The sequence below is a fragment of the Carya illinoinensis genome, chromosome 13 (genome assembly GCF_018687715.1).
Source record: "Carya illinoinensis cultivar Pawnee chromosome 13, C.illinoinensisPawnee_v1, whole genome shotgun sequence".
Classification (NCBI taxonomy): domain Eukaryota; kingdom Viridiplantae; phylum Streptophyta; class Magnoliopsida; order Fagales; family Juglandaceae; genus Carya; species Carya illinoinensis.
Window position 1 is genome coordinate 12,287,249 of NC_056764.1, and position 61,982 is coordinate 12,349,230.

Consider the following 61,982-nt stretch of genomic DNA (forward strand, 5'->3'; position numbering starts at 1 on the left):
AAAGAAATATTACAAGTTCCAGTAACATCGTAAATCCAAAATACATAATTTAAAGATAGGAAAAATAATTTGCAAATAATAACTAAGAGCACAAGTCAATCCTCCGGTAGAACCGCCTCCTTCGGCTTAGCCTCCTCATTCTCTGTATCAAAATCTACGATATTAAAGATGATACCGCAGGTAAGTAATAACTCAAGCAACTCATAAGATAGAAATACATTAAAATCTCAATAATATGCATGAACAGGATGTCATATGCATGAGATCCAAAAATTATCTTTTCTAAAAAATAAACATTTTTCCAACACAAGCCAAAAATCTCATTTTTGGCTCAAACAGTTAAATTAAAACATTTATTCACCATTATCCCAAATAATAGCCCACAATATCCTTTAAAACATATCCTCTTCATTTTCTCATAAAATGGTTCACAAATATCCTTTCACCAAAATTCGCAATTTTTCCATAAAAATGGCACATTATCCATTATCAAAACCATTTTTCAATTTTAACCATATGGATCATGACCTCCTCTAGGGATCATTCGCACATCCTAGCTCCCTTTACCACACCATGGATAACGATCATGTGTGTGACTTCGAAACAAGCGATGTCCAGTTCCGCGCTCAGCGCGTATGTAGCCAAGCATCCTCTAACTCTTACCAGCAGAGGGGCCACGGAGTCGGCACAAGAGCGTTACCATCCCGTCCAATCCCGTTGTCGCCCAGCGACAACCCAGGAGATGTCATTCAGTATATCTCGCTCCCGAGTGACCATAGGAGCTCTACCGAAAGAATGCTCCATCTCAGTTTGGAGTCGTGATACACATGCACCAAAAAATCCATTAACACTTAAAAATTCAATTTTCAATGTCCAACACATGTACATGCATGCACCATGCAATGCAAATGACATGACACAAAATACCCAACAATCCCAATCATTCAAACATAAATAACTCCATCCTCAAATCCATCTGAACCCCAACTCATCGAACTCAGTACGGCACAACTAACCAATCACAAATTATTGTTAAAATAAAAATATATATAAATCTTAACGAAAATTGGAAAAATACTTATAGCGCTTTAAAATAATTTTTGGAAAATCAATGAGCTGCAAAAGGAGTCGACAAAGCAACATAACAGTGCAAAATACACTATAATCGTGCGTATCAAAATACCCAAATCTGAATGGAGGCTAATAAAGACTATGGAAGGCTAGGAAATGACTCATAGAGATCAGTGAAGTTGATCGTGGTGGCTAGTGGCCACGGGTGGCAATGCACGGAGGAAATTGGCCAACTTTGAGGAAAATAGGACGTGGGAGAGTGAGGGAGAGTGTGGTGGCTATAGGTCACGTTGGGCATGAGAATGGATAGGGGAGGTCACCGGTGGATGGGGAAGCCATTGGTGGTAGTGCGGTAGCCAGGTGATTGCGGACGGCGGTGGAAAGGGGAGAAAACCAAGGGGGGTCAAGGGCTTTGTGAGAGCAAACGACTAGGAGTTAGGGATTGAGATTGGTGGAGGATATTGGCCAGTGGAAGAGGAAGTTGTGGTGGTGGTGGTGGCACCGGACGGTGGCGCACGACGATGTAGTGAATGTAAGCCCACTCGGGCTATACACAGTCAGGAGAGAGAAAGAGGGGGCGTGGGGAGTGGTGGCTGGTATGGGTAAGCTAGTGGGTGTGAGGGGAAGGTGGTGGGCTGGGTGGTGAGGTACACAATGGTGGTGGGGAAGGCTAAACCGAACGTATAGAAAAAGGGGAGGGGGAGGCTCGTGCATGGGAAGAAATACAAGGGAGGAAGAAGGAAAAAGAAAAAAAAAAAAGAAAAAGGAAAAGGAAGTGAAAAGAAATGAGATCCAACATTTTTAACTCAGGATCTCAAAACTGATTTAACGAAAATAAATTTTAAAACAGCGAGTTAAATAAAATAATTTAAATGTAGTGACTTAGTAAAATAAAATAATAAAATCTAACAATAAACTGCTTTAAAATAAAAAGTACAATAAAATAAATAAAAGCCAAATAAAAACACTACAACTCAATATTAATAAAATAAAATAGTTAGAGCTCAACAATAAACTAATTCAAACTAGAGAATAATTTAAATGCGAAATAATTATTAATATTAAGAAAACATATTATTTAAATCTCACAGCTAAAAAAAAAAATCATAAAATAATACAACGAAAAATACGTCTAGTTTAAAATAAGAGAACCAATATGAGCCTGGTATGTGATCAGCTTCCCTGTTGGGTCCATAATTTTGTTGATAGCGTTGGTTTTCCTCCTTTGGTTTGCATACATATGATAGAATTTAGTATTTCTATCACCATGTAGCAACCAATGCTGCTTAGCACGCTGCTTCCATCTTAATTTTTCTTCTACTAGATGAGCCTCCACTTCATCTTGGATCTGTTGTACTGAACTAATGTGATCACCAATCCATTCTTCCTACAAGTTAACAATTCTATAAAAATTCCTCATGCTATGGTAGGTGTTTTTCTAGTACTATCAGCATTCCACTTTTGAATAACCTGCTTGCACTTGAGGAGCTTGCTTCTGATCCTTGAATCTGAAGGGCCAACTCTCACCACTTGGGTTCCAGGCTTCATATATCTTTTTTGTACATTCTCATCTCAAAGCCCATGAAACCTCATATCTAAACACACGTTTCCCCCCTCCCCCCCCCCCCCCCCCCCCCCCCCCCCCCCCCCCCCCCCCCCCCCCCCCCCCCCCCCATCCTTTGGTCGCTGCTAGTAAGAGATAAATGTAATGATGAATGGTCTGACTCACAGCAAGCAAAACTTGATAAATAATGTCAGTATAAAGTTGTTGTGATGCTGAAGCTACCATAGCTCGATCTAGTCTCTCCTTGGTGAAACTCCCACCTTGTCTGTTATTGGACCAAGTATATCTTTGTCCCTGGTAAGGCAAATCATTAAATTCACAATACCCCATAGCTTCTTGAAAAGCTTCCACCTGTCTATATGGTCTATCTGCTACACCCACCTTTTTGTGGCATGCAATTTCATTAAAATCATCCATTCATAACCATGGCATTAAAATGCCATCTCTAAGCATCTTAAGTAACTTCAAACTCCCTTCCCTCTTTATCATCTAAGGGTGGCCATAAAAACGAGTAAACATCCAAGAATTACTACTTGGGATTTCTTGAACAATAGCACTAATATGCCATTTGGGACACTTTTCCTTAATCAGTAGACTAAGGACTCTAACTGGCCGAGGGTTCCCAAGCCCTCGACAGTTACAACTTAAGATACTTATTGGTGTTGGCAGGGCTGGAAAACAATCTCTGCCAATGCAATATTTTGCTTCTGAATTACATCTTCCTTAGATTTGAGCTTCTTTGCCATAGATCCTTTTGCATTATGCAGCTCAAGGTCAGCTGCAAGGTGGACGTCAACTTGTACTTCTTTCCTTTTTTGGGATATAGATATAGGCTGACTTGGAACCATATCGTTGGCTTGTTTATTCCTGACCTTCCTTTTTCACTTAGTCTCTTTTTTACAGCTGGCATCTTTAATACCGTAGCAGAAATAATTTCTTGAGCTGCTCTAGTAACCCTCCTATCTGGATCCTTCTCTTCAGCATAATGGTTAACTGAAATAGTTTCCATATCAGTTACTGTCAAACCAATTTCCTTGCCCAAACTTGTGCAATCTTCTTCTAGAGATTATGCCACTATATTAGGAAAGGATTTCTTATCCATCGCTTGACATCTCTGATTCTCCACTTTACCTGAAAGGCAATAATCCTGTAAATCTTCTTCCCTTTGTATGCCCTATTGTGAATTAGCCATCTCACCCGCAACATTGGCATTCTTCCCATGAAAAGGATTATTTCCATAATTAACTTCATCTTCAACTTGTTGCTTGGAAAACTATGACTCTAGTATATCCCAACCACTCTGGTTTCTTGATTGATTTCTGATGACAACTTTTTCGATTAGGGTACGTAGCCATGTCTCATACTCGTAATCATCATCCCCATGCATGGACCTACTACTAGACCCTTTAGGGCAACCCACATCTACCGCATCCAATTCCATCATCATCGACATCTACCTCTTTCACCATACCAATCTTTCTGCCAATCTACCCACCCACTTCTTTAGTCATGCCACCAAAAGGTATGTTATGGAGTTAAATCCACATAGTTTCTTCATTGAAACGAATATCATTTGGAGTAGAAAAAACATCAAAAAAGTTGAGGCACAAAAGATTACAATGAAAGGTCCATGGCTTACCCTTATGGACCTTCTATAGGTCTTCTTGTTGTTGAAATTCAATGATGAACATACTATCACCCACCTCTTTGAAGTCCATCCCTTTGTCTTCCCTATAGTCTGCATAGTAGTCTTGAAGGCCTCTGTGTTGATCTTCTTTTCAACTACAATAAAGCCTATAAGACAAAGTTGTCAACCTCAGTCAAACACAGTTTGCCCCGTTTTTCAATCATCTCATCCGACATTCCTTCTGTCACTCACTTCTATGAAGATACTTCTTCACTTTTACTCCTCACTCTCCTCAGAATGAATTAGAAGATAAGTCCTGCCTAGTGCAGAGAAAACTCCTCAATAGAGACTAGGAGAAAAACCCAAACTTCTTAGCATCATGAAAAGATATGAATATGATGAGGTTATTCCAGTAAAGAAAACACAGAATATGCGTAGAAAGAAATGTCTGGCAAACTTCTTTAAATGCCCACTTCTTTAAATGCCCACTTTTTATATTGAAGGTTGTCACAATCCTTTTCCAATTTTTTTTGAGAAAATCTTTTGTTAAAAAAAAAAAAAAGTTGACATTGAAAAATTATGCTCTTGCATGCTTCTACTTCCAAAAATGAACACCTACGAATGTCCCAAAAAAGATAAAATACATTTTTCTTCTCCAAGTTGTTGAGATTTTTGCGTTTTGTTTTCCAAATGATCAAAATGACAAAATCAACATATTACCCTTAAATTACTATTAGTTATATGCACTATCTATTAAGATCTCAACATAAAGATTGTAAGACACCATATTTATTTGACGTAAAGCATTGTTCACTTTCATAAAACATCTCATCTTATCTAATCTTATTTAATAATTAGAACTTTTTTAATTTTTAATATAAAAATAATATATTTTAATAATAATTTATTCAACTTTTAACTTTAATATCGACTCTTCTCATCTTTGACACTATCCATTAAGATCTCATCATAAAGAATTAAATATTGTAAGACACTATCTTTATTTTACTTAAATCTCTTGACCAATTCTAGAGTCTAGAGTTCTGGGAGATACATATGCACAAGACAGCACAAATGACATAAAATTCACTTCATGTACAATCTCTCCAATTCAATCAATAACTTTAGAGGATCCAAACCCACCTTTATTTCATTAATCTTAACACCATAATTAGACAAGTGTTTTATAACCAAATTTTTTTTTAACACAGAATAGAATATGATGATATGAGAGTATATTATATATATATATATATATATATATATATATATATATATATATATATTCTTATATATGTATTTTTAAGCATAATATGACGCAACGCAATAGGATGAGAGTTACTTTTACATTTAAATAAAAGAACGCGTTTTAAGAAAAAGAATAAAAATAAAAATAAAAATAAAAAGAAGAAGAAAGAAAGAAAGAAAAAGAATTGCACCAAGTAGTGTTAACATCAATGAACGCGTATTCAACTATTACGTACAAGAAATTGTGGGGTGTCATTTGTTCAGTGAGACAATGAAAAGCAAATATACATTAATGAAAGGGAATATATGGTCTACAAATGTTGAGCGTTAGATTCCTTTTCCAATTTTAAGAAAAGGATAGATACAAAGATATTAATTTTTTTAAAATATTTAATGATGTTCTAAAGACCTGTATGGATAAAAATAAACGTAACATTAAGATACAGTTTGAGCTTCCTTTAAAAAATAAAAGAGGTCTATCATTAAAATAAATAATTTTTTTCTGTGTATCTGAGATTTATTCAATTTTTTTAAAATGAGTACTTGAGAGTTTTACATCCTAAGGGTACATTTAAATGTTAAATACTTTAGGAATAGTAGTAAATTAAAACTTTTCAATTTGTAGTGGATCAAATGGAAGGGAAATTGATTGAAAGCAAAAACATCGACCATTAATTTGGTTAATTATTTCCAGGTTGACGCATTGGCTTATAATGATAAGCACACAAGTACATGATGTAATTACCTTTAGAGTAGACCAAAGATGTGAAAAACATAAAAAGTTAAAAACAAAACTCATACTATATTTAGTTTGATGTAATCTATAGTAAGCCATTCGTTGACATTTCAATGTAAGATAATACATTTAAAGATACAATACTTTATTCTTCCCACTTTGGTAAAACCCAACAAAAACAAAAAACACTTTTCCAGATTTTTTTTTTTTTTTATACTACAATTAAAAACAGAGACAAAAAAGGGAGCCAGATCCGTAGGGAGAGATGGTGCTTTCTGTTTTTTTGAAAAGAATTGGAATGGGATTGAGGTCTTATTTTTCTGTTCGTCGTGATGCTTCAAATAATAATTTATGGAATGTCCTTTTTAAGAATTTTGTAATATACCACTTATTATAAAATTCAATATAATTTTTTTATTAAAAAGTATAATTATTAATAATGTATTAGATGTGTTAAAAAAAAAAACTTGTAATTTCTTCCATTTTTGAACACGCAAAATGTAACCTTGAATTAGTCTAACCAATGTACCAAAGCCATTTTCCTTTAAATTCAACGAACTATTTCTCCGGAGCTAGAGGAATCTAAAATTAGAATTAAAAGAAACAAACCAAAAAAAAAATCGTAATATTTGGTGGTTTGCCTTAATGAAGAAGAAAACCCAACGCAAGGAGCATCCTCATATTTGCAGAAACTGTTGGAGTGTTTTGAACTATGAACATCAATCGGAATCCATCTTCAATAATCTCACAATCAACGAATTATATTGATAGGGAAACAGCTGAACCTAAATTACTACAAACTAATTACAAATATGAGCCATCCCTGGACAGGATCTTCAAACTCCTTCGCAATATTCCCATCCATATCCTAAGCCCTTTCAACCCAAACCCCTTCTCCACTCTTTTATTTTTAATCACTTCCGAAGGGAGAGAACAAAAAAAAAAAAAATGAATATAAAAAATGAAGAAATTCTGTAACAACTATACATACAACGGTAAGATTTAAGATTAGCCAGCAATAGCCCCTAAATCAATCACAGCTTCTGAAGTTATTGTTCTTGCCTACATCAACCACCTGAGCGATCATGTTTCAGACAGAGCATCTGAATTATACCCAGTTGGAGTTGGAGCTGGGGTTGTGGAATCCGAGCTGAGAAAACCGCCTCCAGTCGCCTCGGAGTGCTTTTGTCGGATCCCACCCACCACCACGACACCAATTGCTCCTGCGATTGCTTTGACTATTCGACGCTTGACCCCGCCTCGCCTCGGAGGTAGTCTCTGATTCTTTGCGTTCTTCGCTTTCGGCTCTGCGATCATCATTTTCTTCAAGTCTGTATACATAGCGTCGAAGAGATATAGAGAGAGAGAGAGAGAGAGAGAGAGAGAGAGAAAGAGGTGAAGCAGAGTAGGGAGAACTCTGCCGTTAATTTTCAGTACTGAGGCGTGCGATACTCCCTCTCGCGCGTGAGCACTTATTTATATGTTTTCGGAAACTTGGGGCGCAAGATTGATTGCATAATCTTGTTTAGCAGTGAGATTATGGTTTTACAGTGTTTTCATGTTATTTGTTTTTAAGGCAATGCAAAGTTCTATTACAATTTTAAAAAAGAAATGAATTTATTTATTTTGACAATTATATTGTCTAAGAATGTGACAAATGTTTCTATTTTTAAAGGGTCTTAGTTGTTCATGTGAATTTTACCCAAAAAATAAGTTCATTGGGTCATAAACTCTGTTAAAGTAATCTAAGAGGGCTAATTAGTTCTAAGAAAAGTGTTATAACACAAGAAAATTTTGTAAATATAAATTTATAAATTAATATAAGTTTATATAATATGTTAGATATAATTTATAATAAAAATAATTTTATTATCTAACATACTATATCAAATCATATCAATTTATAAATTTATTTTATAAAATTTTTTTCGACTAAATTATTTATCAAATTCTAAATAAACAACACTAAAAACCTCTGTATTTAATGCCATAATTAATATTACTTTGTATAGCAATAAAAATAAGTCCTAACCTTAAAGGATAAGTACTGCTACGGTGCCAATACTCCACTCCGCCTGAAACCAAACTCGTAATGAACAGTAATGGTCCCCCAAGCTGACGCTATGAGACAATGATGTCAGGGACAAACATCATTATAAGTTATTAATTATTTCCGTACATTCTTTTAACTTCAAATGGTAAAATTATTCGTTAAAGACAGTGATCAATAGATAATGATTTGTTAGTATCGTTCCAATCCATCTTATTATCATAATTTTTTAAAAAATTTTATTTAAAATTAAATAAATAACTTAAAATTTTCAAATTTTAAAATAAAAATAATATTAAAAAATATTTTAATAATATTTTATTAAATTTTAATAATATTTTTATTCAACTTTTAAATTTAATATCAACTCATCTCATTTGTAAAAATAAATAAAACAACTTCTAATGGCACTTCATTTCACCTAGGGGTGTCAAATCGTGTTAACGGGTCGTGTTCGTATCGTGTCAAAACATGTATATTATAGTATATAGGTAAACCCTAACCTGACCCGTTAAACTTATCGTGTCAAAATCTCAAACCCTAACCCAATCCGTTAACATAACGTGTCATGTCGTGTCAACCCGTTTTGACCCATTAGTGAATATTACTAAATAGGTTGACACGAAACAATATGACCCATTTTAAATTGTTTATGTAAATGTGTTGAATATGTTTGAAATTAACCTGTTTGACTTGATTAAATTTAATATAATTTTCTATAAATGTTAAAATTATAATATTTATAAAAATTATAAAACTAACTACAAGTCTAAAATTATAATCTAAACAATAAAAATATCGAAATTAAAATTGTAACAATTTTACTTTTGGGTAAAAGGGTATAATTGTAACTTTAACTTTCTTAACGTGTCATAATGGGTTATAACGAGTCAAAACGGGTTGACCTGTTATCAACCCGCTAAGCAATCGTGTCTTAACGGGTCAACCCGTTTTGACCCGAACCCTTTAAGACCAAACCCTAACCCGCTATTATCGTGTCGTGTTCGTATTGGGTTAACAGGTCGTGTAACATATTGCCACCCCTAATTTCACCCTACGAATTAAGTTAGAAGAAGAGATCTTGAATTCACATTTTACTTTAAAAATACTTACCTATATATAGATTCTTTTATTAAAAGATAATGTTAAATATAATATTTTGATGTGTAAGTCTTATATACGCATTTTGAAAATTCATAGAATCCACTGTTGTAATGAAGATTTTTCATATAGATATATATATTTACTTAATTTTTTTTTAAAAAAGAATACATAAAAATTATACAGTTGCACAAGTTGTACTAATTATTTTCTTAAAAAAGTATATAAAACACGGCCTGTTTTATAATCTCTATATAACTCTTCAATAAAATATTATTAAAACAATATATTTTTTAAATACTTCATAAATATTGTATTTTGCAGCATAAAATAAATAACAAGTACCATACATGCACTGATGCAAAGCTCAATAACAATTATTTTTCCACCAAGGAATTAAGAGTTAACGTCATTCAATGACCCATTGGATTAAGATTTCAGACAAGTTACGTGGACTAGTACTCTATTTAATTGTAAGTTTGCTGGAAAACCATGTCGCCGTGTCACCTATCAAGCTGAGGTCACGGTTCGTCGAGTGAGAATTAAATAATAAAAAGAATATTTTATAATATTATATATATAAATTGATAAGTTTAAGTGATACAGTATGTTAAATGTAAATATGTTTTATGGTCAAGGAAAGAGTGTCATGCGCTTAATGAGTAAACTCTAATGCATAGCTAACAAGGAAGAGATAATAAAGAATCACCCGAGATAAGATGAATAAATAATAAACTTAATAAAAGAAACTGTATAGAAAACATAATTATCTGTACTCAAGCACCAGTCGAGTCTTCTCTCTTCTTTTCTCTCTGGAAAAGAAGAGGTGAATGTGTGCTGAGAGAGTGGAATGCACGAGGAGTCAGAAGGTGGTTATAACGGTAATGAGAGAGAAAGTCTTGGAGAAAAGGCAGAAAATTGTCCAAACAGGTGGCATCAGCGGTGGTAGGCAACCATGTATGTGAATGGTGTACGGAGCTGAGGTAGGGGAGAATGAAGGAACTAGAGGAAAAGTGGAGGAAGCTTCATTTAACGGAAGAGGAAGCAGCCGATATCATCTTTGAGGAGGATGAAGACGAGGAATTGAAATACAAAGAAGGGAGAAGTATAGTGGGGAAGGTCTGCACGCAGAGGGTAATTAGCAAGAGAGTGCTGAGCTCAACTTTAGCCAAAGTATGGAGAATCAGTAAACCAGCTCAGTTTCTAGAGGTAAGTCCAAATATCTTCGTGATTACATTTGGTACTGAGGCTGATAAGGATAGAGTATGGGAGGGGAGACCCTGGCTGTTTGATAACAGCTTGATTGCCATGAAGGCTTTCGATGGCTTTACTCCACCCTAAAAAATGGTGTTTAACTCGGAGAGCTTCTGGGTAAGAATGCATAATCTACCCTTAGCTTATATGACTAAATGCCGAGGAGAACAATTAGGAGGGACAGTGGGTCAAGTGGAAAGGGTAGACACGTTGGAAGATGGAAGTGGGTGGGGGCATTTCCTGAGAGTGCAAATAAGGTTAGACATAGTACAACCTATCCCAAGGGGAAGAACAATCAAAGTTAAGGGGGAGAGCATTTGGATGCCTTTTAGCTATGAAAAACTGCCTAAGATTTGCTTTGATTGTGGTTGTATGATGCATGGTGAGGAAGGGTGCGAAATGAAGGGAGAGAGTGGGCAAGGGGATGAGCAGTTTGGGGTCTGGCTAAGAGCCAGTCAAGGGATGAAATGGAAAGGATATAGCAGATATTTCAGGGAGGAGAAGGAAGAAGGAGCCGAAAGTAAGAACAAAAAAGTATGGGGTCAGGTTGAGAGAACAGAAGACACACCCAAGGGGGATAGGATGAACCCTGATGGAAAGCATACAGAAGATAGAAATATTCAAGGTATGAGGGAAGTAGATCTTAAAGGGGAGGATGGGGGGAGGGTAGTCAGAGTGTAGGAAAGGGGAAGTAGGGAAGTGGTATGGGAAAATAATTCAGGGAAGGGGATAGAAGAGGATGTAAGGGAGTTTTTGTTGGAGGTTCTAGAGGTGGGAAGGGGAGGAAGAGTGGAAGAGACTGAGCAAGCAGTAAACAAGGAGGGCGATTCAGGTTTCAAAGGAAATCTCAATTCCAAGAAAGGAACCTGAAAAAGAAGGACTAGAGCAAAGGGGTGTAACGAGGTGGAGGAGGGCTGGCTTGGAAGTGGAATTAAAAGATGCATGGTAGCAAAAGAGGGGGAAGAGCTAACTGATAAAGGAAAAAGGGCTAGAAGGGGGGAGATGGTGATGGGGTCAGATTTTTCAAACTTAGTGGCGGAGGCTGAAAATCAGCCCCACCATTCATTATGAAAATCATAAGCTGGAACTGCCGAGAGTTGGGGAACCCTCAGACAGTTCAAGATCTCTACAGCATAGCAGAGACATATAAACCCAATGTGTTCTTTATAATGGAAACAAAGAAGGGAGGGGACAGATTTGAATGGCTGAGAAGGAGGTTGAAGTGCTGTGGTTGCTTTACAGTGAATTCAATAGGAAGAGGGGGTGGACTAGTATTACTATGGGATGAGAAAGTGCATATTAACATAATGAATTTTTCACAAAGACATATTAGTGCGTGGGTCAGAGATGAAGACACACACGAGAAGTGGCTGTTCACTGGCTTTTATGGGCAGCCAGAGGTTGGGAGAAGGCAGGAAGCTTCAGATCTTTTAGCTTCTTTGAAACCAGAGGGGTCAAAAGGGTGGTGTCTAGTGGGGGATTTTAACGAAATCCTCACTACTGATGAGAAGGAAGGTGGAAGACCAAGGCCTGAGAAACAAATGGAGGCTTTCAGAGATGTTTTATCAAGATCTGATCTGCATGATCTGGGATGGAAAGGGGAGAAGTTCACATGGAGCAACATGCATGGAGATGAAACATTTACTAAAGAAAGATTAGATGGAGCAGTTGCAAACTCAAAGTGGCTGGATGTCTTCAATGAAGTATGGGTAGATATCTTGCCTGCAAGAACTTCATACCACAAGCCTATTCTGGTTCATGTGGTGAAAGGAAGGAGGAGGAGTTGGGTGGGAAAGAAAGGTTTCAAATATGAAGTAAGTTGGGCAATAGAGGAGGATTGTGAGGAGATAATAAGAGAGGGCTGGAAGAAGGTTGGAAGGGGCAGTAACCCTCTGGAATCAGTGAGTGAATTGTTAAAAAACAGTCAAAGGGCTTTACTGAGTTGGGTTAGTAAAAAAAGGAGAGGGGGAGAGAAGGAAATAGAGGAAAAAATAGCAAGACTGAAGCAACTTCAGGCAGCTGAAAGTCACCAGAACATTATTGAGATAAGAAAGGTCAAAGAGGAGGTGAGTAAGCTGTTGGAACAGGAGGATATAAGGTGGAGACAGAGGGCTAAGCTTAATTGGTACAAGCATGGGGATAAGAATACAAAATATTTCCACGCTTGTGCAAATCAAAGAAGGAAGAGGAATTTTATTAAGCAGGTCACCAATGAAAATAATAGGGTGGTTAGTGGCAGTAGAGAGGTTGAATACACATTCAGTCGTTATTTTGAAAAGCTGTTCAGCACTACCCTTCCCACATGTGCTGAGGTAGAAGAATGTTTAAGAAGTATGGAGCCAAGAGTGTCCAAGGAGATGAATGGTAAGTTAGCCAAGGAATTTACTAGAGCAGAAGTAGAAGTGGCTATGAAACAAATGTCCCCCCTGAAAGCTCCAGGACCAGATGGTTTTGGTGCATGTTTTTACCAAAACCACTGGAGTTTAGTGGCTGATGAGGTATGTGAGGCTGCTTTGGCAATACTAAATGGTAATGCTTGGTCTCATTCTCTCAATTACACTTATATAGTACTGATCCCTAAGGTAAAAGAGCCTAAGTTGGTGAGTGAGTATAGGCCGATTAGTTTGTGCAATGTTCTGTATAAACTAATTTCTAAAACCATCATCAACAGATTCAAGAAAGTGTTGTTTGTGATCATTGAACCAACTCAGTGTGCTTTTCTACCTAGAAGGCTCATCTCGGATAATGTCATGGTGGCATATGAGTTGATTCACTCTATGAAAACCAGAAAAAGGGGCAAAGTGGGGAATATGGCAGTCAAATTAGACATGTCTAAAGCTTATGATCGCATAGAATGGGTGTTCCTGGAAGCTGTCATGAAAAAGCTTGGGTTTTGTGAGAGATGGACCAGCCTGATAATGAAGTGTGTTTCTCAGTGACCTATTCAGTTCTTATTAATGGGCAGCCTGGTGGGAAATTTAGCCCTTCAAGGGGTTTAAGATAGGGTGATCTCTTATCACCCTATCTTTTCATCTTGTGTGCTGAAGGACTCAGCTGCCTTCTGAATAATGCAGAGAGGATGGGGGTCATTAGAGGGGTTAAAGTGACACGGGGCGGCACTTCTATAAATCATCTGTTATTTGCAGATGACTGTATACTGTTTGGTATAGCAACTATGGAGGAATGGAATAGTTTGCAAGGAATCCTAAAAGTGTATGAGAAGGCCTCGGGGCAGTTTCTAAACAAAGAAAAAACTTCAGTTTTCTTTAGCATTAACACACCTGGGGTTGTAAAGAGCAGTATACTTGCAGCAGGAAATTCAGTTGCTTGTGGGAGTTATGAGAGATATCTTGGGTTACCAGCAGTAGTGGGAAGATCAAAGTTTAACACCTTTAAAGTGTTGAAGACAAAATATGGCAAAAAATAGCCAATTGGAAGAACAACTTCCTGTCACAAGCAGGAAAAGAAGTGATGACTAAAGCTGTTTTACAGGCAATCCCTACATATACTATGAGTGTGTTCAAGCTGCCCATAAAACTGTGCAATGAGATTAACAATATGTTCTCCAAGTTCTGGTGGGGAAAACATCAAAAGGAAGGGGGATTCATTGGAGGAAATGGGAAAAAATGGCTAGCCAGAAAGGGAAGGGGGGTATGGGATTCAGGGACTTGGGGTGTTTTAATCTAGCACTACTTGCTAAACAAGGGTGGAGGCTCATTCAAGCCCCCAACTCTTTGGTCTCAGTGGTGTTTAGAGAAAAATACTACAAGCACTCTAATTTTCTAGAGGTGAGGGTTGGCTCTAAACCTTCTCTTATTTGGAAAAGTATTTGTGGGGCAAGGGAGTTGATCAAGGAAGGGATGAGATGGAGGGTGGGGGATGGAAAAAATATAAACATATGGGGGCACAAATGGCTGAAATCACCTACCTCATATTCAGTTCAGTCCCCAAGAGTAGCTCTTAATGCTGACTCTAAGGTGGAAGTTTTATTGACAGAAAACAAGGAAGAATGGAATGAGAATTTAGTTAAGACCATGTTCATGGAGGAAGAAGCATTGCAAATACTTAGTATACCCCTAAGTAGAAGCAAGAAAGAAGACAAGCTAATTTGGGGTTTAACAAAAAAAAGAGTTTTTACAGTAAGGAGTGCTTACTTTCTGCAGTTAGATAGAAGGAAGAGAGAGAGAGGGGGGGGGGGAATCATCAGAGGAGAGGGAGACCGATGCTAGGTGGAAGGGAATTTAGGAGCTTGAGGTGCCTAATGTGGTCAAGGTATTTCTATGGAAGGCAGCAAATAACTTGTTACCTACTAGACTGAACCTGCACAAGAAAAAGGTAGCAAATGATCCTTTTTGCCTCATATGTCTTAGAGATGAAGAATCAGTAACACATGTGCTTTGGGAGTGTCAAGCAGCCAATGATGTCTGGGCTCTTAGTTTGAATGGGGTTCATAAGTGGAAAAGGGGAGGAATGGAGTTTCTGCAGTTATGGGAAAAGCTATTAGAAGGTCTAGACAAAAACAGGCTAGAGGAAGTGGCTGTGCAGATCAGAAGAGTTTGGCTTAGAAGGAACACTTTTGTGTTTGAAAACAAGCTCACATGCCCGAGAAGATTAGTCTCAGCTGCAACTGAGGCCTTAGAGGAATTCAAAAGAGCCAATAGAAGACAAGGGGCAGTAAACCAGCAGGATCACAGACCAAGTAGTAGAGCAGGGTGGGTCAAGCCCTCAGCAGAGTTTGTCAAGGTGAACTGGGACGCCTCCACAGATCTTAAGAGGAGGAGAATGGGCATGGGGGTGATCATGAGAGATGAGAATGCAGATCCTTTGCTAGCAGTTTGTGATAGCAGAAGCAATATTCTAACAGCAGAGGTAGCAGAATGCTATGCACTATGGAAGCCACTGCAGGTATGTAGCGAACTTAATGTGCAGAAAGTTATATTCGAGGGTGATGCAAAGGCAATTATAGAAGCTGTGAAGAACAATGAAGAGGATTGGTCTGATATAGATCCTTTAATTGAGGATATTAGAAATGTTTTATCAAATAGAAAGGATTGGTTTATACAGTTTGACTATAGAGAAAGAAATATTGTTGCACATAATTTGGCCAAAGCTGCCTTGAATTTGGTGAGGAAAGAGTTTGGTTGGAAGAGGTTCCAGATTGTATAGTTGATAGTATGGAACAAAACAGAATTTGTAAGAATTGATCTATATGAATGAAAGTTGAGGTTCTTTTCAAAAAATAAAATAAAATAAAATAAACTGTATATTGTCAAGGATGGAACACTTGAGTTTAAGTATTAAGAAGTATTGAGGTATGTTATGAATAATAGTGAAAAAATATGTAAAAAGTAATAATAGAATATTAAATAGTAGTAAAAAATAAGTAAAAAGTAATAATAAAATAATAAATAATAATTGAATATGTTAAAAAGTGTTGAGATACTCTCAACATCTAAATACACTACGATATTAAATCTTTCTTAAGCTAATATTCCCGAAATTATATCCGAATGGTATAAAATAATAGAGAAATACTTTTTGCAGTCGGGAGACGTAATCAGCGTGCAGTCAGCTGTAAAAAAAAAATTAATACGGGACCTACATGAAAAAAAAATTATTTTTATAACTTTTTATAATTCATGTAGGTCCTATTGAATATAAAAAAAAAAATTTATAATTTTTTTTTATTCATTCCGTATAGCCGACTGCATGTGGCGACTATATGTAGCAAAGTTGAAAATAATATTATACCATACTGATCTTCTCAGTCTTTATAAATGGGTTGCCATGTACGTTTTGGGTGTTGACTCTCTCTTATTTCTATTATCAAGAGAAGTGATGATCTCTCTAACTCTATTGCCATATAGAAATTTTATTTACAATTCCTAAATAAGAATTGTATATGTAGATTTTTTATTAAATGAGAATAAATATTATTTTATAAGGGATATTTTTATAATATTAAAAAATTTCAAAAATAAAATTACCTAGGCCTACATTACAGTCTCTATTTGAGAACTGTAGGTAATATTGCTCGTTGTCATATGTATCTCCACTGGATTTTCCGATACTATTGTAGACTATGTAGAAGGCATTATCAAAATTTGGAGTAACTAGATATATTTTATAATAAAATTAATTTTACAATTTGATATATCTCATCAAGTTGGGCTAATTTATAAATTTTAGTTAAAAAATTTTTAATTTTAAAAACAAGTTCAACTTCCAAAACATTATGTTAGTTGAGCTTTTTATTTTCTTTTCAGTTTGATCATTCTTTAGTTGACTCATTGATCCGTGATCGCAACACATATTAAGATTAAATAAAGGAAATATGGTATAAGATATTCACAGATATATTATAAAAAATTAAAAAAGAGTTTAGATGCTTGTTTGGTTTAAAACATCATATATTATATCTATTTTACAGCTTTGACGAAACGTATAAGTCTATGTGTAAACCAAATATTATGTTTAATCTTTTGAAAAAAGTATGATCGATGATGAAGGACGCACCGAACATGTTAACGTACACCGCTAGCATTTCTGTTCGGGGGCTTTGTTATATACAGTCGTCAGATGTAGTCGGCGTGCAGTCGGCTATACGGAATAAATAAAAAAAAATTATAAAATTTTTTTTTTTATATTCAAGGGGACCTACATGAATTATAAAAAGTTATAAAAATAATTTTTTTTTTATGTAGATTCTGTATTAATTTTTTTTTTACAGCTAACTGCACGCCGACTATATCTGCCGATTGCAAAAAGTATTTCTCTTCTGTTCGTAGAAAAAAAGAATTCACATTCTCCTAGGTGTCTGTTGTTGTCCGTTAATATGGTTAGCCCCGCGCCCAATGGGGGAAATTCGGCGGCGCCACTCCAAAACAGCGAGAATCAGAGTGCAGCCTTTGCCATTCACCGATTCACGTCTGAAAAAACAATAAAAAATAAGAAAAATCTAGTTATAAGAGTCAATTCATTTTCCCGTTGATGCATTTATTTTTATTTAAAAAAAAATTATTTATTAATTAAGAAAGTAAATATTAGTGTATTAATTTTTTATAATATTTTTTAAAAATATTTAAACATGTTTAAAAAATATTTGAAATAAAAAGCAAATAAAAAAAATTACAATTTATACTAGAGGGCACAACAAGTGGGAAAATTGAGCGGTATAGTAGCACTACCTTCCACTTTTTTTTTTTTTTTCACTTAGTGGTTAAAGAAGTATTTTTTTAATGATGATGTGAATTTAAAAAAATTAAAAATATAAAAAATTGATTAAAAAAAAAAACTTTTTTGTTCTTCTAGGGACCATCTCGTGCTACATCCACGTAGCACTGCTCATATATATATATATATATATATATATATGTATGTATGTAAAGAGTTATGTATATGTATGAAATCTTCAAGTATTTCATACAAAAGCATCATTTGTAAATATTATCCATGTAATAATAATAATAATACTAATAATCTCAAAATAAATATGAAAAAGAATATACAGATTAAAATGCATATCTATAAACAGTCAAAAGAATATATTGAACATGATAAATTAGCATAACAGTGAGAGATCAGATAACTGATCTTTATCTAATTATACTTTTAAGTTCTTCTTATTAGATAAATACAACATTAATATTCAAGCTAATCTGCAGTATTTAATTATGCTTGTGTGAGAATTTTGAGAAAGGCTTCAAATAGTAGTGTAGCTTTGGAATCTATGGGCCAATCTAATCGGGCCTCTTGTTTTTAGAATATTCATCTATACCCATGAAGCTAGCTCCTCTAATGGATTGGGCATGGAGTGATTTCTCCAAGACCCTCTTCCTCTTGTTGATGTTATACATCCTTTTCGGCTTTCGCGTTCTCTTAGGATGGAAGCAAATGGCCATGGATCCTATGGCATTGGGAGTTTTTATTTGAGTAGCTGAGCCCTATAAAATCACGTAAAATGTGCGGCATCTTAAAAATCATTTAAAAAATTCTCAAAGATTTTCAATGAGAATCTTAAATTCAAATCAAATGTCTTAGCTAGGTCTATTGGCCTTGATTTTACAGGAACGAAGAGATCACACACAATCACGTTTAAGAGATAATATATATTTCTTAATGGTCCCCCTCTATGTATATTAATTATGTATGTAGATGTGCATGGGATATGAAATGAAGCCGCCCCAGCTAGCTTGAAGGAAAATACAAATGAAAATAACCTTACCCATTGTTGAGGAAAATATCGACCACACATTTTAGCGTGTTGATTATCTTATTAATAGACAAAGTGTTCAATACAAATATAGTAGTAGTAGGACTCGTAACAAATTCTAAGATAGTGATTGATAATAGAACAAAATCTAATGAAAGTAATCCTCTAAATAACAAATTAGTCTGATGGAAGTGATCTTCTAATCTCACTCGGCTTCTTTGGCATCCTTATCCTTAACACGCCCCCAACAAGTCAAATGAAGTGGAAACTACATTGAGCTTGGAACGAAGTGTTGCAAACTTGGATGAAGACATAGACTTGATAAAGATATCTGCTAGTTGATCTTTGGATGATAAAAACTTAACTTCAGTAAGCTTCTTGGCCACCATATCTCTAACAAAATAAAAGTCAATTTCTACATGCTTTGTACGAATATAGAATACAGGATTTGCTGATAAATATGTTGCTCCTACATTGTCACACCATAAGATGGGAGGTGTTGAGGCTCTAAAGCCAAGTTCTTGTAGTAATGATTGAAGCCATCGGAGTTCATCTGCTATATTGGCAAGAGCTTTATACTTTGCTTCAATGCTTGACCGAGCAACTATAGCTTACTTTTTGCAACTCCATGAGATAAGATTCGGCTGTAAGAACACAAAAAAATCCCTTGTTGAGTGTCTGTTATCACGAGAACCTACCCAGTCATAATCGAAAAATGCTTGTGAGCAGTGTTCGTTGAATTGCAAATGGGATAATTAGGGCTTGTGCATAAACTGAGATAATTTGTTAACTGTGAAAGCTATGCTTGGCCGAGTGACTGATAAGTATTGTAAGATTCCAACTGTGCTAGTGGGGTCACTGAAATCCTCACTATCAAAGGCATTGAGATTGGTGGAAGTAGCCATTGGAGTGCTAATGGGTTTGGCCTCATGTATTTTGGTCATTTTGAGTATATCCAAAATATAACAGTTTCAAGATAATATGAGCTGCCTGTGAGAAGTAGGTTCCTCAATACCCAAGAAAAAATTCAGATTGCCTAAGTCTTTGATTGCAAAGTCACAATGCAGAGTATTTGACAAGTCATCAATGGCATGCTTGTGTGAATGAGTGATCAAAATGTCATCCACATAAATAAGTATATACATTGCGTACCTGGATGAGGTATGAATGAATAAACAAGCATCTGACCATGAACCATGGAAACCTATGTCCAGTAGATGACTGCTTAGGCATAAAACCCAGGCCCTTGGAGCTTGTTTTAGCGCATATAGTACTTTTTGTAATTTGCAGACGTGGTTTGGAAATTGTGAGTGTACATACCCTTGAAGTTGGGTCATGAAGACCTCCCCTGACAGTGTACCATGTAAAAAAGCATTGTACACATCAATTTGCTGAATCTCTCTGCTTGAAGAGATAGCAATGGACAAGACTATTCTTACCATTATGGATTTGATCACTAGACTGTAGGTGTTTGAGAAATCAACACCAGATTGCTGAAGAAAGCCCTTGGCCACCAAAAGTGCCTTAAAATGTTCAACCTTTCCATTCGCTTTCCTTTTGATCTGATAGACCCATTTTGAACCAATGATATTTTGAACAATAGTGTAAGGATCTAGACTACAGGTGCTATTTTTTAGTTAGGCACCAAACTTTTGATTCATGGAATTTCTCCATTATGGATGCTTAGCCGCAGTGGTATAGCAGGTTGGTTTCAACCATGGTGGGTTTGGTTTCAACAAGAAGGGCTTTGGGAACATGATATTTAACGATGCCATCGGTGTGGGTTTTGGGTTTGGAGATGTGGTTTTTAGAACAGGTGACCATGCGGTGTTGAGATGTCAAAGTAATGGATGGTGGTTGAGTACAGGAGGTGTTTGGTGGATTCAGGATTAAGGAAGTAGTTGATGGAGATGAGAGGGTGGATTCGGGTGAGGTAGGTGGGGAGGAAGAAGACAAGTGGGTTTGGTGGGCTTGGGAGTTATTTCTTGCAACTTGTGATTGGGCCAACACCGGTACTGTTTCTACACGAGATGAGTAAGTTTTAGGCCTTAGTATGAGAGTGACAAAGGGTTGTGGAGATTGACATTAGACCGACTGGAGCTTTTGATGTGTTGAAGTAGATGAGGCTAACCAAAGCTAACATGGGAATATGGACTCCTAAAAAATGACATCTCTTGAAATAATGATTTTTCAGGTATGAGGGTTGAGACATTTAATGCCTTTATGATGTTGGCTATATCCAAGAAAGACACAACAAACGGACCAAGGTTGTAATTTGTGGCAATTATAGTGTCGTAGGTTGGGCCAATAGACACAGCCGAAGAAATGAAGAAATATAATTGTCACGTGTGAGCTTGCTTGGGGTGAAGTTTGAGAGGGAAGTAACAGGTGCCACTACAAAAATTAAGGTCTTTTGCGGCCATGTAATTTCACCACAAAAAGTCTACTTCTCGCCACAAAAAAAGGCACCCGACGGATGTTGGTTCGTAGTAAATTGGTCGGGAGTAATACATCTGGATTGATCAATTTCGGTGACCTTTGTATTGGTCGGTTGTAATATCTTTTGCCGCGAAGCCATTTCGTCGCAAATGATGGTTTTCACATGAGCTACAGACTCTGTTGCCGTGAGGCTGGTTCTCAAGAAATTATTATTTGCGGGGAGAAAGTCTCGCTGCAAATAATGTTCAGCATTTTAAAAAAAAAAAAAATACACAGAATCCTAAATTGCAATAAATGATGTTCGGCTATGCAAAAAAAATAAAAGCATAAACCCAATTAGTAAAAATCCAAGCCAACAAATCTGAGATCAATAAAAACCGTATATTTCAAGGAAAATCAATAAAAATCCAAGCAAAAGAGAAATTAACCAAAAAAACGTGCAGGAAATAAATATCCTCTAGAAGGTAAAGATCATATAAAAGTTAAAGATGCAAAAAAAAAAAAAAAGGCTCTAGCCCTTAAATATAGAAGCCAACATAAAAGTAGAAAGAGCATTGATTGGTGAGTAACCTTAACTTAAAAAAAAAAAAAAAAAAAAAAAAAAAAAAAAAAAAAAAAAAAGCAAGATTGAAGGATAGGAGACAAAACAGGCTTAATTTACATGGCATACATAATTCTAATGTCACATAGGTAATATAACAGAGGCTTAATCAATAATGATATGTGAAGCATAGGAGACAAAACATCTACCTCACTAATGTTCATCAAAAGTTACAGGAGGAAAAACATCAAATTCCAATCTACTTGGGTGTGTATAAAGTGTACACCTCACTTAAGCTTCTTCACCATCAAGAAGGACAAGTGAAGAAAGTTTATACTAACATCACTGATGGCATCTTCAAAATGTTGAGCTTCTACTACCACCAAGATATATATCTATCATTCAGGTCACCAAGAACCAAAATCAGAGAGGATCACAAGGCAAACATATATAGAGAGGATCAAGATCGATTTCAGAACCAAAATCAGAGCATCCAACCTTGCACAATCACAAGGCAAACATATACTCTGTAAATTAATACAAGGCAAACAAGCTTTTCTTGTAAAAGCATAATAACAAATACAAATATTAGCACTATATACTCCCAAAACTCTCTATCAGCCCAATCTAATCTAATTGTTTTGGATATAAATAAAATAAATAAATTTCTTATTTTCCCCAATCAGGTAGTTGAAACCAAGATAGATATTTCTAATGAAGAATCTGAAAGCTTTACACAACATTACTTAGAAACACATACAGACTCCTCCGTGTCACAAACTGAACAAATTAAGAACCTAAAACAACAACACAAACTCCTACTAGATTCACATAAATGTTTATAAATCAAAGTGGTTGCTCAACATGCTCTAGTAAATCAAATACATAACAACTAACCAACACCCAGATGAAGAGAATCACAAGAGCAAAATGCATGGCGTGGAACAAGTTTGCAAAACCAAGAAGCAAAATGAATCTTGCATCTCCTTTTGTAATACTTGCATCAAACCCCAAAAAACCATCACAAAAATTGTCAGCCAACAAATAGGAAAGTAGAATCTTGCATCTCAATACATTTTACATTTCTATCAATCGTCACCCTTTAATTGACTGATTCTAATGCTTGACATTTCAGGGACTAACGAAACCCAGTAGTTTAGAAACCAAATAAATTAACAACACAAATAAAACAAACAGAGAAGTCTAAAGAAAAAATGAAAATGCCCTTCGTATAGATTCACAATGAAGTCAAAACATAATATTGACCATGAAGGAACAAAACTTGCAAATCTCGAATACATTTACGCTCAATCATTTTCAACACGACTAACATGGAAAAAAGGAATGCAAAACAGAAAAATTAACACAGAAACTGCAATAGACAGAATAGGAAAAATGAAGAACAAAGAAAAATATAGAAAATGAAATATAAATAAATAAATAAAATAACTTGTTCTGGAAAACAAATACCTAGTTCTCTTCCGTCACCGCTTCCATACGTTGATCAAATCTTCTCTTTCTGCAGATCCTGATCCCAAAATAATATAAAGAAAAAGTTAGAACCAACTCCATTGAGAGAGAGAAAATTAGGGCGAAATACAGAGCGGGAGAAACGGACGAAGAGAGATAAAGGAGAGGGAGAGAGATAGAGGCGCGCACACAGAGACGAAGATAGAGAAAGAAACAGATGGAGGATTGAGACTCACCTCCTCGGCGAGATGGCGACGGCACGGCTTGGGAAGGGCAGCAGCAAACTCATAGAGAATATAGAGGGAGTCTCGAGCTGGGGGAAAAGAGAAAAGGGGGAGAAGGAAAAGAAACGGGGCGAAATAAAGAGAATTTTATGATGACATTTTGCAGCGGTCATTACTCGCCGCAAATATAGTGAATGCAGCCGTCAAAGACCAATAAGGTGGTTTGTTTCTACGACTCTATTTGCGGCGACACATCATCGCCGCAAATAGTCTTTTTAGCGGGGCTTCCCTGGCTCTCCAGAAGAAAAACACGGCACAGTAAATTTAATATTTCTGCCGTCCAATTGCTGCTCACCGCAAGTAATTTTGGCTGGTAAAACGGCTTTTTCTTGTAGTGTGCATGTAAGGTGTTTGATGTAAAGAGTCGTGGGTGAATAAAGAGTGAAGAGATGTTGGTCTCTGAGATGGGTGTATTGGGATCAGTCATGAAGAAGGTGATGTTAGAACCTGGCTCTTGATATCATGTTAAGGAAAATATCAACCACACATTTTAGTGTGTTGATTATCTGATTAATAGAGAAAGTGTACAATACAAATATAGTAGCAATATGACTCATAATAAATTCTAAGATAGTGATTAATAATAGAACAAATTCTAATGAAAGTAATCCTCTAAATGACAAAGTCTGATGGAAGTGATCTTCTAATCTCGTTCAGCTTCATCAGCATCCTTATCCTTAACACCCATTAATGGCTTAAATCCATATAATTTAATAAAGTTAACACTTCAAGTACGTACGGGCTAAACCCACAAAATTACTTGTTGCATGTGATTTATTTCCAAAAAGAAAGCTTACCCTCACTTTAATTGGTGCTAGTGTTTAACTTTCGAATCGTACATGACCATATATTTCGATGAAGAACATTAATTAAACAAATAATGGTTGGATTGTCATATACAATCATGTATTTAATTTTATCAATATTTCTGTAAATTAAAGAAGCTAGCTAGGAAGAAAAGAACAGCTAGCTAGTCATATATATATATTATTATTAGAGTTACGAAAATCTCTCACATATACCAGCTTCCTGTATAAGCAACATTTCATGTATAGCCGTATATTTTCTTGATTGATATTACTGTTTACACTTTCCTTCTTAACCAACCATTCATGAGATTTTGTTCCTTATTTTGTATTATAAATTTACTTGTAAACAATGAAGAAGATACGGAGTTTTATATCCAAATACTATCTCTGGTTTCTTAACATGGTATCAGAGCATTGATTCGATCCCCTCCTTCATTTTATTCTCTGCCCCTCACCATGTCTGCAAACTCTTCCAATCATCCCAAACATTCTCCATACCTTCTCCACTCATCAGACCATCCAATTACCCTTTTCGTCTCCACACCACTCACTGGAGACAACCATCTCACATGGAAGTGAGCCATGAAAATGGCTCTCAAAGCCAAGCACAAACTCAGTTTCGTCGATGGCACTCTTTCCGCACCTACTGATCCTTTTGAGCTTTCCCTTTGGGAAAGTTGCAATGACATGGTTTTGTCCTAGCTCCTCAACACCATTGATAAGTCCCTTATCTCTAGTATTATCTACTGCAACAATCCTTAAGAGGTATGGTTTGATCTTGAAGCTCTTTTTTCTCATAGTCCCAACCCTTATATCTTTAAACTAAAATGTGATGTTGGTTTGCTAACGCAAGGAAGTATGTCGATTGCTACTTATTATAACACCATAAAATCTTATTGAGATAAATTAGCAAATCTCATATCACTATCTGAATGCACTTGTGGTGCCACGAAATTCCTTCAACAACATCAAGAAACTGAACATGTTTTTCAATTCTTAATGGGGCTCAACGATTCTTATGCCTCCATATGCAGTCTACTTGCTATGGACAAACTCCCCAATGTGAGCAAAGTTTACTCTATTCTCAATCAAGAAGAACGCCAATGACTCCTTCACCTTCCAACTCCTACTAACCCCTTCGCCATGGCTGCTCATCATCCTTGGCACTCTTCCCGTTCTACAAAGTCAAAGGGACATGCACGTGGTCTACCCAAGTGTAAGCATTGCGGCAATCTTAGTCATTAGAAGGATACATGTTATAAATTGATCAGTTATCCTACCAATTGGGATCATTCTCATGGCACTCAACGCAGTTATAATGAAAAATTAGGGTCCTTTCACATTGCCACCAACGCCACAAACGTTCCAAGTTCAAGTGCTCTTAATGAGAGTTCCATTCCTGGCCTCACTACTGCTCAGTATGGTCAGTTACTAGACTTACTCACTCTATCCACACCTACATCGACCAATTTTGTTGGTATTGTTTCTCTACTCTCTTGTAAATCCTCTTTCTCCTCTACCACCTCTAAATGGGTAATTGATAGTGGTGCTAGCAAACATATGCTTCATTATCTTGTCTTTTCCTCAATTCTCAACTTATTGGTCATGCTAATCCTATTCAACTTCCCACAGGTGAGATAGTTCCCATCACTCATGTTGGTCGCATTCAAATATCTGAGAATTTATCCTTGGATAATGTTCTCTATGTTTCTGATTTTAATTTTAATCTCCTCTGCATTAGCAAACTAACCCAATCTTTGAATTGTGTTGCCTTGTGTCTTCCTATATTTTGTGTCTTCCAAGACCTACACACAAGGAAGCTGATTGGAATGGGTGAACATTGCAATGAACTCTACTACTACAAACCCATTCACCTTAATGTTTCCACCGCATTTCATACTCACCACACCATCCCTTCTTCTTTATGGCATCAACGGTTAGGCCACCCCTCGATTTCCTGTTTGAATAACGCCATCAATTTGTCTAGTAGACCTTTTCATTGTGATATTTGTATTTAGGGAAATCAAACCCGACTCTCATTTCAAACAAATTGCAATAAAAGTAATTTTTCCTTTAATCGTATTTATTGTGACATTTGGGGTGGTTATCCCACTCATTCCACATCTGGAGCATATTAATTTTTAATTATAGTTGATGACTTTTTGCATAGCACATGGATATATCTTATGCGTTTTAAATTTTAAACTTTCGCATATCTTCAACATTTTTATGCCTTAGTGCAAAACTCCTATCTCACAACATAACAATTTTTTTTCCCAACACAGGATCATTCATGAACGCACATATGTCGACACCCCACAGTAAGATAGTGTTGCCGAACATAAGCATCGCCATCTTCTCAAATGTTGCCTGATGCTTACGTTTCCAAGCTAATCTTCCAATCTCTTTTTGGGGCAAATGTATCCTTACTCCTACTTATATCATCAACCGAATCTCTAGCCCCACCTTGGACAACAAATTCCCATACGAACTCTTATCCCACAAACCTCCCTCTTATGCTCATTTCCATGTCTTTAGATGTCTCTGCTATGCTCAAACCTCTCACTCCAAATCATGATAAATTTTTCCCAAGAGCTATCAAATGTATTTTCTTAGGCTATCCTCATGATCATAAAGCCTATCGTGTTTATGACCTTCATACCCGTCGCATCTTTATTTGCCGTGATGTTACATTTGTAGAATTTGAATTTCCCTTCCAACATCACTCTCACGCTACCCCTCTATCCCCTCTTATTCCCATTCCTCTTCCAGAACTCCCTATCCCCACTTCCCACCCTGCTACTCTTACATCTCATACTCCCGCCATTCCTTCCCCAACTACCGATCTTTCCCCCATCATACAACCACCCTTGTCTCGTCCTAAGCACACACTTACATATCCTCAATACCTCAATGACTATATCTATCCTCTCTTGCCCCATGATTCGAACTGAAATTCTCCTTTTGATTGCTCTTCACTAGGTAATCCTCATTCTCTAACATGTTTTCTTTCCCATACTCATTTTAACTCCAAACATTTAGCTTTTCTCTCTAGCATGCTCCTCACCATTTTCAGACAAGATCATAAAAATACCATTTTTGAGGCCTCACCATATGCTGCATCAATGAAGTGGGCTTCGTGTATATATGATACGCAGACATTCACGAAAAAGTAAATTTACGTACGTAGCTTCTTCTAATTAGTTGTAGAAGAAAAGGAGTAGAGCTTAAACATCAAAGCTGATGCAAACGAGTCAAGAAAGTGGAAGGCCAAGATCCAAATGCATGCAGGTAACAGCTAGCTAGCAGCACTCTTTATTTATTTTTCCTTTTCAGTATGGCCTCACGGAAGACTGGATCAATTAGCTAGATGTGAAAACAGTAGTGTGAACATGAATTGGACTTCTGGGGGCTCTAAATTAAACAGCTTCAGAGCTTCTAGATCTTCTCCATCATCTGGCCAATCGGTACGATGCATGCTATTTTATATATATTTATATATATATATATATATATATATATATATATATATATATATATTGTATATGAATTAAAATAGAAGAGATCAAATGATTATTTAAAAAAGCTATATTAAAGTGACCCCCAAACCAATCTAGGGCTTCCAAGTTTGATACTGATCTATTAATTAGAATTTAGATAAATTCTTCATCTATAAAGAAATATGCATGACAAACTGATGTGCATGTGGTACATTATATATGTATGTATATAGTACTTCTAAAGTTCCTTTTAATGTAATAGATTTAATATACCATACCAAGACGCTTCGGTAGTTTAAGAATTTATATTTGTGAGATAATTTTAACTAATGATCTAATACTTTTCTATCGATCATTTTACTTGAGATTTAATATATAAAAAATTCCAATTAATTAGTAGATAAACCCTTATTGAAAATGGGTAACAACTGAGCATTGCAATATCCAATGTACACTTTAATATATAGTTTATGAGCAACCTTATCGTCAATTCGATCGAAACCTTCCATGGCATTTTGACCCCTCAATCACGAATCCTTTGAATCTTCTAATTATATATAGTTCTTTACCGGTTTAGGGCCTGTAGGCACGATTAGATGATTCATTGGCTGGAGTACATCTTTTAAAAATAACAAGACAATGAAAGTAAGAAAATAAAAGGAAAAAAGAAAGTCAACGCCAATATTTGTGTGACCAATTAAGACTTATATGCCAAGCAAAGAGGCAGCCAGCTACCCAGCTATTATCATGAGAGAGAACTAAGAACTTCATTCAATTGGTATTATTATTGTTAGCATATATCTACCTATCTTGATTAAATTAGTATCTTGTGATCTAAGATTATAATATATAATATTATGATAATTTTTTGTAAATATTAATTAGGTATTGATTATATTTCCTAATTTATTAGTTATTACACAGATCTTGTTACATTATAAATAGGCCAACCATATACATTGAATTTTAGAGGTTTCTCACTCTTTCAATCTTATCAATATAATATTTTCCAGTAGAATGGATTCAATAAAATTTTAAAATGATTTAAGACAAACTCATGAGATGAGATAATTGGTTTTGAATTCTCAAAGTCCACAATCCATCTTAATTAACAAAAATGGAATTATTTTATTGGCAAAAAAATTTTCAGACTTCAAATTTCTAGATGCAGAAGAAGTTTTGCTTCACGAAATGGACTGTCTTTGCACGTTCCTTTCTTTTTCTTCACACTGCATGATAGCCAAGAAAATAGAAAATATTTTGTGTATGTGTGTCAAAGAGCAACTCGTTTGGACCATTCCTTATCCTTTGCACCTCCCCCAGTTATGGCCTGCAAGGAACAACTTTTGTTTATACTATGACTTCCTCCTGCTGCACTAGAGAGTCAAGCCGTCACATTTCATTGAATGTACACATCCAGTTCCTGAATAGCATCTTTATCTCATCTGCGTGCACCCACCCAACTCCAAAATCATATCATATCTTTATCATTTGCACAAATACAATATTTCTTTCTTCTTCTTTCCCTTTTATTTTTTTTTATTTTTTCATTTATGTGCGTAACTGATATAACACTAAGACTTAAAATTTTAAAAATAAATAATATTTGTAGCTATAGAGTGTTGCTATTTTTGAGAAAAATTGATAAATGTTGAACTCAAATAAAAAATTAATTTTTTTAATAATAAATATCACTCTTTTTTAAAAGGAGAAGACATCACCAACTGTAAAAATAATCACATATTCTGTCCAATATCAATATTCAATTATAAATTTTTTTAGCTATAACGTGGTTCCTTGGAGGCCACCCTCATGGGTTTTGGTGGTTAAATGGCCAATATCTCTTTTGGTAGCTGACCTATCAACGTAATTTTTTAAAAAAAAAGTTATGAAACTAAATGATCGTATACATTACACATTTATCCAAGGAATTGTTATTGTTACCATTTTTGGGAAGAATAGCCATTCCCCGTATTCCCATGTTCTTCCAAATATGGGCATTCCATGGGCTATTCTCATAAAATGGCAACCAAACAAAAGGATATGGAATGACAAATATTCCTTTTCTAGGGCCATATGTGGCGAAGTAAACATACCTTTAAGTAAAAAATGACAGTGTTGTAAAAAAGAGGGAAGTCTCCCTTAAAATTTTAAATTATTTATATTTATTGATTTAGTTTTTTAAATTTGACCATTATAAAAGAGGAGGGAATGAATTATCAATGGTGGGAGCCTCGGCTCCCCCCTCCCTCCCATCTCTCTGTTTGTTTTTTTATCTCTATTTTTGGTTATGTCTGTTTAGGTACTTCAAGTAAAGCTTGAGGGGTTGTTTAATGGTGGCTTAAGGGCATTTTTTGGTGTGTCTCTCATGCAGTGGCTCAATAACCACATCAAACTTGTGTTGGGTTTGTGTGGCTGCGTTGGCCTCCGGAGCAGATACGGTGGCATGAGCCTCAGATTCTCTGGCGGCAGAGGAGCCCTGTTGTTTTCAAGCAAAACAAAGGTCAACTAGCTCAAGTATATATATCCCCCAAGTGATCTGATTCAAACCCACCACCATGGAGGAGAATGGTGGCATGAGCAGACCGGCATGAGTAAGATTGCAAAGCCAAACCGAAGCTTAACCAACAAGATGAGCTGCTTGTGTGGTGCCAAAGGATGCACGTCAGACTGGAACGAATGGGTGTCCTGTGCAGAGGTGATCTGTATTAAGTGAGGCGTCAGGGGCAAGCCTAGTTGAGAGACGGCGACTATAGGGACGTCTTTGTGCGGAGGCTCATGCATTTGCATTTTGGTGGAGGGGACCTCGCGGAGGAAGACGCAAAGGATGAAGAAGAAGGGCGGCGGCACTTGATGAATACGATGAAACCCTAAGGGTTGAGCCCACTTGCATACAGACTGGGCTTTTTAGCTTAGACTGGGCCCATTTAGTTTTACAGCCCTCAATTTTTTTGTGCTTATATTTCTATGTAAGCTGTTGTTTTTACTTTAGTTTAAAAATAAAAAATATTCTATTAGACTTTATGTCCATATCGGTAGTGTCCCACTCCTCCTTTGAAGGAAGGTGGGATAGTCTCACTCCTCCTTTGGAGGAAGGTGGGTGATTGTACTCCTCCTCCTTGGGAGGATGGAGCGTGTTAGTACCTTTCTTTTTTGGAAGAGAGGTCGCTCAGTTTTGTTTTTAACAAAACGCTTTCTCTATTGCCTGTTGTCATGAGAGAGTTCATAGAGGTTAAGACAATATCCGTCACAAAATAATTTGTAGGCGGGGGAGCCCCTAACAAATGAGTAGTCTGGCTGATAATCTGAGTTTTTTCCCTGTATTGATTAGTCATAGTTGTAACTTCGGTTTCATTGAATGAAATGAAGTCTATTTAAAAAAAAAAAAAACTAACAACATTTATGCTTATATTTCATTTGGATTTTAAAATTTTTAAAATAGCTGGTCTCAAACGTTTACAGATTACTAATGCATTGAATGTATAAAAAAATATGCTTTGTAATAGATTTTTTCTTTTTACGAATAAAAGATTCATTTTTTCTTTTTACGAATAAAAGATTCTACTCATCATTTATACACATAACACATTATGCATAATTTTTTTTCTATTATCAAATATGTAGTATATGGATACTGAGTAGAAGAACTCAATTAATTTAAAAAGAAGAAAGTTAAAAAATAATAATAATAATAATAAATGTGGTGTTGGCGGGATTTTTCCCAAGAGGCCTAGGCCTGCAAGCGCTGGCCCAGACCAGGCATCAGGAAGGTCCGAGAAACTTGGCCTAGGCCCATGGGGCCTCTCAGCAACTCAGAAGGACCAATAACCCACGCAAGCTAGGCGTGCCTGTTCAGGTTAATATGGAACGTTACACAAAGAGCATGAGAAGCCAAACTAGAGGAAAGGGAATGGAGCACGCCAATGAGAAGAGATGGGACTCCAAGGTGGCACAGGGAGATCATGTTGCGTTAATGAGAATCACCTGACTATCATGTCGCATTAATTACTAAACCCAGAGGCCCACTTCGCATTAGAAGCAACATGGCGGAGGGGGCTCCAAGGGGGCCTTCCCTTTCCCCAGGTCGTAGGGTATGGCCCTCTGGCCCCTGGGGCTGTATATATAAGGTCCATTGACCTTCAGTAAAGGGGATCGGCTTCTTCCTCTAATCAGTTCTTCCTTGTATTGAGCACTTTGCTTATATAAATTCTGACTTACTAATATATAAGAGAGACGTCGATAACTTAGGCATCGGAGGCTTCTCAGGTCATCTCAAGCCACCTTTTCCAACTCTATATTTATTTTCACAGGCCCAAGAAATTAAAGATCTAGACTACTGAGAACCTAGCTTAGAGGCGTACGAAACACAATGTCAACAGTAGCACGGTCTGTGGGATTCGAAAAATCCTAAAAAACTTGTCCTTCATATGCCTGCAAGTAACTTTTCTCGGTGGGAGAACAGGAAGAATAAGCTTCAATCAACATGGAAGCAAGCTTGGCAGTCATGGAACAACTTGTTAAAAAGCTCACCAATGAGGTGAACGTTCTCAGCGAGGAAAACCACACCCTCAAAGACAACAATCAAGATTGGCGATCCAAGTGCCAACGAGCACTAGGAGTCCTGGATGGAAGAAGACGGTGATGATGACCAAGAAAAAAGGAAGCACATGCAAGACGAGTTGTGTAACCTCAAGGGAAAGTATGAGGAAATAATGAGAAAGATGAGGACCTCATTTACGAAAGACCAACTGCTCATTAGCACGAGCTTACCCTATAGCGCAAAGGTAATGGCAATTCCATTACCTCCAAAATTTTGAATTCCCTTCAAGATCCATTGGAGCACTTTGAAACTTTCAAACTCACATAACGTTGCATGGGTTTCCCAGGGAGGTGGCTTGCAGAGCCTTCCCATTATCTTTAAGGGGACCAGCGAGGAGGTGGTTTGGCTCTCTAGCCCTTGGCTCCATTGGAAATTTCGATGAGTTGACTCGCCTATTCCTTACCCATTTCATGGCCAGAAGGAGGAGAAGGTGCCCTGCTGCCTTCTTCCTCACCATGAAGCAAAAAGGAAGACGAGAGCCTGAAAACCTACTTAGCTAGATTTAATAAAGAGTGAATGACTACGAAAGATCAAGATGAGAAAATCACTCTAGCAGTACTCTTGGGAAAGTATGGCCCTGATCCGCATTCATGGCAGAATTGGCCAAAAAGACCTCCACGACCCTCTAAGAGTTCATAGGCCAATCTGACAACTTCATCAACGCCGAGAATACCCTCCTCCCCCTAGCCAAACCAACGCAACAAGAGATAGAGCAAGCGAACAAGAAGGGGAAAGTCTCGAGAAAAGACCACACCCGAGAGAAGGCCAAGCGAAAATAACGAGACGCAAGGAAGGATAAGCATACTACGAGGAATGAGCTATACCAGCATGACCGATCAACATTTATCATCACAAGGGAGGATAAAAGACCAACCCAGGAAGAGTGTCGCTACTGCACCTACCATCAGTCGACCACCAACAACACTGGGCAGTGCCGTTCATACTGGAGGGACCGAGCAGAACCCTGATACCCTCCATCCCAACAAGGAGAGCAAATGTGGAGGGGACGCTCCCGGGAAATGAGTCCCAGTAAAGGATATCAACAGAAGAGGGTGAAAGCCCGAGAGAAGGGAATCCGAATAAGAGCCACTATGTGCCCCTCTACAACAACCACACCGAGAGGTACCTACCGCGGGAGAAATTAGCACCATCGCAGGAAGCTTCATTAGTGGAGGGGCAACTTCGTCTGGAAGGAAAGCCCACGTAAGAGAAGCTCAATATCGGGAAGTCTACTCAACCTCCTACCACCCCACTACATATCGGAGAGACGAACTCACTCCCATAATTTCCTTTGGAGAAGCCAACGAGGAGGGAGTCTTCTATCCACATGACGATGCATTGGTGGTAACTATGCAGATTGCTAACTTCACCACCAGAAGGATTTTAATCGACAATGGCAACTCAGCGAATATTTTGTTCTAGGAAGCATTCATCCTCATGGGAATAGACACAACTCGGCTCCTGTCAGCCCCAATGCCACTCAAAGGCTTCTCAAGGGAAACAATCCAATCAGCAGGGATGGTCACCCTGTCTGTCTTGGTAGATTGCCTTCCTTGCATTGCCTCTGTCATGGTCGACTTCTTGGTGGTAAGAGCCCCTTCCTCGTATAACGCCATCATCGATCACCCGACACTTAACAAACTAAAAGCAATCAGCTCCACCTACCACCTAAAGGTAAGTTCCCGATGGCCCAAGGGGTGGGAGAAATCTGAGGAGAATAAGCCTTAGCAAGAGAATGCTACATGCAGGAGCTGAAGCCAATGGCTGGAGGAATGATGCCCAACACAGATATTCGCCTCTAATAAAGGCACAACAAGCTCTTCTCATGACGCAAGCTATCTTGGCTGAAGGGGGAGAGGGCATATAGAGGAAAAATGAAAAGCAACTCAGGTCTTCCTATAATTTTGTAAATTCAATTTCCTCCTATGAACTCTACTTAATGAAAAGTGCTAGTCTATTTCAGGGGTTCAATGAAACAATTCTCCAGCTACCATTACTTCTCTCAAACATCAAATCTTCATTGACTAATTACCTCCCTGCATGATAACAAAGGGATGGGTGTAATACTGAAAGCTGCTTTATCCCTGCCACAGCAGAGTGTGGGCCTGTCCTCAAACAGCTTGACACACCTTACCTTCCAAAAGGGAGTCGACCTACCAAAGCGGGTTGAGTCAGACATACTTCCTGAACAGATCACCTCCCCTTTGGGAACCAAAAAGCGAGACGAGCTAAAGGCCATCATGACCCTCTCGCGGGGAAGAGCGAGTCCAACCCTGAAGTTGCCCAAACGTTACCCCGTTCTGCCATGACAAAGAGTGGGCTTTCCTGCGGTATTAACTGATAGGAGCGGGTTTAGTCAAACACACTACTCGAACAGACTACTTTCACGTAAGGGCCAATAAGCGGGACTAATCCCAAGTTAGCCTGACCTCCTGTATGGAGAAGAGAGGCCAGCCCTAAGGTTGTCCAAACTTTACCCCATCTCACCGTGGTGAAGAGTAATCCAGTTCTAAGTACGTCGAGTAATTACCTCGCACGAGGGAATGAATTGGGAGAGAGTGATTTGAGGCACCTCTACCCCTCCTTCAGCCGAGTGCAGGTCTATCCTTAACAACCCGACAAACCGTACATTCATTGTAAGCATTGACCAATGGGAGCAGATTCAGTTAGACATATTGCTCCAACAGATTATCTCCCATTGGGGCACCAATGGGCGAGATGAGTCAGAGACAATCTCGACCCTCCTGCGGGGAAGAGCAGGTCTAACCCTGAGGCTACCCAAGCGTTACCCCGTTCCGCCACAACGAAGAGTGGGCATAGCACTAGTTTGGCCCTCACTCCCCTTTCCTACAACATCAACGGATGGGAGCAGGTTCAGTCAAACATATTATTCAAACAGACTACCTCCATTTAAGGGTCAACAAGAGGTACTAACTCTGAGTTAGACCAACCTCCCCTATGGAGGAGAGCGAGACTAGCCAAGAGGCTGCCTAAACATTACCCCATCCCGTCACAGAAAAGGGACGACTACCTCTCCGGGGGTTTGAAGGGGAGGGTGACCCTTGAAGGGCTCCTACCCCTCACTCGGCGAAGTGCGGGATAGTCATAAGTTTACACGACAAAATCTCAAAAGAAACCACATTCCCCAAGCAAACAAATACTTTGAATTTCCCCACATCAACCCAACAAGGCAAGTTGGTAATTGTCAAATAAAATTCTGTATCTTGGTTCCCACTTTGCAGTGCATACGAAAGTATTTGGGCGAGTTTAGGCTTACATACCACTCAACCCCTCTTGCCAAGCGCGAAGGTCAATGAGACGCGCTTGGTCTTTCATACCAAATGACCTCCACGAAAGGATTTTTAGGCGAGTTTAGGCTTACATGCCACTCGACCCCTCTCGCGTCAACAAGGCGGGCCTAGTCTTACATACTGCGCAACCTCCATGAAAGGATTTTCTGGCAAGTTCAGGCTTACATGTCGCTCTACCCCTCTCACCAAGCAGGACGGTCAATGAGGCGCACTTGATCTTACAAACCGCGTGACCTCCATGAAAGGCTTTGCTCGCACGCTGCGAGAACCCCAGCATAAGTCATAAATGAACTCGACATCACCCACTGTGCCACGTCTATGGAGGGATGTGGGCAAGCACGGCTTAGGCCCCTAAAGGGTTTCAGACCAAACATTACCAAACACTAAGTATTCAACCCTCACAAAGATAAGCAGGTAAAGAGGCCATTATGCTTGACGAGGTACTACCCAACATGTGGAATCACCCTCGTGGCACTAGAAGTTATTTATTTGCCAAAGTTAAAAAGAAAGTGTCAAGTCTCAACAAGCAACCAACATATTACCACCCTCGAGTGGCATGCGCAAAGTATGAATAAGCAAAGTGGGAAGGAACAACGAAAACTAAAGCTAGAAACGAAAGAGCATTTTATTCATCAACTGTCAGAATCTTTACAAAGGAAAGGCTACAACATATCCACAAAGAAACCATGCAATGAGAAAGAAGGAAAAAATGATCAACTAGCAGAACTTAGCAGAGTGCACTACAGCACCATCGGCAGGAAAAGACGGTATCGGTTGGGTCGCCAGAGAGGCACCATCGCAGAAGTGTATATAGGGACCACAAGATAGAAATTACCTCTACGATGAGCTCAATAAGCAAAAGAGCGAGAAACGGGGCTCTGCTAACTCAAGCACCCAAGCCACGCAACAATTGAGGACAACCTAAGGCAGAAACCAGCCTCAGTCAAAACCATCTCCACACTGGCTGAGAGCCCATATGGAAGTAGCAAATAGAGGCAGCACCCCCATGGTCACCACCCAAATCAAACTTTGAGGGGCGGTGAAGACAGGCTCAAGATGTTAGAAATCTCCTTCAACCACCCAAAGCAAATAGAGGTTGCACCCCCTCTATCTCGCCCCCTGGCCGCTGAGCAAGTGTCCGAACCTAGACTAGTTCAAGACGTCAGAAATCTCCTTCAACCACCATGCCTAAGGGAAAAGTCTAGCTCCATCCCGGACATAGAAATGAGCTAGGATGTAATGACAAAACATGAACTACACGAGGAGTTCTAAGATAGGAAATTCATCGAACAGCACATCCACAAGGCTAGATGCACGCCATCTTTGCAAAGCACCTCATAATGAAAGGCACACAAGTTATAGGCTCGTGTTGATAAGATTCAAATTTTCAATAGATCGATCTAAGTCTATGTGTGTGTGTATATATATATAATTGGAATAACAAAATTTAGAATAAATTATAAAATTCAAACAAAGAAAAATGCCCAAGTCTTAAAAAAGAACTACAAAAATAAATCCTATAAATTGAAATGATATAATAAGTTACATTTATTTCAAAATAAAGAGATTTATAATTTAATTTATTACATCATATTTAGAAAATAAATTTTCAAGATTCACTACCCACAGGAGAGAAGTTTTTCTTAAAATAAGACTTGTTTTTTAATGAAAACATTGTTGTTGTATCAACGTGGCATGTTTCTGCAAGTTGCTTGGTTAGCAATGAACTTTTTTGGCAGCTCTAATTTTGAAGTATTGGCTTTGGTTTTAGTATAAAAATAAACATATCCACAAAAGGTTACGATAAGAAGAAGATGAAAAATTCTTGTTGCAACTAAGTGGGGGAACTCTCGTGAAACCGGTGTTCACATGTACAAATAAAACTCTGCGTTTAATATACACCAAACGACCTTTCCTTCGTCTTCCCACAGAATAGAGAAAGTGATCGCAGATTCCCACAGACGAACGCAGCTTCCTACAAACAAATGCGAAGACAAAAATAAGTTTTCTTCTTCTTATCGTCTTCTTCTTCTCATCTTCTTCTTCGCATGCCCTAAACCTCCCAGAATAGAGATGACAATCTTACAGCCCCTTTGTTTTTTTTTTTTTTTTTTTGTTCTTTAATTTTCCCCATGAAGAAAATCTCAAGTTCCCATTGCTGCACGTAAATCTTACAGACTCTTTGGTTTTGTCCATTTAGTTCTTGGAAGAAGATCTAATTTTAAGCCATTAATTCCATTGTCACTATCAAACAGAGTATCGTTTCTAGACCATCGAATATTTAGGTTCTTTTTTTTCCCCTTGTCTCCCCACATCTAACTCAATTTTCTATGTATTCTATTATGGTTCTTGGAAACTAGCATTCACTATAATATTGCATGTTTATAATAAACAAATTGCTTGCCCGGGCAGTTGACTTTCTTGGTAAAACCCATTTGGGCTGTCAAACTCTCTCGTATGATGCCACCCTCTCCTTTTTTTTCTTGAAATTCTCTGTTCTTCAAGAACACCAGAGTGAGAATGCGCAAATTCTTATTGTCTGGTAATTTTTTATTCTTCATGTTAAGAAACGATTGGGTGTTATGCCTTCTTTCTAAATGTGGAGGTTCATGTCCTTCTTTTACATCTTTATGTGGTTTAAAGCAGATTATTTCTTGGCATCAAAATGTACATCTTTTTCTTGAGAGAGGGAGAGAGAGAAGCCAAACCCCCCAAGATTGTGGAAGGAGTGTGGAGCGTTGGGGTCAAAAGTTCGCTGCCTTTTCAATAAAAAATGTTGCTTTCTTCATTTGTTTTTTCAAGTCCTTGGAGAAGAAGAAGAAGAAAATTTCAAGGCAAGCATATCCGAGCTTCAACCCCCGACGACAAACACAAATGCATTCGGAACTATCCATGACGATGATGACATACGCAGATTCTACAGGCCACGACGACGACGACCAGCCTAGATTTGGTCCTACCAAATGATGACGATGACAGATCTGGTCGGTTCTCCCACAACGCGCAATGGCACTCTCTCTCAAACGCTAAGTTACCTTTCGTTTGCTTTTGTTTTCATGTTTTCCGTTTGGTTTTTTTTTTTAAACAATATATCTGATGACGTGGATTATAGATTCCCCAACAGTTCCCCAACCCCGATTGCCTGTAGTAGAATTGTTTAAAGATAAAGTTCTTCTACGGAACAACAACTGTAGCAGTTGCACACTTGCACACCATAAAACGTGCATTTTTAGAAAATGTATTACGGTTGGTTTTTTGCATTTCGAATTCCTCCCTCCCGCAAAACCCCTCCTACGTTGCCCGCGTGACACCTTCCTTCACCCAGCGCCACCGGCGACGTCAGCTCTCCGCCCAGAAACACCGAGCGACACTACTTTGCTCATACAAAGCCGCCGCTCCTCGGGAAATCGTTTAACAAGCAAACGGTGTAATTATTCCTTATATATATCCTAAAGGGCTAAAGCTTCTTGCACAACTCATGTTTCCCAAGTCTTCTTCTCTATTTTCCTGCTTGTCCCTTTCTTAGGGTTTTCTTCTCAGTTATGGAATCTGCAAAAATCAAATACAGATGCTTTGTCGGTACGTTCATCTTCTGCTTTGTTGCAATAAGGCGAAGATCAATCGGTTTCTGAAGACTTTGTTGGATTAATAGTAGCTAGATGTGGTGGATCTGATTATATCCGGTTGTTATCTCAGATTATCAACGACCGTGAGACCGGGAGGTCCAGGGGATTCGGATTCGTGGGTATGGTGACAGTGGTTCCAGGTACTCGAGGGGTGGCGGCGGCGATGGTGTTAGCTGGAGGAACTGAAGGGGCTAAAGGCTTAATCGGGTTTGTATCGTTCATTTGAGTGGCTCTGTAGTCTGTAGAAGATAGCGGTTTGGTTTGGTTTGGTTTGGTTTTATGGTTTCGAATATTCGATTGTGGTTTTCTTGTTCCTTTCAGTTTGATGCTCTCCTTTTTGACCGATGGTTGCTATGTTCTGATGTTACCATCCCCTTCCCCAGAAGAGAAATATACTCGAATCGAATGGAATATAGATCTTCTCTTACGCATTCTGTTTTTCTTAGCTTTTTCCTTCAATTCTGTGACTGAACTTCTCTGTATTTTAAATAACCGGCATTTTAGCAATTTCATCATGTTGATAAGTGAAATAATGAAAGAGATGAGAGATCTTTTTGCCCGGAATGAAAAAGGGTCTCAATTTGTGTAATAAGATGATGTTTGGTAAAATATCAGAATTTGGAGGATCAAACCGATCATAAACAAACATATCTACTACCAGTGGAGCTGAAAATATAATAATAATCGTCGGTGAGCAAGCGAGCGAGGGGGAGAGTGCTGGTGGGGGATGCTGACAACGGAACGAGGGAGGGAAAACCGAAAGCTGGGGAGAGAGGAGCTCGTGCTTTCAGAATTCTCAAAAATCAAATGTTTGCCAATGCTGAGGGTGGGAACGGAAAATTAAGGATAATTTTGTCATTACCCAGTGCCACGTATGGTGTGCGTGTGGCTGCTCCCAAACAGGGACTGCTCCCAATATTATTCCTTAAAGATAAAGCTTACAAAACTATCACATCAGGAGTTGTCTTACTAACTAGAAAATGTCTAGCTTTTTTTGGTTTTAATGCGCATTTATATCATATTTGTATTGCTTTCCTAAGCACGCGGGTTGACCGTATAAGGGTACTTAATCCCAATATAAGCGTCGCGGATATATGGTACAAATACAATGAATTTGGAGGCCACAAAAGATGACATCAACACGGTATAATTTTATGTTAACGATTTTCAAATATATTTTCCAGTGTTAAGGGATCAAAACCTTATCAATAACTTGATAGCATATCTTTAAGATAAAAATTCGAGCCAATACCTTTTCATTTTTGGTGTATGTATGTTCATGTTTTATTGATAAATGGACAATAAACTCATGCTTAAATCAGACTTGTTACTTCTAATTAGCATCATAAAAAGATATGAACATCATGATGAGGTTATACCAATAAAGAAAACACATGAAAACACCTGAGAATATGGCTACCTTCTTTAAATGCCCACTTTTTATATTGAAGTTTGACACAATCTTTTTTCATTTTTTTGAGAAAATCTTTTGTGAATAAAAAACAATGAATGGAAAGACACATTTTTCATTTTCAAGTTGGTAAGAGTTTTGCGTTTTGTTTTCCAAATGATCAAAATGACAAAATCAACATATTACCCTTCTTAAATTACTATTAGTTATATATATATATATATATATATATATATATGCAGTACTATCTATTAAGATCTCATCATGAAGAATTAAAGATTGTAAGACACCATCTTTATTTGACTTAAATCTCTTGACCAAATTCTAGAGTACTGGGAGATACATATACACAATACAGCACAAATGACATAAAATTCACTTCATGTACCATCTCTCCAATTCAATCAATAACTTTAGAGGATCCAAACCCACCTTTATTTCATTAATCTTAACATCATAATTAGACAAATGTTTTGCTAATTTTTTTTAACACAGAGTAGAATATGATGATATAAGAGTATATTATATTCTTATAAATGCATTTTTAAGCATAATATGACGCAACGCAATAGGATGAGAGTTACTTTTACATTTAAATAAAAGAACGCGTTTTAGGGGGAAAACAAAAAAAAAAAAGAATTGCACCAATTAATTAAGTAGTGTTAACATCAATGAACGCGTATTCAACTATTACGTACAAGAAATTGTGGGGTGTGATTTGTTCAGTAAGACAATGAAAAGCAAATATACATTAATGAAAGGGAATATATGGTCTACTAATGTGGAGCGTTAGATTCCTTTTCTAATTTTAAGAAAAGGATAGATACAAAGATATTATTATTTTTTAAATATTTAATGATGTTCTAAAGACCTGTATAGATAAAAATAAAAGTAACATTAAGATTTTAAAAAACAAGAGAGGTCTATCATTAAAACAAATAATTTTTTTATGTGTATCTGAGATTTATCCTATTTTTTAAAAATGAGTACTTGAGAGTTTTACATCCTAAGGGTACATTTAAATGTTAAATACTTTAGAAATAGTAGTAAATTAAAACTTTTCAATTTGTAGTGGATCAAATGGAAGGGAAATTGATTGAAAGCAAAAACATCGACCATTAATTTGGTTAATTATTTCCAGGTTGACGCATTGGCTTATAATGATAAGCACACAACATGATGTAATTACCTTTAGAGTAGACCAAAGATGTGAAAAACATAAAAAGTTAAAAACAAAACTCTTACTATATTTAGTTTGATGTAATCTATAGTAAGCCATTCGTTGAGATTTCAATGTAAGATAATACATTTAAAGATACAATACTTTATTCTTCCCACTTTGGTAAAACCCAACAAAAACAAAAAACACTTTTCCAGATTTTTTTTTTTTTATACTACAATTAAAAACAGAGACAAAAAAGGGAGCCAGATCCGTAGGGAGAGATGGTGCTTTCTGTTTTTTTGAAAAGAATTGGAATGGGATTGAGGTCTTATTTTTCTGTTCGTCGTGATGCTTCAAATAATAATTTATGGAATGTCCTTTTTAAGAATTTTGTAATATACCACTTATTATAAAATTCAATATAATTTTTTTATTAAAAAGTATAATTATTAATAATGTATTAGATGTGTTAAAAAAAAAAAAAAAAAAAAAAAACTTGTAATTTCTTCCATTTTTGAACACGCAAAATGTAACCTTGAATTAGTCTAACCAATGTACCAAAGCCATTTTCCTTTAAATTCAACGAACTATTTCTCCGGAGCTAGAGGAATCTAAAATTAGAATTAAAAGAAACAAACCAAAAAAAAAAAAAAAAACGTAATATTTGGTGGTTTGCCTTAATGAAGAAGAAAACCCAACGCAAGGAGCATCCTCATATTTGCAGAAACTGTTGGAGTGTATAGAACTGTGAACAGTAAATCAATCAGAATCCATCTTCAATTATCTCACAATCAACGAATTATATTGATAGGGAAACAGCTGAACCTAAATTACTACAAACTAATTACAAATATGAGCCATGCCTGGACAGGATCTTCAACCTCCTTCACAATATTCCCATCCATATCCTGAGCCCTTTCAACCCAAACCCCTTCTCCAATCTTATTTATAATCACTTTGGAAACTGGAAAGGGTAAAAAAAAGAAGAAAATAAAAAATGAAGAAATTCAGTAACAACTACAGATACAACAGTAAGATTAGCCAGCAATAGCACCTAAATCAATCACAGCTTCTGATGCTATTGTTCTTGCCTGCATCAACCACCTGAGCGATCATGTTTCAGACAGAGCATCTGAATTATACCCAGTTGGAGTTGGAGCTGGGGTTGTGGAATCCGAGCTGAGAAAGTCCACTCCAGTCTCCTCGGCTTGCTTTTCTCGGATCCCAATTGCTACCGCGATTTCTTTGAAAATTCGACGCTTGACCCCGCCTCGCCTCGGAGGTAGACTCTGATTCTTTGCGTTCTTCGCTTTCGGCTCTTCGATCATCATTTTCTTCAAGTCTGTATCCATAGCGTCGAAGCTAGCGAGAGAGAGAGAGAGAGAGTAGGAAGAACTCTGCCGTTATCTGCAGCACTGAAGAATGCGAGAGAGCGAATCGAGCGATACTCCCTGTGTCTCTCTCGAACACTTATTTATCCGTGTTCGGAAGCTTGCTGCCGAAGATTTCCAATTTTCCACAAGCAAGACTTATAACGGCGACAATGTGGAGGGATGAGTTTTCGATGCATAATCACACATAAATTATAAAAGTATTCAAATATTATTGTTTAGCAGTGAGATTATGGTTTTACAATATTTTCGTATTATTTGTTTTTAAGGCAATGCAAAGTTCTATTACAATTTTAAAAAATTGAATTTTTTTTAAACAATTACAGTGTCTAAGCATGTCACAAATGTTTCTATTTTTAGGTGTTCATGTGAATTTTACCCAAAAAAACAAGTTCACTGGATCCTAAACTCTCTTCAAATAAACTAAGAGGGCTAATTAGTTTTAAGAAAAGTGCTATAGCCATGAGGCAATTCTATAAAAATAAAATTTATAAATTGATATTTTTTTATATAATATATTAAATTTAATTTATAATAAAAATAATTTTATAATCTAACATATTATATTAAGTCATTTTAATTTATAAATTTATTTTTATAAAATATTTTTATAATTAAAATATTTCTGAAATTCTAAATAAACAACACTCAAAACCTCTGTATTTAATGCCTTAATTAATATTACTTTGTAAGCTACAAAAATAATCCTAGCTTCAAAGGATAAGTACTGCTATAGTGCCAATACTCCATCTGGATTTTTCTAGGAGTGGCAATCTGTCATACGACCTGTTAACCCAACACGAACACAGCACGATAATAGCGGGTTAGGGTTTAGCCTTAATGGGTTCGGGTCAAAATGGGTTGACCCGTTAAGACACGATTGCTTAACGGGTTGATAACGGGTTAACCCGTTATGACATGTTAAGAAAGTTAAAGTTACAATTATACCCTTATATCTAAAAATAAAATTGTTAGAATTTCAATTTCGATATTTTTATTATTTGGATTGTAGTTTTGGACTTATAATTAGTTTTATAATTTTTATAGATATTGTAATTTTAACATTTATATAAAATTATGCTAAATTTAATCAGGTTAAAAAGGTTAATTTCAAGCATATTCAACTCATTTATATAAATAGTTTAAAATGAGTTGTATTATGTCGTATTAACTTATTTCGTAATATTTTCTTAATTTATTTGTTTACTTATAAAAAAAACATATTTCGTAATATTTATTAATGGATCAAAACGGGTTGACACGACACGACTCGTTATGTTAATGAGTCGTGTTAGGGTTTGAGATTTTGACACGATAAGTTTAACGAATCGGGTTAAGGTTGACCTATATGACCCATTAATACAATTTGACACGACACGAACACGATCCGTTAACACGATTTGACACTCTTAAATTTTCCCCCCATTCTGAAACCAAACGCGTAATAAACAGTAGTGGTCTCCGAGAGCTGACACTACGAGACAATGATATGTCTGGGACAAACATCATTATTAAGTTTTCTTTTCGTCCATACTTTAAACTTCAAATGGTATAATTATTCGTTAAAGGCAGTGATTGATAAATAGGTGAAATCCTACAATAAATGCCTAATTTTTTTCATTTTATTTTATTTCATTATTATAATTATTTTAAATTTTTATATAAAATAAAATAAATAATTTAATTTTTTTTAATTTTGAAATAAAAATATTATTAAAAATATATTTTAATAATATTTTATTTAATTTTTAATTTTAATATCAATTCATTTCATCTATAAAATCAAACGGAGTCGGTTGTAATTGCAATTAATTTTATTGTACGAATTTAGTTAGAAGATGAGATCTTGAATTCACATTTTACTTTAAAAGTACTTACCTTTATATTTTTTTAATTAAAAAACTAATTTAAGATATAATTTTAGGATATGTCTTACTTACGTATTTTGAAAATTAATAAAATCCACCATTGTAATAAAGATTTTTTATATAGATATATATATATATATATTTACTCAATTTTTGAAAAGAAAATATATAAAACTTGCACATGAATTCATGCACACGCTAACGTTGTACGAATTATTTTCTTAGGAAAATATATAACACGGCCTGTTTTATAATCTTTGTATAACTCTTCAATAAAATATGATCAAAACAATTATATATTTTAAATACTTGATAAATATTGTGTTTTGTGGCATAAAATAAATAAATAAATAACAAGTACCATACATGCATTGATGCAAAGCTCAATAACAATTATTTTTCCACCAAGGAATTAAGAGCTAAACGTCATTCAATGCGTCATTGGATTAAGATTTCAGACAAGTTACGTGGACTAGTACTCTATTTAATTATAACCGCAAACAAAAATTTCAACGTGGAAAAATTTCAATCGAGGTCACGGTTGGTCGAGTGAGAGCTTGTTTTTTTCTCGTGAAGTGTTATAATCAAAAGGGATCTCAAGCCGCCCAATAGGGAAACTAGCTTTTTCCATAGGGGAAAATTCGGCGACGCCATTCCAAAACAGTCAGAATTAGAATGCAGCCTTTGCCATTCACCGATTCACGTCTTAAAAAACAATTGAATCAATATATGGATAAATTTGATGGATTGAATTTTTAATTTTATTTTTATTTTTTAATTTAATAAATAAATATATTTTTATATTTTTAAAAATATTTAAAACTGTATAAAAAATAATTAAAATAAAAGAAGAAAAAAATTAAAAAAAAAATTTACACTGCATTAGTCATTCATCTTTACTCCATCTGTCTTAGTAGAGCATGATAAATTAGAATAACAATAGAGATCAGAGATCTCATCTTTATTCAATATATTAAATAGTGATGTTATTTATTTTTATCTTATAGTATTTCTAATTATACTTTTATGTTTGTCTGATTAGATAAATACAATATTAATATTCAAGCTATATATATATGCAGTATTTAATTATGCGTGTGTGAGAATTTTGAGAAAGGCTTCAAATAGTAGTGTAGCTCTGGAATCTATGGGCCATTCCAAACGGGCCTCTTGTTTTTAGAATATTCATTCATCTATACCCATGAGGCTACTGAATATAGATTGGTGTATATATAGTAGAATATTGTACGAATGTACTGGGCCGTAGGCGAGCCCCTTTTCTCGACGGTCCATTACTATGATCCCTCTATGTATATTAATCATGTATGTAGAAATGTGGATGGGATATGGTAGCTTGAAGGAAAATACAAATGAAAACGACGTTACGGACCCATTAATGCCTAAAATCCATATAATTTAATAAAGTTAACGCGTCAAGTACGTACTGGCTAAACTCACAAACCTAATTGCTGGCTGACGTGATATGATCATGTACGTTTCGAAAAGTAAACGCTAGCAACCATTAAAGTGAGGATAAGCTTTTGTTTTTTTGGACTGTCACATATGGTCATGTACTTAATTTTATCAATATTTTTGTAAATTAAAGAAGCTGGCTAGGAAGAAAGGAACAGCTAATAGTCATGGCGACCTGGGACTTTATTTTTTAACTTTTTTTTAAATGCCTCCAATTACGCTAACGTTTATATGAGAGCATTGCCGACGGCTACGAGTCTAAAATTTGGATAAAAGTTCAGATTTTACTTAAATTAAAGTTATTGAAGAAACTAGTTCACATTGACTATCTATTCTACAGTTAAAATAATAATATAATATTATATATTTTCATAATAATTTTTTATATATTTTACAAATACACTATATATTAATTAAGAATTTAATTTTTATTTAAAATTATTGTTTTCTAAATATTTTTTTCTAAACCTAATTATCTAACATAATTTTTTTAAATAAAATAATATTTTAAAGATGAATAGTGACGGATCACATTTAAACAAAATTTCAAAATTATTATAACTCAAAACTTAAATTATAAAATTTTAACAGTCCGAATGCATTTTTGTCCGTCTTAGCTAAAATTTGACTAAACACGAGCAGAAAGGAGACAAAGTTAGTCAGATACCAGTACGTGCGGTGCGTCCTCTCCCCATCCAAAGAAAAAGAATTTCCTCCGAGTCATGGAGGGCGGTGCCCGTGCAGGCCCCAGCGCTTTGGCGGGACCCGGGACCCTCAACTACTTGCAGCCGGGAAAGCAAATATTATTTAATATTTATATATTTCCATTAAATCTTAATTGTTTGTTTTAACTTTTTTCCAAGAAAAAATTTATTGATTATCTCCCTCATACTATAATACACTACATTTTAAAAAATATATATTCTCTTATTAAATATGTAATATATAGATAATGAAGAGAAAAATTTAAATAGTTTATAAAAAATAAAATCATAAAAAAATTTTAAAAATTAAAAAAATAAATAATATGTGAGAATAATGAATAGAGAACTTCTTTTTATAAACATCAGAGCTAATGGCCAAGTGACAAAAGTGCAGAAAAATTCCGTATGCAAAGAATTACTGGCTCACGTGCATAAAGCGCTTGAGCTAATTAATAATTATTTTGAAGCTTTGATGATCACTAACGTTGTGTCGGTTTATATATGTACGTAGCCCATTTTCAGACAAAATACCATTTTTAAGCCTTCACCACATGATGCTGCATCAATGAAGTGGCCGGCCTTCGTATATATATAATACGCAGACACTCATGAAAAAGTAAATGTACGTACGTACGTAGCAATTCTTCTAATAAGCTGTAGAAGAAAAGGGCAGAGCTTAAACATCAAAGCTGATGCAAATGAGTCCAGAAAGTGGAAGACCAAGATCCAAATGCATGCTTCAGGTAACAGCTAGCTAGCAGCACTCTTTTTCAGGATGGCCCCATGAGTGGAAGCTAGCTAGCGAGTCAAGCAAACCGCGGAAGACTGGATCAATTAGCTACGTGTGAACAATTGGACTTCTGGGGGCTCTTATTTAAACAGCTTCTAGACGTTGTCCATCATCTGGCCAATCTGTAACCCTTACTGAAAATCGGTAACAACTGAGCTGGGCAATATCCATTAATGTACATGATGACTTTAATAGTTTATGTGCAACCTTATCGTCAACTCGATTGAAACCTTCCATGATATTTTGACCCCTCATGCACTAATCCTTGACATCTTCTAATTATATAAATATATATATATGTAGTTCTTCACCGGTTTAGGTCTGTAGGATCGGATGATTCATTGGCTGGAGTAAATCTTTTAAAAATAACAAGACAATGAAAGTCCGTAAAATAAAGGGTAAAAAGAAACTGCACGCCAATCATAAATCTTTTACAAATCTCTAAAGAAGAACATAAAAAATGAAGGTAAAGAAAAAGATTCAGGCTGGTCCACTCTTGTAGATCAGTGGCCTCCGGCGGCGATGCACGTGTAGGTCGGACATTTTTCTAGGCGTAGTTGATAACATTTCATCATATGTTAACGGAAAATAAAAATACTGATTTTATGGAAAAGGGAGAAGAAGAAAGTGGGTGATAGAGATGGGAAGGAATGAGCTGAAATATTCCCTCATCCGCTCGGGCAGTATAGATTTTTTTACATGGAATTTTAGTGCAGGCCGGGATCAGGAGATCAGAACAGGTACATCTACCCTCTTTTTGTTGAAATGGGTTACTTCTAGTTCTTGATAAGGTTGGCCTAATAATATTTTTAAAAAATATGTTTTATTCTTCTGTTTATTACTAGGAAAGGGAACAAATAAAAAACGCATCTTGTTAAAGTTTAATAGAAATTGCATGCTCAAAAGTTAAACAGTAATGAAAAGCCACAGGAACCAACAAACAAGACAACAATTTTCCAATATTTGACTAAGGAAGAAACATACAAATTACATTATTACATCGTCCACAGATCCTCCATCTCTGAAACCTGTAAAAACAAACACTTTTCTTTTTTTTAATCTTCCCCCGTTTCTAAAGACACAGAACTGAGAACTCACACAAACCCAAATATAAATTACAGTACTGAGTTGCAAATAAAGCTAGATCCAATGCCCAGCAGAAACTTCCTAAAAGACGAGTCCAGCAGGTCATACCTAGCTAATCAGTTCACAACCTAATCTTTTATTCCTACGTACATCTCCAAACCTTACACAATATTATCGACTACAACAAAAACAAATTTTTGTGATTAATTTATTGCAACAAAAAAAATATTTGCAATCAAATTTTAGTTATAAATGATCTTTTCGTTGCAATAAATGGATCACAAAAACTAGTTTTTTATATCTGAACATATCTAAACAAGTACCGAAGAACGGCGTGTACAAACTTGATTCAGCGAATTGGGAAAAGATACTGCTTCTCTGGCTGGTGTTTATAAACCTTTCCATGATTGATGATCAGCTCTAATCGGAGTTATAGGCACATGGGTGTGGAGTCGAAGAAGCACTTGGGTTTGGAGTTGAAGAGACACTTGGGTTTGGAGTTGAAGACACAGAGCTTCTGCCACTGCTGCCCTCTGATCCTCTAATCCTTCCCAGTGCCTCTCCTAACCTTGAAAACGCGGACACGACTGTCTCGGCCAAGCTCTCAAAAATCTGAGCTTTGATCTGGCCTCTCTTTGGGGGAAAGCTTGCGTTTTTCTTCTTCTCGGGGTTGGTAGAAGCCGATGCCATAGGCCTAAAAAGTAGATTTATCTCTACAAAGATGCAGGGCACAAACAGAAAAAACGAAAGAAGAAGCTGAAGTTGATGATGAGTGGTTGGGGCTTTTTCAGAATATTTATAAGAGCAAGAAGCAGGGTCTGTGCGCGAAACTACACTGTAGTTATGAGTGAGAGAGGGAGAAGGAGAGTGGGGTTGGGAGCTGGCCCCCAAAGAGTTCTTTTCTTGGGTAAGAAGTAGCGGGCGAAGCACAAAACTTGGATTTATAGCCCAACAATGCTGCATACAGCCGAGGTGCGAAACCGTGGGAGAATCGGCTGTGCCACGTCAGTCCATATTTTAAAAAAAGGCTTTGCTAGACGCAGTCGACATGCAGTCAGCTGTACGGAATAAATAATATGGTTGTACAGAATGAATAAAAAAAAGTTATAAAAATAATTTTTTTTTATATAGGTCTCATATTAATTCATTTTTTTCAAAGCGACTGCACGTCGACTGTATTTGCCGACTACAAAATTCATTTCTCTAGTGTGAAAAGACCAAAGTTTTCGCTCTTTACTCATGCCGTCCGATTTACATACAACATCCAAAATGGCCGTATCTGGCTCAAATTGTAGGCTTTGATTTGTCCCCAGGTGAAAAATTTAGTTGTAAATATAGTCATGTATTAATATGTTTATTAATTTAATATAATTAATTAAAAAGTAGATTTTATTAAAAATAATATTAATTTAAATTTTAAATATGAAAAAATTAGTATTGACATGCAGATTTATATATGACTTTACTTATACTTAACGAAACTTAGGGGTGGCAATATGTTACATGATCCGTTCACTCAATACGAAAATGACACGATAATAGTGGGTTAGGGTTTAGTCTTATGGGTTTGGATCAAAACGAGTTAATCTATTAATACACGATTGTTTAACGGGTTGATAACGGGTCAATTCATTATGACATATTAAGAAAGTTAAAGTTACAATTATATCCTTATACTTAAAAGTAAAATTGTTAGAATTTCAATTTCGATATTTTTATTATTTGGATTGCAATCTTAAACTTGTAGTTAGTTTTATAATTTTTTATAAATATTTTGATTTTAATATTTATATAAAATTATGCTAAATTTAATCGTGTCAAAAGGGTTAATTTCGAATCTATTCAATCCATTTATATAAACAGTTTAAAATGGGTCGTATTGTATCGTATTAACCTATTTCATAATATTTACTAATAGATCAAAACAGGTTGAACACAACCCAATCTATTATACTAGTAGGTCATATTAGAGTTTGAGATTTTGATACGATAAATTTAACCGATCGAGTTAGGATTATATAATATAATATAAATATTTTGACATGATATAAATATAATCCTTTTAACACAATTTGACACTTCTAACGAACCTCTTTATCAAAATTCTAAGTGCCTACTTGATATTTGGCTAAGCGGATAAGAAAGGTTTGGATTCAAGATTCTTTGGCCGTAAGCGTTACTACTCGCAGCAGTTGCATTTTTCAGAAGAAAAAAAAATTATTACGGCATTGATGTAAAATTTTTAGTATTTTAGTTATTTTAAAGAGAAATATTTTTACAAATAATTATATAAATATAAATTTATAAATTAATATGATTTAATACAGTATATCAGATTGTAAAGTTATTTTTATTATAAAATTTATTTTAACAGATTACAAAAAATTATATCAGTTTATTTTTATATAATCTCATAAGAAGCAATTCTCTTTTTTAAAAATTACAATGAATCCTAATATGTTACAAGGCATGGTAGTGGTAATACACTTATTTGTATATAATAAAACTATTTCCATCAACAAAAAGTAAATAATTATGCAAGTTATGTGCAAAATTAAGAGTGGATGCCATGCATGCATGAAATACTATTTACATGGAGGATTACATGATACATTGAACACACACCCATACAAGGCACGAAGTACGACCATTGCGTACTGAATTTAAAGAGTGGTGACCAAGGCATAAAGCTGGTTGCGATAAGGTTAAAATGGTCAAACCACCGCCCAGCTATCCAGTTGCCAGGAAAACGCTGGCCGCCTTCTTTGCCCCCCTTTGTCTCCACAGATGAGACGAGCTAGTGGAAGTGTCTCATTGGAAAATTTTAAAAAAGTTCTGTTATGGACGCTGTCAGAGGCACCGTTGGTGGCTCCCGCCGTCACTGTCAGGTAAAAAAAAAAAATTTAATTTTTTAAATTATTTTTTAATACTTTTAAATATTTTAAAAAATATATAAAAAAATTTATAATAATATTAAACAATTTTTTCTTAATTGTTAAAAAAATAAAAATAAAAAATAGCCAGCATGGTCTTAGTGTTTTCTTTTTGTGTATATATATAATATATAGTTATTTTTATATATTTTTTATGTATTTTATTTGTATAATTAATTAAAATAATTATTTTATATCAAAAAATAATATAATCAATTACATTAATACAATATATAAAAAAAATATACATAAATAACTGTACAGACTATTTTATTTTAAAAACTCTATAAATTTTATTTTAAAAAACAAACACCCCTTTTGAAATGCATGCCAAAACAACCCCCCACCCCCCGGCGCGGGGGAACAAAAAACAGACTTACATATTGCTTCCTTTTTGGGAGAGCCTTGTGTATATAATTTGTGCATTTGCACTTTGACAAAATCTTCTCAGCTATTTTATGAGAGTTATTCCCATGCTAATATTAAGTTAATTTATATAAAATTTTTATGTATTATCATTTTTACATTTTTTTATATTTTATTAATGCGATTAGTTGCATCATTTTTTTTAATATAAAATAATTATTTTGATTAATCACATCAATAAAGTGGATAAAAAATATATAAAAATAACTATAAATAATAATAAAAAATTTCATCAAGCTCACGATTATCTTGAAGCTTGGATTTAACAATCGAACGTGGTAACTACTTATATGGTCGACATGGAATAATTCGACCTTATTTTTTAAAAGTTTAATTAATTTATTTTTTCCCAATTCATGTTACCCAATTTTTATTCTATTCTGAAAATAAGATTAGGCATATGGATATAGGTGTCAATTGTCATCTTCTGTGGCTGGCCAGTCCACAAACTAAACAAGGATAGTTTTATATATATATATATATATATATATCAATCTAAATCAGGATTTCGGACTGCTACAATATATATATATATATATTTATATCAATCTAAATCAGGATTTCGGACTATTTTGTAGCACGCGCGCTTGAATGCTGGACAGGGTGGATATCCATCCCTTTCTTAAAGTTAATAAATTATGCTTGCAACAACGTCACCGGTTACATGTCCTAAAATTGCTTTGGATCATGTGCTGACAGCTCAGCAAATGACATCTATTATTTGTTAAAGTTAAGCAGAATTGTGTAGTACATAAACGTCTTACAGTTTTAAAAAAGAGTACTAAGATTGATATTAAAAATTTAATTTTTTATGTATATCAAGTATTTATTTATTTTTTTTAAATTATTAAGTGATATTTATAAATTCACGATTATAAGTACCATTTTTGTATTTCTTAGGCACTGTTATAACTTAGCTGAATACATCATATTAAAAAGTGAATTAATAATATTGGAAGATTGATAAAAATAAAAAATAAAAGAGAAAAAAAGTCAACTTATTGCTTCATTTAAAATAATATTATTCATTCATTTTTCAAATAGAATAGATCCAGTAAAATTTTATTTGTATATAAGCCAAACTCTAATCCCTCCGTACAATTTATTTTTCTTATTAAGTTTTTATTGTGATGACCCGCTTTTGAGTGTATTTTCGCTGAAATAATTATTTTTATTGTTATTAATATTTTAGTTATTTATTTTAATTTATTTACGTTTTAAAAATTAGTTTTTAATTTATTTGATATTATGTTTTATTGCCTTTAGTTGTTTTGTGAGTTTTAATCTCTTTTTGGCGGTTTAGTTTCGTTTCCCGGAATGAGGATCAGACCTCATCTTTTTCCCTACATCTCTTTTTCTTTTCCCTTTTCTTTTTCCTTTTTCTCTTTTTCCTTCTTTCTTTTTCCTTTCTTTTTCTTTTTTTCTTTCTTTCTTTTTTTCCCTCTCTCCTCTCCCGCTCGAGCCCCCCCAGCCTCTCTCTCTCTCTTCTCTCTCCCTCACGCCGGAACGCCTTTCACCCCGATCTACCGCCGCCCGGCCACCGTGCGGCTCACCGCCGATGCCGTTCGGTTCGTCTCCCTCCAGCGCACCTCCCTACCGATTTCCACCCCCATCCGGCCGGCCGTTTGACCGGAAAAGCTCTCCAAAGGCTGCACGGACTTTGCTCCGATCCGCCGCCGTCGCTCTACCTCCGGCCACCATTTCTTCACCACTTCATCACCAGTCCCTTGCCGTCCTAACCCACCCATTTCCGACCTCCAACGACCACCGGAATAGCTCCCACGAGCTAGCTTTCTTTTTTGGGAAATCCGGCCTCTTTCCGGCGATTCCGCGCCACCCACGGCCAACCACCACTTCCAATAGCTTCACAACCATCCCTAGACCATTCCCTATCAATCCCAAGTCCTAGTTTGTCCCCGTTCAAAAGTGGGTTTTTCACAACCCACGGCCACAGTGAATTTTCACTGTGACGTTGCTTTTCCGGCGCCGTTTGCAACGCCGCGTGTTTTCTAAAATTGTCATATAGCGCTGTAAGTATTTTCCAAACCCTATTTTCAGATTTAAATATATATTGCTCTTTCAATTAATTTATCTTCTGGTTGGTTGATTCCGGACTGAGTCCGAGGAGTTCAGGGGTCGGATGAATGGAGGACGGAGTTGCTTGATTTATTGTTTTATGGTTGGTTGTTTGTTTTGTGCATTGATAATTGCATTTGCATGGTACATGCACGTGTATTTTATTTTATTTGAGAAACCCTGTTTTGCTGGCGTGAATGGATTTTCGGGTGCGTGTGTCTCACAAGCCCAAGCCGGGATGGGTTATTATCTCGGTGGAGCTCCTCTGGTCACTCGGGAGTGGATAATACTGAGTGACGTCCCCTGAGTTGTCGCTGGGCGACGACGGGAGCGGGGCTAGAGGATGGCCCGGCCAGGTACGCGCGGGGCGCGAGTCTGGGCATCGCTCTACTCACCGACTTCGTGGCCCTTAGCTGGCGAGGGCTAGAGGATGGCCTGGCCAGGTACGCGCGGGGCGCGAGTCTGGGCATCGCTCGTTAGGTGTCACATGCGCGGTCCTTACCTGCGGTGTGGCACATAGCCAGGGTGTGCGGATGATCCCTAGGGGAGATCATGGTGCATGCATAACCGGTGTGTTTTTATGGTTATCGGATGCGGGCCATTTTCTGGAAAAATGGCGAGTTTTGGTTTTGAGGCTTTTGATCCATTTTCTGGGAAAATGGTGGTTTGGGCCATTATCTGGGATAATGGCGAGGCGTGGTTTTTAAGAATATGTTTTTATGGGGCCAATGGGTTTTTGGCGTGCGTGCAAAAAATGTGATTTTGCGGGACATGTGCATTGGTTGTTCTTGCATCCATGTTGTTTGAGTTCTATATGTTTTTATCTGGTGGTGTTTGGGTTTTACTTACCTGTGGTACCATTTTTGGTTCCGTAGCTTTTGGTGCAGAGTTCGAGGAGGAGGAGGAGGAGGCTGAGCCCGAGGATGCGGCTCCGCCGGGTTGCTGAAGTTATGCTTTATATTTGATATTTTATTATATGCGTGTTTTGTAATATTTTGTCTATGTACGTTTTAAACAGCTTGTATTACGTTAAGAAAAATTCTGGTACTTAATTATTGACTTGCTTATCCGCTGCATGTTTCTTTGTGCACATATGTTGCCTTTGCACACACTCGGCACACGTCGTTAGGGTGGTGACCCGCGATGTCATCATCCGGACGTCTCGATTTCCCCGTGTTCGGGCGTGGGGATTTGGGGGCGTCACAGGTGGTATCAGAGCGGTTTGGCTCTGGGTAAAACCACATGTCCCGTAGGTAGTACCAGGATGCTTTTTAAAGTTGTGTTTTGAAAATTAAGTTAAGTACAGTTGTTTTATTTGTTTTATTTGTTTGAGCTTGTTTGTTTGTTTGTATTTATTTGGTTATGTTTTTGCAAGCTGGTTTCTTTTGTTTCTTGTTGTGTGGTGTGGTTTTGTTTTTGTTGGTTTTATGATGGTTTTATTTGTTTTCTTAAAGGAGGGTCAAGAGTGGTGTTGTGGTAGGATTATGGGGAGACCAAGGAAATCTACCCAAGAACCACGGGACAATACCTCCAGGGATGACTCCCTAGCCGAAGCAATACGGCAAATGACGGAATTTATGCAGCAAAGTTCGAGGTCTCAACAGACAGGGCCTTGGCCACAACAAGGACCTTGGCCACAACAAGGAGGTCCTTGGCCACCATCAGGAGGACCTTATCCACCATCAGGAGAGCCTTGTCCGCAACAAGGAGGGTTTTGGCCACAACCAGGAGGTCCTTGGCCATATCAGGGAGGGTCTTGGATGTATCCAGGAGGGTCCAGTAGCATGGTGCAAGCCGGATGCACCTATGAGCGCTTCCTGGCGCATAGGACTCCACACTTCACTAGAAATGAGGATCCACTTCAGGCTGGAAAATGGATCAAAGATCTGGAGAAAACCTTTGAGGTGTGTGGATGCACTGAGGCGCAACAAGTACTCTACGCCAGCTATCTCTTGCAAGGTACCGCTTCTGATTGGTGGGATACCAAGAGGGTGTTGTTGGAATCTGAACTGGGATCTTTCGCTGCGGTGACCTGGCAGCGTTTCAAGAAGGAGTTCAATAACCGCTTCTTTCCTGCATCAGTAAGGAAGCAAAAGGCAAAAGAGTTCTCCAATCTGGTCCAAGGGGGCGCGACAGTGGAACAATACGCTCGGAGGTTCATCGAACTTGAGCGATTTGCTCCTCACCTTATCGCCACAGAGGAGATGCGAGCTGATCATTTTCAGGAGGGACTGCGCCCTGATATACGCCGTATGGTGGTCAGCCATCGGATATCCACTTTTCAGGAATTAGTGGATATGGCCACCCTGGTGGAACGAGAAAACAATCTGAGTATGGGCTCCCCTCCAGGGCATAAGAGGCGGAGTTTTTCTGGTGAAGGAAGCAGCTCGGGTTCGCCTCAGAAATTTGTTCAGCGGACCGGGACTCGACCGCAAGCATCCTCAAGTGTTCGCATGGGAGGACGTGTGCCTGTATGCGGAGTTTGCAATAGAGCCCATGTGGGTGAGTGCCCTTCTGCTGGGGCTCGATGTTATAATTGTGGCAAGCAGGGTCACTTTGCCCGAGAATGTCCAAGAGCAGCTCAAGGAAGCCGTGGAGGTAGACGCGGTGGAAGGACAAACCCGAGACAAACAGTGCAAGCCCGGGTTTATGCTGTCACACCCGGAGAGGTGGATGATGAGGCACCAGCGACCCATAATGCTGGAGTAATCACAGGTATGGATTAATATAATTTTAAGTTGGATTTATTTCTTTTGGTGTTTTTGGTTTATTCTTTGCTTTTTGGATTTCATGGGTTGTGTGTTTGGTTCAGGAAGAGTCCGTTTGTATGAGTTTTATGCTTGTACCTTGTTTGATTTCGGTGCTTCACAATCGTTTGTATCTTCCACGTTTGCACGGGTGTGTGATTTGGTCACGGAAGCGTTGTCGAAGGCTATGGTAGTGGCTCTACCCGATGGTGAGATGGTGTGGTGTTCCAAGGTTGTTTTGGGATGCCTGTTAAATTTTGAGGGAAGATTCCTGGATGCTGATTTGGTGGTGTTCAAGTTGTTGGGTTTTGATGTCATCCTCAGGATGGATTGGCTATACCGATATTCTGCGAGTATTAATTGCAGAAGTCGGATAATTAGCTTTCAGCTTCCAGATGGTGATTGTCTGGAATTTGCGGGGAGTAGATTAAAAGAAAAGCCGATGATTATATCGGCGATTCAGGCAAGGAGAGAGATTGCATGGGGAGCGGATGCATTCTTGGTGCAGATGGTGTCCACGCCGTCTGAGAAGAAGTCTTTGGCAGACATTCCAGTTGTGGAAGAATTCCCCGATGTGTTTGTGGATCACTTGCCCGGACTACCCCCTGTGCGAGAGATGGAGTTTGTTATAGACTTGGAACCTGGAGCGGCTCCTGTGCATAAAGCTCCTTATCGCATGGCACCGGCTGAATTAAAAGAGTTGAAGACTCAGTTGCAAGAGTTGGTAGAGAAGGGATTTATTCAGCCTAGTACGTCGCCGTGGGGTGCACCAGTTTTATTTGTTAAAAAGAAAGATGGAACCCTCCGTATGTGCATTGATTATCGGGAATTGAACAAGGTAACCATCAAAAATAAATACCCTCTCCCGCGGATTGATGATTTGTTTGACCAGCTTCAAGGAGCAGCCGTGTTCTCTAAGATTGATCTGAGGTTGGGATACTACCAGCTGAGAATCAGAGACCAGAATGTGCCTAAAACTGCTTTCAGGGCGAGGTATGGGCATTATGAATTTAAGGTGATGCCGTTTGGGTTAGCTAATGCCCCTGCAGCTTTCATGGATTTGATGAATCGAGTGTTTCGACCTTATCTGGATTCCTTTGTAGTATTGTTCATTGATGATATACTGATTTATTCCCGAGATGTTGAAGAGCATGTGTATCATCTTAGTCTGGTACTTGAGAGATTGAGAGAACACCAGCTGTACGCCAACTCAGCAAGTGTGAATTCTGGTTGGAAGAAGTCAAATTTCTTGGGCACGTAATTTCCCGGGGCGGAGTGGCTGTTGATCATAGTAAGGTAGAAGCCATTTTGTCATGGCAGCGCCCGACAATAGTGCGCGAGGTCAGGAGTTTCTTGGGACTCGCCGGATACTACCGAAGATTTGTAGAGGGTTTTGCTCGCCTATCCAGACCTCTCACAGCTTTGACTCGGAAGAATACAGAATTTGTTTGGTCAGAGAAATGTGAGAGAAGCTTCCAGGAATTAAAGAACAGGTTGACAACAGCACCAGTGTTAGCACTCCCAGAACCGCATAAGCCATTCGTAGTCTTCAGTGATGCGTCTAAATTCGGTTTGGGTTGTGTCCTTATGCAGGAAGGACGGGTTGTAGCCTATGCATCTCGTCAGCTAAAGGACCATGAAAAGAATTATCCGACGCACGATCTAGAATTGGCTGCGATTGTTTTTGTCCTTAAGATCTGGCGGCACTTCTTGTATGGGGAAGCTTGCGAGGTATTTACTTATCACAAGAGTTTGAAGCATTTGTTTTCCCAGAAAAATCTGAATATGAGGCAGAGGCGATGGCTGGAGCTAATCAGTGACTATCAGTGTGAGATCAAGTACCATCCGGGGAAGACTAATATAGTTGCTGATGCTTTGAGCCGGAAGTCACACTTGGAAGATGAAGCCGAGCCGTCAGAATTGGAATCGTTGCTTTGTGGGATGAGAAGGCTCCTTATAGAGAGTTCACAGCAAGTGGAGATTTTGTCTTCAGTTCTCGATATTCGGGTAACTGATTTTGAAGAATTGAAAACTCTCCAAAGAAAGGATCCGAAGCTGTTGAACATCAGGAAGAGAGTCAGAAAATCTCGAGGGCCGTTGCACTATAGCATGGATAGTGATGGGATACTTCGGTTCCGAGATCGCAGAGTGGTCCCTAAGGACTCAGATTTCAAAGAACGGATCATGGCGGAAGCTCATGCGGCCCCGTATTCAGTTCATCCCGGCAGTACAAAGATCTATTGGGACTTGAAGAAAAATTACTGGTGGGATGGAATGAAGAAGGACGTTGCCTTATATGTGGAGAAATGCCACACATGCCGTCAGGTGAAGGCCGAGCATCAGAGACCTGCAGGTATGCTCCAACCCCTCCCTATTCCTGAGTGGAAGTGGGATGACATCACGATGGACTTCGTAGTGGGTTTGCCGAGAACGCCTAGTGGGAAGAATTCTGTTTGGGTGATTGTGGACTAGTTAACGAAGAGTGCTCATTTTCTGCCTGTTAATAACACCGACTCTTTGGGTAAGTTGACCCGTTTGTATGTCAAAGAGATAGTGCGGCTACACGGCATACCAAAGAGTATAGTGTCGGATCGAGACCCGAGGTTTACGTCGCAGTTCTGGAAGAGTTTGCAGGCAGCTTTGGGTACTAAGTTGAAGTTCAGTACTGCTTATCACCCGCAGACAAACAGCCAGTCAGAGCGCACCATTCAGACCCTGGAAGACATGCTGCGAGCATGTGTCATGGAATTCCAAGGAAGTTGGGAAAACCATTTGCCGCTCATCGAGTTTGCATACAATAACAGCTTCCATGCGACCATTCAGATGGCTCCCTATGAAGCTCTTTATGGGAGAAAGTGCAGGTCGCCCTTGTGTTGGGATGAAGTTGGGGAGAGTAGGATAATTGGACCCGAAATAATTCAAGAGATGCAAAGCCAAGTCCGGATCATCAGAGATAAAATGGCGGCAGCTCAGAGTCGCCAGAAGAGTTACGCTGATACCAGGAGGAGAGAGTTGTCGTTTGAAGTTGGTGATTGGGTTTACCTTAAAGTCTCTCCCATGAGAGGTGTTAAGCATTTTGGTAAGAAAAGGAAGCTAGATCCGAGGTACGTCGGCCCTTTTCAGATTCTGGAGAGAGTAGGGTCCGTCGCCTATAGAGTTGCTTTGCCAGATTATTTTGGGGATGTTCATGATATCTTCCACGTATCATCCCTGAAGAAGAGCTTTGGACAGCAAGAACCACGCTTCGTCGACCCAGCAAGTATTCAGTTGCAACCGGATCTCACTTATGAAGTTGTTCCGTCGCAGATTTTGGATTGGAAGGAGCAACAGTTGAGGTCCAAGACGATACCTTTAGTTAAAATGGCTTGGGGAGATCCGTTAGCTCAAGACTTCTCTTGGGAGCGAGCAGCGGACATGAGGGAGCAGTACCCGTACTTGTTCGAATAGAGAAGGTATGTGTCTTAATCTTGATCACAGTTGGTTTATGTGTTTTCTTGTGGCTTGCTTTAAGATGGTGGTTGATCTGCAAATTTCGAGGACGAAAAATTTGTTTTTAAGGAGGGGAGGATGTGATGACCCGCTTTTGAGTGTATTTTCGCTGAAATAATTGTTTTTATTGTTATTAATATTTTAGTTATTTATTTTAATTTATTTGCGTTTTAAAAATTGGTTTTTAATTTATTTGATGTTGTGTTTTATTGCCTTTACTTGTTTTGTGAGTTTTAATCTCTTTTTGGCGGTTTAGTTTCGTTTCCCGGAATGAGGATCAGACCTCATCTTTTTCCCTACATCGCTTTTTCTTTTCCCTTTTCTTTTTCCTTTTTCTCTTTTTCCTTCTTTCTTTTTCCTTTCTTTTTCTTTTTTTCTTTCTTTCTTTTTTTCCCTCTCTCCTCTTCCGCTCGAGCCCCCCCGGCCTCTCTCTCTCTCTTCTCTCTCCCTCATGCCGGAACGCCTTTCACCCCGATCTACCGCCGTCCGGCCACCATGCAGCTCACCGCCGGTGCCGTTCGGTTCGTCTCCCTTCGGCGCACCTCCCCACCGATTTCCACCCCCATCCGGCCGACCGTTTGGCCGGAAAAGCTCTCCAAAGGCTGCACGGACTTTGCTCCGATCCGCCGCCGTCGCTCCACCTCCAGCCACCATTTCTTCACCACTTCATCACTGGTCTCTTGCCGTCCTAACCCACCCATTTCCGGCCTCCAACGACCACCGGAATAGCTCCCACGAGCTAGCTTTCCTTTTTGGGAAATCCGGCCTCTTTCCGGCGATTCCGCCGCCACCCACGGCCAACCACCACTTCCAATAGCTTCACAACCATCCCTAGACCATTCTCTATCAATCCCAAGCCCTAGTTTGTCCCCGTTCAAAAGTGAGTTTTTCACAACCCACGGCCACAGTGAATTTTCACTGTGACGTTGCTTTTCCGGCGCAGTTTGCAACGCCGCGTGTTTTCTAAAATTGTCATATAGCGC

The 61,982-nt window shown here is 37.3% G+C and overlaps 1 protein-coding gene and 2 long non-coding RNA genes across 4 annotated transcripts in view; 2 read left to right on the plus strand and 1 right to left on the minus strand.

The window, feature by feature from the left end:
* Positions 1–13,730: 13,730 nt before the first annotated feature.
* On the plus strand, positions 13,731–15,817 carry LOC122290955. The gene is made up of 2 exons (XM_043098616.1): positions 13,731–14,032; positions 15,022–15,817. The coding sequence occupies exons 1-2, from the start codon at positions 13,731–13,733 to the stop codon at positions 15,815–15,817; spliced, it is 1,098 nt and encodes a 365-aa protein (XP_042954550.1).
* A 3,161-nt stretch (positions 15,818–18,978) lies between these two features.
* Positions 18,979–23,888, minus strand: LOC122291654. 2 transcript variants are annotated; one of them, XR_006236726.1, is made up of 3 exons: positions 23,550–23,888; positions 23,314–23,371; positions 18,979–19,507 (listed from the first exon to the last, which is right to left on the minus strand). It is a non-coding gene; the product is annotated as an uncharacterized LOC122291654 (long non-coding RNA). The 2 variants fall into 2 exon arrangements; XR_006236725.1 differs by lacking the exon at positions 18,979–19,507 and adding an exon at positions 21,930–22,238.
* Positions 23,889–43,209: 19,321 nt separating this feature from the next.
* The window catches only part of LOC122291270, a 21,162-nt gene continuing 2,389 nt past the window's right edge, over positions 43,210–61,982 (plus strand). Inside the window, exons 1-2 of the long non-coding RNA XR_006236581.1 lie at positions 43,210–43,401; positions 57,224–57,226. This is a non-coding gene — a long non-coding RNA (uncharacterized LOC122291270). The remainder of the gene's footprint in view (positions 43,402–57,223; positions 57,227–61,982) is intronic.

Excerpts from the sequence above, each read along its gene's own strand:
- LOC122290955 (XM_043098616.1), top strand. The coding sequence starts at position 13,731 with ATGGGGGTCATTAGAGGGGTTAAAGTGACACGGGGCGGCACTTCTATA. Across the intron at positions 14,033-15,021 it reads GCAGTAGTGGGAAGATCAAA|AGATGAAGAATCAGTAACAC; the intron begins GTTTAACACCTT and ends CATATGTCTTAG.